At 42.7% G+C, this 72,089-nt stretch overlaps 1 protein-coding gene across 3 annotated transcripts; it reads right to left on the reverse strand.

Moving 5' to 3' along the window:
* Positions 1-8,057: 8,057 nt before the first annotated feature.
* On the reverse strand, positions 8,058-41,925 carry C2H7orf78 (chromosome 2 C7orf78 homolog). 3 transcript variants are annotated; one of them, XM_075589128.1, is made up of 7 exons: positions 41,720-41,925; positions 37,990-38,084; positions 35,677-36,155; positions 29,400-29,484; positions 20,336-20,487; positions 14,685-14,762; positions 8,058-8,901 (listed from the first exon to the last, which is right to left on the reverse strand). In XM_075589128.1, exons 3-7 carry the CDS (start codon positions 36,130-36,132, stop codon positions 8,899-8,901), a joined length of 774 nt encoding a protein of 257 aa, XP_075445243.1. In that variant the 5' UTR covers positions 36,133-36,155; positions 37,990-38,084; positions 41,720-41,925; the 3' UTR covers positions 8,058-8,898. The 3 variants fall into 3 exon arrangements, with proteins under 3 accessions (XP_075445243.1, XP_075445242.1, XP_075445244.1); XM_075589127.1 differs by lacking the exon at positions 37,990-38,084; XM_075589129.1 differs by lacking the exons at positions 14,685-14,762; positions 37,990-38,084.
* Positions 41,926-72,089: the final 30,164 nt, after the last annotated feature.

The raw sequence follows: 72,089 nt of genomic DNA on the forward strand, positions 1-72,089 counted from the left end.
GGAAGACTGTAAGGATGCTGAAAGAATGCATGGCCATGCACCGTTCAAACATCAGAAAAGCCCTACTGAGTGATGCCTCTGATATAGATCTGAAGTGTCTACCTGTGGCTAGACATTTCAAAGAAAAAAGACACACATTGGCCACACTTCGTTGTATGCCTATTCTGCAGGTTCCAGTCCTCCCCCCCCCCCGTGGGGGTGACAGGGGCAGGACTTTGCTTAAACAGGAAGCAAGGCTTATTTATGAACTAAGGACTATGACACCTGGTGGCCTAAATGAGGAGCTTTCACTTAGCTGCTTTCTGTAGTTGTCTCCCTGCTTTGACTTAGTTTTACATTATGCCTTTTATATGTTTGTCACTCATACTCTGTTGCATCACTCCCTCTGCACTTTTGCACTTCCTTTGTCCTTATATACTATGGTGATGCTATGCGCTCCTTGTGCTCTGTACCTCTATCTGTCCCCCTGTGGTTCACCTCAACGCTCTGTGTTTCACTACTCTGTTTAGCCCATTATTGCTGTCAGTGTGTGGGTAACTGTGCACCGAGGCGGTTTTCCAGACTGCGCATGCGCGATTTGCGCTGCCGGCGTCCCTGGTTGCCAGGGAGAGTTAGTGAGGCGTCTGCTCACAGCTGTGATGCGCGGCGCGCTCTCCTTGCTGGCGCCCCGGCAGTCAATGTGTTTTGGCCCACTGCGCATGCGCGGCGAGCGACGTTCCCCCGCACGGGTAGTAGACTCTGGGACCAGTGTCTCAGGGTGTCTCTCTCCTGATAGCTTAAGTGCCTGCTCTTATGTCATGATGAATCATTTGGATATTCAGGTAATAGGGGAGGGGGCACGGAGCACAGCTATGTTGCATATTATGTCTGATTGCATGTTGGTGATTGGTTCCCTTTGTTTGCATTGCACTATGGGTGAGGGTATATATGTTTGGTCACTTACACTTGTGGGTTACACGGCCCTGAGGAAGGTCTCTCTGTGGGACCGAAACGTTGGCTTACGTGTATTTCATGTTGTGAATATAGACTATTGGATTAACCCCGTGCGGTCTGCTGTCTCTTTACTGGTCTTTGGATTGGTTCGTATCACATTTACTCTCTATGGGACTAGCATCTGCTATTACAACATTTTCAACTACAGTGTGCTGACTGAATTTCATGTGTATATATATTTATATATATAATATATTTATATATAATATATAATATATATATATATATATATATATATATATATATATATATATATATTTTGTGGTTAGCAGGGATGGGTGCATTGTGTAATCGCCCCAACAGTGGTTGTTTATGGGTTGCGGGTGGGTCACTGGAGGGCTTAACACCATCATGACCGTTGCGGTATTAACCGCTATGGTAATGAAGGGGTTCAGTTGACCCGCAATCCCACCCCCCCAAGAAGCCATAAACACCCCCCAATTTCAAAATACCCCCTTAATCCACTGCCGCTCCCCACCCAAAGCATGGTAATGGATGTTAACCCCTGCATTGCATTAGCGGTTGACGGCTAAGGTAATGAATTGGGCTGTTAATGCATTATTCCTGCTTCGGATACATGGGGGGGGCTTCGGTGCTGGTATTACTGGGTATCAACTCTGGAGCCCCGCTGCATCAATCTGAGGCAGGAAAAGGGCCTGGTTTTTTTTATATGTCCCGTTTCGCCGCTCAGCACCAGCTTTTTGCCAACTTTTGTTGGCGGAGCGATTTGGAGAAAATCTCTCCATTTTATAGCGGCGATCAGCGCCGAGATGCTGATCAGGGCTACTAGAATACTGCGGATTTTAAAACTGGTGAGATATGGCTTCTCGCCACACGCGCGGCGAGTTTTTTTTTTCCAGAAACAAAAACTGGCGGATTTTCCTCATCTCGCCAGTTTTTCGCCATTTACTGAATTGCTGTAGCATATTTGCCAAAAAACTGGCGAGATAGGGCTTCTCGCAGGTCTCTGCATAGGCCCCTAAGGGTGCTATATACATATACAGTACAATATATAATTCAAACAGTGCGTGTGAGTTTTTACCAGCATTTTTTAAACAAAAATATTCCCAAACATATCCTAATCCTATAAAAATAAAATTGAAATGTGTTTTTTTTACTGGTTTACACACAAATAGAAACCACAATATAGGCACACAAGGAACAGAGACACAAAACGTCTCTCATACACAACCAACTTTACAGAAATAATAATCAACCGAGAAAACATTTCTAAATTACATTGTTCTCATAAATAAACTGCTTAAGCACAGAGCTAGTTAATTTTCATTTCTGGAATGTGAATGCTGCACATTCTTTAAACTGGAGCGGAGAGGCAGTGCCTCTCCTCTCTTTGAGATAGGAATAGAGCAAATGGAACAAAATGTCTCCGGTTTAAAGACCCACTCGCCTGGTCAGGATGAATAAACCTTTCAAACTATCACCAGGGACAGAGCTGAATATACACCCGTTCCTTTCCGTTTTGGTCTACCTCTATAATTGGTGTACACCTTTTGAAACATTTTAAAAATTTAGATTTCATCATGAGCAATCAATAATATTCGTATTTTTGTAAATACCTGCAAATTCATGGATGGCGACCTATACACATGTGATAATCAGCATGACCCACAGTATCTTTCACACAAGAAATCATTCGGGAAAAAATTAATCAGGGTTTTTTTTACACAAGGTGACGTGTTTTTCCACAGGGACTTGCACTCTGAGCCCCCACGGGCGAAGCAGCAGTTCCCTGTCCCTGATTCTAACTCTGATAAAGGCACCAGGTTTATGCATGCAAAAGACAATTTGTTTTTATAGTCTTATACTTAATAACCTCTGGCTTACCTCCAGAGTCCATTACAAATAATTGCAGATAAGTAATAATAGAATTCTTATACTTTACAGTCCAGTCGTGCACAAAATTATCTGGACTTAATACCAGCATAACCTTGTCACAAAATTATCTGGACTCAGTACCAGCATAATTTTGTCAAGGGACTTAAACCCAATCCACAGTAACAATTTAGGTAACGAATTCCCAGAGGAGGGGAGACAATATAAAATCACATATACTCACCACCTGTGTGAATTCCACTTCTCAGACACCATCTGAAAGAACCTGCCCTGCCAATTGGAAAAAGGGCTGGAGGCCTTGTGACTGGATACACACACACAGCACGACACGCTGCAGACTTCCCGGAAAGCTTTACACGCCCTGGCACTGCTAGCTCCGATCTGGTAAAACATACAGGCCCGGGAAACGAAGGAAACGAAACGACATGCACGCAGTGTTTCAAATCCTTTGTCTCGTTTATTAAGCATAGGGTAAATATATTTATAAAGAACAAAGAAAATATTGGTTAGAGGCGTAACTTAGGCGTAACTTAGGTTAGAGTTGTGATTTAGGTGCAAGACATGTTAGTGGGGTGATCTTTGGGGCGTAAATCTCCCAGGACAGGCACTGGCTGAAATACATAACTTTCTCACTGCCTACGTTATCTACAACCTTGGTTTCCATGGCAGCTATGTGGGGTAATTCTGCCTCCCAGAGAATTAGTCTCCTACTACTGATTAAAACAGCAAAAAGCTGACAGCATAAGAAAATGTATCTCAGCAAAAAGCTGACTTACATGAGAAAATGTATTTCAGTAAAAAGCTGACTACATGATTTTAGCTAGCCAGTGCAGACAAAATGGATTGTTTAACACAAATGCAGCTTCTGGACTTCTCTACTGTCCCTAACACAGAGAGAGGGGATAAAGAGAGAGGGGGAGAGAGACAGTCTCTGTGATGGTAGGAATAGCTGGGGGACCTAATAACGAGAAATCCCAGCTATTTACCCCTAAATCCATGCAACTTGGCCAGCTATGTAAGGCTTATTTCAGCCAAATGTAATTTAATATCTGGGGGGAAAACAGAGAATGTATAATGCACCATGACTGTAAGAATGCATTTCAAAGCATGTATTCTGTCTTCCCTGTGACAATCCTTTCCCCCGTTTAGAATCAACATTGTTCTGTGATGTGATTTGGGCTAGCTGTGTGTAATGCTAAGTCCTGTCTTGTACATAATTACCTTGTCTGTATGTATGCCTGTGTTAGAAATTCCTCCCAGATTAGATACTTTGTATTTGTGTGGTAATGGAATTAAAATGCAAGAAAGTAAATGAGATGTTCCACTGTTACTGTCATTTCTATGGATAAAGAGTATGCAATCCATTTAGCTGAACTGTTCTATAGAAAAGATATGATCAGAGCAAAGGGAGCGCACTAGTTAATAGCATCAGTTACCAGGTCTGAGCCCCAGGCACTGTTTCTCTTGGCTGGCTATCATTGCTCAATGTGAAAGGATAGCCACCAAGGGGTTTATAAGGAACACTGCTGATCAGAGTATTATTCCATCTCCAGTGTGGAGACTATCAAAGGGAGAGACACTCTGGGAAGGAGTGTAGAGTTGTACTGTGACCAGCTGGCGATACATGTCATTGTGGCTGCTCTGTGCAGCACTCTGATATCCTGAAGCAGAGAAGCGGACAGGCGAAACCCATTTGAAGTGGGTCCCTGCACCTAGGAAAGGTAGATCTCATTCCCTCAGACCCCCGTAAGTGTGTATATTTTTGTATTTCTGTGTTTTTCCAAGATTTATCCAAAATAAACCTCATTTTATTTCACTGTCTTGTTTTGCCCTGTGATTGATCCCTTAAATGTAAATGATGTTAAAAGACCTGGTCTACCGTGACAGTGTCCCTCCCCTCCCTCTCTCAGGGCCACTTACCGGGATTCTGTTTCTAGAGACTTCTCATGGTGGGGAGAGAGAGGAGGGAGAGAGAGAGAGGATGGAGAGAGTGAGAGGGGGATGGGGAGAGGGAACAAAGAGTGGTAGAGGGGGGAGAGAGGAGAAAGTGTGGAGATAGAGGGCATGTGTGGATGGGGGGAGATAGGGAATAAGGTGAGAGAGATACCAGCAACAATGACATATTTTTTAATAAGGAAAGCTTTAAATAATATACGCATAGGTTTTTGTGACTATTTTTTCCTCCCTGGTGCAGCCCGCATCTTGCATTTAGACTTAATAATTACCCCCTGCTCTAAGTGATATATTTAAGGTAGTTACAATAAATATTTTCCGGCGTCTCTAAACATAAGTCCAAATAACAAGGTAGTAGGAAAGTTTCAAATCATGCGAATAGGTTGAGGCATGCCTCAGAGGACCGTGGAGATGCTCTGAGGACATGTGTTAACAAGCACATAAATAAATCATATTGTATACTGCTAACCAGGTACAAGTACTAGTGGGACATAACAATACAGGGAATAAAGAAACCAACAATAAAAGACTAACAATAAAAGACTGACAAACATACAAACACTACAACAGCTAATGAGATGCTAGATATGTAATAAAATAATTTAATAAAATAACAATAAAATCTGGTAACTAACTAAAGGGTAAAAATGTGCCGAATAAGTCTGACTCCATTTCCACGTATTTAAAAAAGCAAAAAATAAATAAATAAATCAATGTAGATCACAGCTCCACTTTTTATGTATCCAGGACAAAACACTTTCATTAAATGAATTTACTGGATCACATGATATGTGTGACACTGGTGTACATATAATGGGAAAAACTGAAATCCTACTTCATGAAGTAGGATATTAACAGGCACATCAAATGCAATCTCTGTCCAATTTGATAGGCTGCAGACGTCCCTCCAGGACGCCTATGCAAAGAAGGTACTTGCTGGTGTTCCGGTGCAATATGAATATTGTAAGCGGCATGTTCGGAGTGAGTGTTGATGGCTGGAGCTAATTCACCCAAACGCTCAACCAGTGCATGAGCGATAGCGTGCAGGTGTAAGAGGTGAACTTCTCACATCATCTGATCCTCTGATACGTGAACAAGTCCGTTCCTCTACTGATAGTCGAAGATGATGTCCTGGATTCTGGAGGGTTTATTGGAAGTGTCTGTATTGGTCTGTTCTGAGTTTTAGTCCCAAATGTGTGGTGGTGTGGTTGAATATTTTCGGCATTGCAGTATGACCAGGTCCAAGATGGGCAATGAAGGATTATTGTAGAGCAAAGTTGTTTTGGGCCAGGATTACTTGCACATTTATATATGCCATTCAAAAAACGATTAGAGGGGCGTAGGCTTGGGGCTGCTTATTGGGAAGATTGAGGGAGGTGGCATCTTCCCCGGTTAAAATTTTACACACATATCAAGTGGTATGCCTGTTCATGTGCATTGCCTTGCATGCCCAGAGTTCATAGTTCTCCCATGTCGCGTTTTAGTCCTGGTGTTGTGATTGTATGTGTCACAGAACAAGGTGATTCCATGAATATGTTGGAAAGGGGCTATGGACACCAACGCGGTAGAACGTTGAAGCATAAACTTAGTAGAGAAATATCCAAGTTTGTTAAAGAAATGAGCAGGGCACAGTGAGGTTGAGACATAAGGTTGGGTTGACCCCGGGAGATGGAGTTCACATGTTGGATGTGGGGGTTTACCTTTTTTGGTGAGCTTGGTGGAAGTGGTGTAACGGTAAACATGGCCAATGGAATGGGTATTTTCACATGGTTGTGTATGTATGTATGTATGTATGTATGTACAGTATGAGCCAGTTATCCGGCCGGTCGTGAGTCGTGTATACGTGAGTTCAAGACATAGCAAAGGACAGTGTGGCACAGGTTAGTGTTAAATGGTTACATTATCATGTTTGTTATATTAATAAAGCTGTGGCTGTTAAACCCCAGAAAGTTCTTTGTATAATTGTGTTGGAGTCTATCATTGGTTATGGGGCAGAGGAGCTAATGGGGCATCCTTATTAAAGATTGCTTATTTCTGTGCTAACTACTGTCTTCTTAATACATTTTCTAAAGGACTCCTTTATCTTAATAATATTTTTTTGTTTTATACTTATCAGGACTCAGAGGACCATCCAATTAGAGATCTATAATCAAAATGTTACTGGTATAATATTTGTGGGGTTTCACATTATATTGGATAGAAAAAAACAAAGCTAAACATTTCAGCAGAAGATCTATACATAAGAGGAATAGAATGATAGTCTGCATTTAGGGTTTAAAGAGTTATCGATTAACCAAGTTCAGAAGCAGCCAAAATATTACAGGTATATCCCCATATAATATACAGTGTATGGTGAAAAGATTTTTGTTGTGGAGAGAGAGAAACGCAAGGTGTCTAGTAGACAAGGGGTGCACAAACTGGGGGGCATGACATTTTCTTGGTGGGGCGCGGTGCTTACAGAGACCCATGCTCTTCTCCACAACATTTAAATAAAACGCCTGGAGAGTGTGCGAGGCCTCGGTATGTCTCTTACCTTCTCTCCGGTGGCTTCTGGCGATGCGTCGCCATGACAATGCAGAGTGAATTGACGCTGTGGGATGGCAACGCGACATCCCGTGACGTCAAATGACACCGCCGATGCCGGAGCAAAGGAGCAGGTGGGGGCGCAAACATAAAAGTTTGCTTCATAATGTCATACACAGATGACGTGTGTGTGAAGGTGTACTAGATAACATTTGATATAAAGGGTCAGTGTAGCTCGAAACGTTGAATGTCCATATGCTCAGCTAAAGAAGATTTTATATACTTATTTTCCAAATGTTTTTTGAAGCTAAAATTGCGAAATACAGGTATCTCAGCTTCTCTTTGACATATTGAATTTGTTTGTCAAGTTAAAATAGCATTTTTTATGTCTCGCAGAAATGCCTGAGTGCAATAATGTCTGCTAAATATGAACTTTGAGGCATTATCCCTTAAGACACTGGACAACACATTTGTTTTGTTTTCTACTTACCCTTACACACCCTGCAAATCCTGATCTGAATAAAAAAGCTGCAAGGAACAGATCATCACTGTACTTAATGTAACACCTTTACCCCCCGGCCAATAGTAGGGGGGCCACACCAATGTGTGTGCAGGTGATACTCTGCGGTTACCTTCAATCTCAGGGTGCTGGAACTCCGTGCAGGGCTGGTATGGTGAGCACAAATTGAACAAGGGCACCAGGAACTTTTCTTAAAGCTTTATTAGAACAGACAATTCAGGTCAGCAACAGGACAGGTTTTCACGAGTTACATAGACACTTTCACTCAGGTTGCCTCAACCATGAGATTTTTAGGTAGATCAACTCTTTTTCAAGCCTTTTTCTACTGCCTAAGACTGAGCAGTAACCTTCTTTCTGCAATTCCTAGTAGTCCTCCCCAGGTCTCCTTCATAAGCCCTGCGGTGAGGAACCTAGTCCTTTCCTTTCTAGTGCAGTGTCTTTAGGGCCCATGTACTGGGAGACTTGCCCTAACTCAAAACAACAAATGTGGCGTACCCTTTTTCAGGGGTAGGAGAGCCCTGGAGATCCCCTCAGTTCGGGAAGATGATGTGATCTGATCTAAATATCCAGATCCCAAATATTTATAACCTTTGTTCCCACCCCTGTTTCTAGGCAGGAAAGGAGAAGAATTATTTAACTAAGTTATCCCCTAAAGGGTTGACGTTTTCAGTACCTTCTAGAAGGACAGAAACTGACCAATCACTGATCTAAGTGAATTGCAACACAAAATTGGTTACTTAAAATAAGTTACTTAAAATTGGTTACTTACTATTAGCTACAACTAAGGATTTAACCCCTTAACTCCCTGTAGCGCCCAGGACTCACTAAGAGTAATTTAGCATACCCCCAAGGGTGCTACATTTATATTAAACTATTCTCAATTATGCTAATAAAGAAATATCAGTTCAATTGAATTTCTGAAAGACGTGGAAAAAAAATGCATGAATTTAGCAATGTAAGGTAATATTAATATATCCCACAGGTTACAATGTAGTTGCATTGTATGTATTATCTTGTATTTTCAATTTCTTCTTCACGTATATATGCCATTGGGATTACTGTTAAAAGAAAACAGTTTTTATTTATACTTCATCAAAATTGATTAGTTTTACACTGAGCAACAGTAAAGAGAAAGTAAAAGAGGTTGTATTGTTCAAGAATAACTGTAAATATGGATGTAACCCCTTAATAGGACACGACAACAGCAACAACATGGAGGAGAGAATTAATTGTATTCAAACAGATCCACAAAGTCTGAAACAAATAATACTTCTGAGGATACAGCTATCTATACATGCTGCCCCTGGCTGTGTTCATCTCTGGTGTGTACTGCCGGAGGGAGCCAATGAAAGAGCAGCAGCAGCAGACGGACTACCACTCCCAGAAGCCCCTGCTGCTGCAATAGGGACACATGACCAGAAAGCCAATGAGGGGACAGGAGTGCAAAGGTTGAGGAGTCATCTGCAGGGGAGCTGATGCAGTGAGGCTGTGTGCAGAGCCTCCTGGACAAAGGGACCGGCATGTGCCCCGCGAGGAGAGAGGATAAGCTGAGTCCAGCAGCCCAGACTGAGAGAGCAATCAGACAGGAGCTAGGGAGAGACTCTGCAGAGGACAGCCCCAGTCTGAGAGATAGCAGCAGCAGCAGACTGACAAGGCCACAGACAAGCTCCCCATGTGGAGTACTAACGGATCCTCAGCACACCAGACTAAGGGATCTGTGAGTAGAGGGAAAGGGAATCCTCACTACGGAAAAGGGTTCTGAAGTCTTTGTGAAGAGACAGGCCTGCTACGGTTCCATACTCAGAACCAACGCTAATACCACCCTAACTCCTGTTACTAGATTTAAATACTTGGGCATATGTTTTGACTCTCATTGAATATTTGTGATGCACATTGATATCCTGACATCCAAAACCTATGCCAAATGCTAAAATAGGTGTGCTTTACAGGAACAAATTCTCCCTAAGTCTGCTGGTATCGTAAAGCAGATGCTAATGCCAATTATAGACTATGGGGACATAGTATACAGCTCGGCACCCCAACCCCACCTTAGCAAACTTGATACCCTCTACAATTCAATATGCCATTTTGTTCTCCAATGCAACTACAGCACACATCACTGCAAAATGCTCAAAGAACTAGATTGGTCATCACTTGAGTCCAGGCGTAAAGTTCATCTTTCCTGTCTTGCTTTCAAATACCTTCTGGGCAAGCTCATTACCCCAACCACATGCAGCACTTATCATCTGAGATCTGACTCCAAAAAACTGTTCATGGTCCCAAGGTTCAGCAAAGTGTCCGGCCGCTCCTCCCTCTCTTACTGTGCACCCCAAAACTGGAACAATCTACTGGAGACTCTCACAGCCACCACCAGTCTAAGGTCTTTCAAAACCAAAGCTGTCTCACATTTTAATCTGGTCTGTAACTGTTACATATGCCTATAATATATATTATCTTTAACTGTGCATGCAATGTCTTGTATATAATGAATTCCCTGTTCACTTATGTAACTATGTACTTGTAACTATGTATTATTTGTCATCATAACTCTATGCCCAGGACATACTTGAAAACGAGAGGTAACTCTCAATGTATTACTAACACTTACCCAAGGGATCGTGGGGACTCTGTGAGACAAACACACATGCACACATTGCTGCGCAGCGCCCTGTCAAAAGTGTAATTGCATGTATGTGGCCCTCACCCAGAGATCACACTGATGTTATATTGTTGGTTATAGGGGTTGGATATTGTAACAGGGACTTATCCCTGTTTAAATAAAAGCCTCTACTGGGCTGAGAAATCCAATAGAGAGCTGGTTGATTGCAGCTAGAAAATTAACCAGCTCCACCTGGGTATTCAGAGGAGGGTAAACAAAACCCTGCTGGGTACAGCCTGGTGGGTTCCTTAGCACAGCGGTGCGCAAACTGTGGGGCGCGCCCCCTTGGGGGGGGCGTAAGATTATGTAGGGGGGCGCGGGCTGCTTGCAGGGAAACCTGGGGACGGGCAGAGCTGTGCATGGGCGGCCAGAAGCTCCGTGCTGCTGCTTCTATGTGTCTGTGTCTTGCAGAGGGGGTGGGGCTTCTCTCTGCACACAGACAGCCCCTCCTTCTCTTCCTGTCTGCTTCCCGCACCAGTTTTCAGCTGCATGGGTGTAGGGGATCGGAGCATGTCGCCCCTCCAGGTGAAAGTGTGTGTGTGTGTGGATTGTGTGTGGGGGGGGGGGGGATTGTGTGTTGGGGGATTGTGTGTGGGGGGGGGGGATTGTGTGTGTGTGTGTGGGGGGATTGTGTGTGTGTGTGTGGGGGGGGGGGATTGTGTGTGTGTGTGGTGATTTGAGTGTGTGTGGGGATTGAGTTTGTGTGTGTTTTGGGGGGGATTGTGTGTGTGTGTGTGTGGGTGGGGATTGAGTGTGTGTTGGGGGGGATTGAGTGTGTGTGGGGATTGTGTGTGGGGGGATTGAGTGTGTGTGTGTGTGTGTGTGTGTGTGTGTGGGGAGTGTGTGTGTGTGGGGAGTGTGTGTGTGTATGTGGGGGGGGATTTAGTGTGTGTGGGGGGGGATTGAGTGTGTGTGTGGTGATTGATTGAGTGTATGTGGTGAGTGTGTGTGTGTGTGGTGATTGATTGAGTGTATGTGGTGAGTGTGTGTATGTGGTGATTGATTGATTGAGAGTGTGTGTTGTAATGCAGTGGTGCGCAAACTCGGGGGGCAATTAGGCGCAAGATTATTTAGGGAGGCGCAGGCGGCGTGCGATGAAAACTGGGTGCGCGGGCCGGCAGACGCTGTGCGCGGGTTGGCAGACGCTGTGCGCGAGGGGCGGCCAAGAAGATGTGCACGGGTGGGCAGCCGAAGATGTGTGCGGGTGGCTGAACAGGATAGTGCAGGTGGCGGCAACTTGATGGTGTGTGAGCGCACGCGCAGGGGCTTCGGAAGTACGGGGTGGAGCACGCCCGAGCACGGTGAAGTCAAATGCCCCTCCTTCCGGTGTCTGCCCTGCAATAGCGCTGTGGTCCTGCTCTCCTCCGCTGGCAACCTGCTTCGCTGCGGTCCTCTGCAAGTGAAAGGGTAGGCTGCCACTATATCAATCATACAATGAATGTACAGAAATAATAAAAAAAAAAAAGTGAAAACACAACATTGAAAACGGAAAAAAATAAATAATACTGTAGGTAGGAGTTTGGATGACAATGGGGATAGCAAGACAAAAAGCATGGAGGGGAAGGAAGAAATAAAAGGGGGGGGAGAGGGAAGGGAGGTAGCAAAGAGGTGGATGAATGCCCCCCCCCCAAAGGATTGCCTTTGTGCACGTACGCTCTCCCAAGCTTGGCGCTTGGGGAAACAAACAAAATTGACTTTGATGTGCGCTCAGCAGCAGTCAATACACACACACACACACAGACATACACAGACACACACACACAAATAGCCCCGATCCACGCTTACAAAATTATGCAGGACACCCTGTGCTCGTGCTTGGAGAGTTGGTGATGTCACCGCTCTAAGCGGCAGCGTGGACGCAGCCTAATTTTGCAAGCGCGAGCTGTTGAAATATGTAAGTATTTAAACATATTTGGATTTATATTGTATACCGTTTAATAAAGGTTTTTTTTTTTTTCATGTGATTTTGATTACATCAGGCAGGGGGGGCCCGAGAAATTTTATGGACGAAAAGGGGGTGTCGGCCTAAAAAGTTTGCTCACCCCTGCCTTAGCACATTCACAACTGTGCTGACAGAGGAGATACTGTCTTGAGCACAAAGGCTGTGCTGAGATCAAGACACATGGACACCACTGACCTGAAGGGCCACCTTCTGTAAGGTAACACTTGAGACTTTGGGCTGGTAAGGGGCTTTCCTCCCAGTTTTGCAGATTGGGACTGGGGAACTAAGTAAGCCCTTACAAGGCAAAGCTGTTTGTTCCTTTTGTATATGTCTGTTTGCTGTGCATTGTTGAAAGGGACAGGCTAAATAAATTAATGTTTTAATTGCCCCAAACTATCTCCTTGTGTGTACATCTGCACCTGCCTCCTAAAAGTATTTATATCTTTATTTAGTTATTCATACCCTTGTGTTGTGCCTTTTGTCTAATCTTTGGCCACGTGCTCAGCTAGTGAGAACGTGTGGCCATAACGGGGAGTAGAGCTCAGGCTCCCGCCTCAGCACTAGAGGTTAGACTGAGGTAATTAAGTGAGGGGTTACAGGGAAAAGAAGGTTTAACATCTAACTATAAACACAAGTTATTGATTAGTGCATTAAAGGGCCTTTTCTCGTATCTCTGAAGTTGTCGTTGCCAAGCCACAAGGTTTGGCATGCTAAACAAGCGATATGAAATGAGTAAAAACTGCATTTTCTATTGCAAATCACTTCTTCTAAACTGCATCTAAACAAAGTGGCAAACCACACGGTGTAAACTTGGTTTAGAAGCAAAATGATCAGAGGTGGTGCTAACTCCATCTCCAGTCTGACTTATGGGTTTTGCGCTCTCAGCCATAACTCGCAATAATAATCTCGTTACCCTTTGGAGGTGGCAAGAAAAAAATCAGTTTTTAGAAGCAGTTTGCATAATGGAGCTACGAGAATAGCAGTTGTGGGCAAAAAATACAAGTTGGAGGTATTTTTGACAAACCGATCGGATTGTCAGCAAGAATGAAACCACCTGTATAAAAAGACATTTAAAATGCAGTTTGGACATGCAATAAAGCAAGGACGCAATCAGAAAATCTGATTGGGGAGTGCAGTTACGCGTCATGATATAGCGCCTTCACGTGGCGACGTGTTGCCATGACAAAGCACTGTCACGTGACACAATGTCGTTACATGGCGACGCGTTGTGGCAACTTGTCACCATGTGACATCGGTGTGTCACGTGATGGCAATTCTTGGGGGTTGGAATGAACCCTTGCACTCCCCTGGTTGCGCTACTGCAGTAAGGGCTTACAGAATAGCAAAGCATGCCAATCCGCTTCTGAAGTGCACTTTAGAAGTGGTTTGTCAGACTTTGGAGCTTCCAGAATAGGCTCCATAGGCTCTCTAGAACTGTTTTCCATGAAATGTTGCAAATGTTGATAGAATAATCATATCTAAGGTTTTCCTAAACCACTTTATTAGCTTGTCTTAACATTGGGTATTATCTAAGAAATCTTGATGCAGCCCTAAAATAACTTTACGATATCTTATAGCATGATGCCATCTGGTGAATGCACCATTAAATTACATATAACTTTGCTTATTAAAATTTTAGTTTAAGTTTATAAAATAAATTAACACACACACACATTCCCAGCTTGCTCAAACTCCTACACCCACCACATCATGAATATATATTTATGTCAAAAAGAGTGCTACTGAGCGTGGCAAATGCATACAACAAAAGACAGGGGTGCCCAATGCTACATCCAATTGACAAAACATATACAGTCTATAATAAGTATAAAGTTCAAATACATCAGTAGTAGTAATAGAAGTAATAGTAGTAATTATTATTGAAGTTTTTGAACTTTATACTTATAACCATATATGTTTTGTCAATTGGTTGTAGCATTGGGCACCCCTATCTTTTGTTGTAAGTTGATAAAAGAACAGTTTATATTGCTGGTAGTGTGATCCCCTAAAACAGCCAGAGGGGTATATGTTCTGCATATCAGCCCAATCTAATTCAACGGGTACTACAAGGAATGTAGTGGGGTTTTTTTTTAGGATAACATGGCTTTAAAAATATATTTTCCATAATAATCCCTTGAGGTAATATGCTTACAGTGTATTTACATGAAAGATACCATTAGAATTTGTTAGATTTTCTCATTATAAGTTCTGCAAATGCACTTAGCAGCTCAATTACCCACTTCTTGCTTTTTTTCGGTAAATGTTTCTTCAACGCGATCCATGAAAGCACTGTACACACCGCGGTGTCTTCTATGTCTCTGATTGTAAAACATATTTGTTTAGTCATTTTGAAATGTGAGAATATTCATCAAAAAATGTTTCATGTCTCTTGCAATTCATCTTCTAACTGTTTACATTCACACTACAGAACTACATATGCATATGTAACAGACAATTAATGAAAGGATAACAAAATTATTTATATACTTGAGTTTCTAAGCCTTTCAAATATTAAATCATAGTTAAAATGCTCAAACAATGGAAATTTGAAGATGACTATAATCTCATAATGTATTATGATCGCATATATATATATATATATATATATATATATATATATATATATATATAATTTTTATTTTTTTAAATAATTGATTCGAATGAACTAGTTAATTTAGAAATAGAATGGAACTGTATTTGTTATGGACATGTAATAGTCTATATTGATTTTAGTTGAAATTGTCTCCATTAAAATCAGAGGTTTGTGGAAATCTTTTCACCCATTCCCAAATATTGGACACATGCACACTGCAAACATTTTGCGAAAATAACATTTACAAAAACAACACGTATTACAATCTTGTCCAGGGATTTAAATTCAACCAATAAGTTGTGTGCTGTATTAAATTAATTTAAAATTCTATTCCTTTTCAGAGACTATAAATAGTTTACAAGTGAGTCAGCCCATGTGTCATGATTTGAATAATAAACTAGTTGGCAATTTTGCGTTCTATGAAAGTTTTACCAAAGGTGCGACTTTCTCTTAAACTGTGCAAAATCTTTTGTGAAGTAATATGTTGAAATTACTAGAGATTTGTTCAGTTTTCCACATTTCACACTGAAAATACATTTTGTGGTGAACCACAGAAAATCTGTATTTTCAGTCCAGGTTTTGTAGATGGCTGGTCATGTCAAAGGGCTGCTTCATCCCAGCACCCCTGCAAAAAAGGGGCCCCTACTCTTTTCAGTCTTTATCAATGATCTACCTACATTTTGTAAGGGAGTTCCAATACACATGTTATGCGGATGACATAATCTTATATGCACACAGCCCTAGCCTCTCTGACCTTGAACATGTACTCCAATCTGATTTTTTGAGACTTGAAAATTGGATTTCCCAAAACAAACTGTTTTTAAATACTGACAAGACTGTAACAATGGAATTCGGGACCAAGGCTAAATTTCTAAAGCAATCAATGTTTGAGCTTCAGATAAGAACCAACTCTAATACCATCCTAGTTTTTAATATCTGGGCATATGATTTGACTACCATTTAACATTTGGGTTGCACATTGATATCCTGACATCCAAAACCTTAGCCAAACTAGGTATACATTATAGGAACAAATGCTCCCTAAGCTTGCTTGTCAGAAAGCACATTGCACAGCAGATACTAATACCAATTATAGACTATGGGGTCATAGTATATGGCACAGCATCCCAAACTCACCTTAGCTAACTAGACACCCTCTACAATTCAATATGGTGATTTGTCCTCTAATGTAACTACATCATCTTTCCTGTTTTACCTTCCAATACTTTCTGGGCAAGCTACCTGCGTATCTGTACAAGCTCCTCACCCCTTGTTCAGGCTTGCTGGACTGGGCTTGCTGATCGCACAGGCACATAAGCAGCAAGCACCGATCACGCATACGCAGAAGCAGCAAGTGTCGATCATGCATGCGCAGAAGCGGAAAGCACCGTTCATTCATGCGTGGGCCGGCAACTTCACATCACATGGTGTCACGTTGCCATAGTGACGGGATGACGAGGTGCTACAACAGGAGGGCGGCATCAGGTAAGTGCCTATGGGAGCCATTTTTTTTAAATCCGCCACTGCTTACCATGCACTTCACAACTGGAACAATCTACTTGAGACTCTCAAAGCCACCACCAGTCTAAGTTCTTTCAAAACGAAAGATGCCTCACATTTTATTCTAGTTTGTAACTGTTTCATATGCCTATAACATATTTTATTTTTTAACTGTTCATGCAACGTCTTCATATATAATGTATACTATATAACCTGTTCACTTAATGTAACCATGTATTTGTCATCATAACTCTGTGTCCAGGACATACTTGAAAACAAGAGTTAACTCTCAATGTATTACTTCCTGGTAAAACGTTTTATAAATAAATAAATAAAATAAATGAGCAGTTTTCCATCAGCCAGCTACCAAAGGCTGATTTTGAGTCCAGTAGAAATGTTGAGAACAGAGTAAGCAGTCTGTGTGAGAAACCAGGACCTGAAACTAAGTTATACCTTTTTGTTGCTGCCATATATTATTACCTATTTTGTGTGTGGAGCCGCGAGAGAGCCAACTACCAGGTTGGAAACAAATTTGATTGTGTGTTTAGTGAGAGTCAAGAAAGGTAAGATTTTTTTAATATGGATTTTAAAGGGGCAGGGTCTCTCTTAATAAATAAATATCTCCATCCGTTTGAACATCCATCCAAGTTTACTGAAGTGATTATGCAGTACACCTGAAGATAAAATAACACTCAAAGTAAAGGTGACTTGTTACATTTGGTGGTAAGAGTGGGATGTTGTAAATCTCCATAGATGCAACAAACCAGGAAAAGATGGAGCAGCTGTTTACCAAGCTGACAGAAATGCAAGAAAAGCAAATGCTCATATGCAGCAGCAGTTCATGCTACGTCTCCAGGATCAAAGGATTCAAGTGGCAATGCAGAACCTACTGTAGGTCAGAAAGTGACAGAGCCACAGGATCTCTCCATTTGACTAAAAGGAATCCTGAAAGCGGGAAAAACCTCATATACCAATGTGGCATACAGATCAATGCTGTCTTCTAAGAAAAAATAGAATACATCAGAATGGGTCTGCATTAGTCATAATTTCAATAAAAATGAAGATAGAAGTTATCACAATTAAAAAGCCTACCCCTATCTTCAAACCACCAAGGTTATCATTGTGGTGACTGGGGTCAAAGGCAGCAAGCTCAAAAAAAGCCCATGTACTGTAGTGTGCATTGATACACACTGGTAGGGAGAATAGAAGTTCACCCTGGCACCATCCTCAGTGCAACATCATGACAAGTGTGGCAAGTGGCTAGGACTGTATGAAATAGTATAAAAGGTAAACAATGTAAACTATAAGGCTTAACGACCTGGTATGAAAAAACCTTATCAGCTTTATCATGGGAACATGTTTAAAGACTGAAAGAGGAAAGTTCTGATATTATGACCGAAGGTATAGAAACATTTAATGTATATCAAGGAATAAAACTGACAAGGAGAGGGTTGCATATTGCTAAAGGCTATTGTTATGTTCCCCTTATGAATATGTCCAGGGAAAAGACTGTATTTTATACACTGAAAATGATGTAGCCATATTCTATACTCCCTTTTGGACTACAAGGAGCTTTTGTAGAAGCTGAGTTGCACACACTTTGCCAATCACCATTAACTGGAAACCCAGGAAAATTACTTCCTGAGGACCAGTACCTGGGGTATACAGCACTCCATAGGCGGTATAATCCCTGGAACATTTGACAACTGCATAGAAGTGGTGACTAAAAAGACTTTTCTCCTATCTGTCCCTCTCTGATGCTGCACTAATTTTACCTATGATGTAAATGAGAATTGGCGCTATTGTGGCTCACAATATATTTTTGCTTTTTTCTAAAGAAAGCCGTGCTTGTCTTTGTTTCTTGTCTTTTATATATTTGGGGTCCGCTTCTAGGACACAGAAAAGCCGAGGAGCAGGGCTTAGAAGACGAAGCACTGTGACCTTTTTATTTGTATTCTATCTGGAAACTTAAGTAGAGCACAAAATTGTATGTGTTTATGTATGTATGTATATACTGTGTATATGTATATGTATTTGTATGTATGTATATATATATATATATATATATATATATATATATATATATATATATATATATATATATATATATATATATATATATATATATATATATATATATATATATATATATATATAATAGTGCTATTGTGATGTCTCTGCCACAGCGTAAAATCTTATGTCCCAGATTAAGGCAGGAAACGAAGTATTTTTCTATATGGGTTTTATTTACAGGGTTAAGTAATACACTAATAGGCCCACCGTCCCTGTAAGTCAAAATAAATCATAAAATAAACACCTACTCCTCTTAGGAGACCAACAATACATGCAGCTTCAGCACTTACTAACTGGATGGACAGCTAAGCTGTTTACCCCCCCAAAACACGTACTATTATAGCTAAACATATACAGTCTCTGCACACAGCAATATAGTGTTTCTCTTATCTATTACTCCAAGGTTATGGAGCAGATGGCCCGCTTATGCACGGTCTCGCGTCCTTCCTTCCTAGGGGAGCTCAGCCCCACAAGAGGTCAGAGAATCTCTCCTCTGTAAGTCCAATGTTTAGGACAGGACAACCCCGCTTCAGCACGGTCTCGTGTCCTTCCTTCCTATTCCTGGGATTAAGACCCAGGCTGTCCCAGCAGACTCTGCGACCACCGTCCAGTGGGTCTAGGGGACTTTGACAGCTTCCACAGCTAGGGAGAACTCTTCTCTGTCCCACTTCTCTGGGAACAGCAGTCTCTCTCACTCAGCTTGCAGCTCCTTGTGTCTGCCTTAAAACCCTTCTTTGTTAATTCAAAACAGGCTGATTAGCTGCACCTGAGGGTAGCTTATCCTGGGGAAATTAATGAATGTACACGGAATATATATATATATATATATATATATATATATATATATATATATATATATATATATATATATATACACACACAAACTAATCGCAATTGATATATTATTTATTGCACATCTGAGAGAATTCAGCGCTGCAAACAGAATTTAGGAAGTATAAAGATGTTTCCATGTACTGTATAGATTAGTAATATTAATATCTTGTGCCTGAGGTGCAAAGGCATAAAAAGACTTGCGCAATTTGACACATTTTTAATACTGGAACCAAAACTAGGTACTTCCAGACCATCAAATAGAAGAGAATGCAGCGCACCACGATCCAAAAAGAAGAACAGGTCTGGCCAAAAAATATTCTTTATTGAAGAGTCATAAAAACAAGGGATGCAGCCCTTCTACGCGTTTCGTGTCTATCAAGATTTCTTGATAAAGTGCTAGACACGAAACGCGTAGAAGGGCTGCATCCCTTGTTTTTATGACTCTTCAATAAAGAATATTTTTTGGCCAGACCTGTTCTTCTTTTTGGATCGTGGTGCGCTGCATTCTCTTCTATTTGCTGAACTTCATCTCTCTTCAGCAGCACGCGGTGGAGGGGAGACTCTGGTTGCTGAGTGAATACTGTGAGTACTCAGGGCCAACCCAATGAGGTAGGGGAGGCTGTTTCTGGACAACCTACCCCAACCTTCAGGGTATCTAGTGCCCCATTGCTTTATGCCCAGTATATACACTAATCAATGCATTGATATCCAGAGTGTGCTCCCCTCCTTCCTATATATAGTACATTTGAGCACCTTACTCCACCAAACCTCGTTTACTTCCAGACCATGACTTTTAAAGTTAATTATTTAACCCTGCTTTCATATAATTCAGAAAAGTGTGTAAAGCTACATGTAATATAAAAATGCAATGAATATTTAAAATATACTTACTGTAAAAGATCCAGACTTCGGTGGCCATGGACTCTTATGTAGAATAAGAGTTCTATCCCATTTAAGCCCAGGAGGTTTAAATGTCATAAGGCTTTTATTATTATTATTATTAGTGTTCTTCCACTTCTCTTCTAGAGGTTCAAGTCTATGAACTGAAAAAATACATCACAGGAATAGCATGTGATAAGACATTTAATAATAAAGTGCATACAAAGGAAACTTATCAAAATGTGGCGCTCTAAGTAATCAGATATAACCAATAATAATATTATAAATAGTACAGTGATACTTATACAAATATACGATGCAGCTGTGACCCAGTTGAGGTTTGCTCAGTCAATCCTCATGTAGAATAGTAGCGATGAAATGTCCGGGAAGCGCAATATATGTAAAAAAGAATAAAATACAATGGTGATAGTGCAATATTGTTAAGGTGAAATGGATAATCTGAAATACAGATGACACTGCTCTCAATATATACTCACAAACGTGTGAGGTTATTCAGGCACATAAAGGTATCTTTAAAGGTATTGTTGTTAGTCCTTCAGTCATCAGGAGATACAGCAGTCAATGCAGCCCCATACAGATGTACTCCCAGGGACCTTAATCAAAGATACGACTGGACATAGTGCAGACTGTATGTATCATTTATGAAGGTAAGTCAAACAAGTTTACACTCACATGGTTTCAAACAAGGATAAGCATTTAGATCTCAATGGATCTCTCCGGCCGGGTGAATGGTGTTTCAGCTCCCCCTCTCTCGTGGCGTGCGTTCCACCGGTGCGTTCCAAACACCGGAAGTGATGTCATCCGCCGCGTCCACTTCCTGGGGTTCCGGCCGTCTCAGGGATAGACGTGACGCTCTGGGAGTACATCTGTATGGGGCTGCATTGACTGCTGTATCTCCTGATGACTGAAGGACTAACAACAATACCTTAAAAGATACCTTTATGTGCCTGAATAACCTCACACGTTTGTGAGTATATATTGAGAGCAGTGTCATCTGTATTTGAGATTATCCATTTCACCTTAACAATATTGCACTATCACCATTGTATTTTATTCTTTTTTACATATATTGCGCTTCACGGACATTTCATCGCTACTATTTAATAATAAAGACAATCTAATTCTGTACAAACCTAAATAGATGCTAAACAGATGCACTCATTTCTTGTTTTGCTGTCCCTAGCACAGTTGAGCGATTGTATTACTTTTTTCACCTACTGTATCCTAACCTTAATATGTATGACTGGAACTAGAGATGTGCGCATTTTTTCAAATGTGCTTTGCTAAAGTTTATTTTTATTTTTTTTACAAAAATGGGACGTTTTTGCTAAATAATTGTGCCAATTTTTTGTCAAAATTTACCACAAATGGCAATAATAAAATATAGAATGCCCATTAGTCTGTTTACGTTTTTTATAAGTCCCCAAACCTGCTTTATTCACTTAATTGTCAAATTTTCACACTATTTAAGTTACAGACAAATATTTTGTGTAATAACATGCAAATGTGCACACAGTTACCACAACAAAGTGTAGTGCCTGACAAAGTAGGGCCTAATAAGCTTGTAAAGAGCGAGTAATCAACACTATTGTCTGCTGGCTATAGTGACTTAGAACAAGGCAATTATGTTTTGAAGTATCTATTAAGAGTTGGCAGCCCTAGAGTGGATCCCTTTACATCTTTATATATAACTGACCCTAATGGGGGTTTGTCTATTATTAATAGTAATTTCTCCTTTTATAGAATAGTTTATTCCAATAGTATTTGGAATTGGGCCCTTGTGATTGGCTTATTGTGGTTCTGTGTCTCGTGAGTTTGGTCAGAAATGTATATATTTTCTAGATCTTGGCTTTATTGCTTATTCTGTTTTTGCTTCTTCAAATAAGAGATTTTTTATTTCTATCTTGGGAGTAAACAACTTTACAATAATGGAGAGGTTAACACGCTGGGTGGCTCTAACCCTATGGACTTTGTCTTTTTAGATTGTTGTTTCTTTTCTGGATGTTAATGTACTGTAACTTTATGGATTTATGCTACTGCATCCATAGGTTCGGGCACTTAAAGGGGCACCATGACATAGTAGCTACATCATATTCTATTTGTTCATTTTCTAGGGGAGATTTCGTTCTGCTCTCCTCCAGAGCGCTGAACTTGATCTGGAATGATGTGGAACAGAAGAGGAATATTCCTCCTCTTCTATTCTGTCATCCGTGATTAAGCAAGGCACTTGGGTTAAAAATACATTATGTTAGTCAATGTTAAAATGGTGTCTACTGTTTCAGTACTTCTTGCACAACTGCATCTAGACTAAAAAGGTTAAAATAGCCTCAAATATAAAGGATGTTTCTGTCCATGTCAAACAAAGCTGTACGACTAAAGATCTGCCAATCTTTCTCATCCCCTTTTCAAAAGTTTCAGTATTTGTTTGTGATTCATGAATTTGTGAAAGATTAAAGTGAAGGTTGTTTTGTCAGTTTATAGGCAGAATGGATACAATACTTCTCAATCCTTTATGTATTTGCCAATATTTCCACCCCACCACCTTGTCAAGTTGATATGGGTATTGTGGCATCCCCAGCCCCATATTAATCAGTTTTCAGCTGCTGCTCTTTCTCTGAGGAGATTAACGCTCTGTGGACTGGCTGCAGCGTCTCTCAATTCACTGTTCCAGCCTACTGAGTCAGTGACTGTCACAGTATACATCGACATTTGTTTTACAAAATGCAAAAAGTTCGATCAAACATTTCTAGCAAAATTGTTTATTTTAGGCAGAGAATCTATTTTTGAAAATTAGAACTTTTTAGCTGTGAAGTTGCTAAATTCATCAGCAATTTTCACATTTTTGGATAATTCACAAAATTTGTAAAAGGTGAAAACAATGCAAATACAAACTTGACAATAAATTCAACCATCTCTAGTTACAAGACAAAATGGGGAAAATGAGGGTATGTCACGAGCGCCTAAGACACACAAAGGCAAGGTTAAATAGCATAAACATCTCCACAATGTCAGTTTAAACAAAATACAGCAAATAAAAATACCACATGTGGGTACATTCGCATGTTTCTGACAGGTCTGCAACCCTGCCTTTCCCCATTATCTAATACCATACAATGCTTCCCCTGCCGCCATGGATTCTGGGTAATGACATGCAAATGAGTACTCAGTGTGTCACTTTTTGCTTCGTGTCCATTTTATGGCATATCTCGACTACTACCCGGAGAAGATCTCGCCTGGTTTCCAAAGAGTAATATCTTTTTGCAGCTCTGGTTTTCCAGGTTTTAAAACTGACTGTCCAGCTCAGTCACTTCCTGGTTTTCAGTTTTCAGCAATATATAAATCAGGAGGTGGTTCACTCCCTTGCTGCTGCAACATGTTACTTCCTGTTATTTTGTTGCTACCTGCTTGGCTCACTTATTCTCTGCTGGACTTGTCCCCTTACTATTCTGGCCCTTCTCTCTCTGCAGGATTTCCTGTTATACTGTGTCTGTCTGACCTCCAATTTGCCTGCCACCTGCCTCACTTCCTCTACATTTCTGGACCCTTCCTCGCCCCTGGATCCATTTTTCCTAATTGTCAGGAATCCACTCCTGGCTTTTTTCATATCCTTGCAGAGTGCTGTTGTTCTCACTAATTCCCTCTTTGCAACCAACAGCACCTGTGTGGGCTATCACTGCAACCTCGCCTTGTACTCAGTCATTGGAGCAGTGCCCTCATACCCTCCTCCGGAGATTGGCCCGCTGGCCTTTAAATACTGTATTCCCACAATCCCTCTCTGCCGAGCATAATCCTTTTTGGATGTTCACTGTGTTTGCCACAGCTACCTGTTTGGCCGCCTTGTTGCTGTTTCCATGTTCCTAGTTCATGTTCCTAGTTCATGTTTCTAGTTCATGTTCCTAGTTCCTGGTTCCTGTGCTGAAGCGTTGGTTTCCCAGCATATCCGTCAGCCCCACGTTCCCAGTGGCCTGCTGCCTTTCCGATAGCAGAGGCCTGCCTTCAGAGTCCTGAGGTCTGCTGCTCCCTCTTCTTGCAGAGGGCCGTTCTAGACTCCTGCGCTGAAGCATTGGTTTACCAGTGCTGCCTGGCGGTGTGCCCACTCCAGTCAGCCTCCTCCTTCCTGAGACCGGCGCCATGGGCCGTGGATGCCACGCGCACAAACCCCGTTCCCGACCTGCAGCAATTACGCTGAAGCAGGAAGACCTGCTTGATTTTCTGTTGTCGACTCCCTGCTTGGACTATGTTTACCCTGATGTCTCCAATCCTGACCCTGGCTCGTCCACTGACTACGCTGCTCTCTCCAGTCCCGACTCTGGCTCATTTGACTATGGATTTCGCATTCCGGATCAGCCTGCACAGTCTAAGGTCGGTGCTTGTATAACCCCACCTCAGCCACGCGGTCCGACCCTGGTTTGTGGCGAGCACAACTGTGACACTAATACTGTTCTCTCTGCAAGGTTCCATCGTGCCCTGGGTGTGGCTCACTAACTCCTTTGTGTGTTATTGGAGGGGGGTGGTTTACTCCTGGTTAGTTGTGGTGGGTATCCATCTGAGGCTCCTATGTACTCTGCTGTCTGTGTTGTCACAGCTTGCAGCAGCAATTTATCACACCAGAGCAAGCCTTAAATACATAAAGGCTGAAGTTGTGGCTATGAGCAAAGATAATACATTGCTTTTAGCTTGCATCAGTACTCTACAGCTCCAACTTGATTAGTCATTGGCTCAATCCACAGCCCAGCCCACACCACCCAAGAACAATGCTGCAGGGAATGCACCTGACAACTCGCACAGAACGTGGGGTATAACTTACCATTCCAGAAATGATTTTATATAGAACCTAAACAATTCCTTGCTTTCCACGTGTTGATTACAGTTTTTGAGGAAGCCAACACATTTCCAATGTACTGTACCAGCCTAAAGTGATTTTTGTCATTTAGAATCTAAGTGGTAATTCGAGTCCGCTGCTGGATGGGGATAACCCAGTTCATGCCAGAATTTAGACAAATGTTTGAAAGACGAAATGCTACTCAAACCATAAAAATGTTAACCATACGTCAAGGAAATTAGGATTTGCTCACTTATGTGCCCCACTTTAAACAACGTATGGCTGAAGTAAATTGGTCGGAAGAATTCACTGATAGCAGTTTTCCAATATGGGTTAAGTGAGGAACTTAAAGATGCCCTTGCCCAGGTGTTGTCCACTCCTGCCACTGTATCCAATTTGGTTGATTTGACCATTCACCTAGATCGATTGAGTGAATGAAGGGATGAATTCTAGAGACTGGACGCTCAAAGCCCCCCAAAACAACCAGAACTATGACTAATAACTATGGGCAGTTATATGCAGCTTGAAAATGAATAATAAGTCATAGATGGTAAAACGGGAACAAGGAGGGACCCTGACCCTCCACCGATATAATGAAGGAAGAAATGGCTCCCAGCACTTGAATCTGGGTTATCCTCAGAATAGAAAAAACTAAGACAAATTGAAAACCAATGCATTTATTGCGGCAAAATGCAATTACTGTATATTGTAAGACAATGCTGAGGTCTAAAGATGGGAAATTAGCTAATTCGTAGATAGGTAGGAGTGCACTTCCGAGTGTTAGTCCCATAGAAATCAACACCGTCAGTGGATCCATGAACACTCTTTTTGTTAGCTATAGTTTTTGTGGGATCACAAGATCGGTTAGCTTTGGAAGTACTGGTCGATTCTGAAGCATCAGGAATCTATATGGATCTTCAATACCCCAGGATCCACTTTATACCAATGTTTTTAGAAGAAAACCCGGAGTCCATGTTTCAACACTAAAAGTGAAGTTTTGTGAATATCCTGTATTAGCACAACCAAAAACCCCTTCAACTTTTATTCTCAAAACTGATGCCTCTAACACCGCTCTAGGGGGCATTTTGTCCCAATGCAATGAGGAAAACATTCTATAGTACTTCCCATAACAAACAAAAGTATTTTTGCTAGAGACTCTGTTTATGCCGCCACGCATTGACGACCTGTCTTAAGGTCATACTATCCATTCCTCATATCCAGAGCTGCTGGTGACTCGGTTCACTTCCGGGTGATATCTGGAGGAGTTGCGCAATCTCGGAGGCCCCTGCTGGACGGTGGCTCAGAGGTGCCGAAAATACACGTGGAAGTGAGGCGTGCAAGTGGAGTGGTGATGTCCGGCGTTTGGTGAATGAGTATTAACTCATTACATGCTTATATATCTTTGTCGTTTGTGAGTGTTAATTTGTTGGACCTTTTTTACTGGGATTATTAAAATTGTGTATTTTTTCATATCGCACTAGGATCGGGCGCTTTCTTTCTTCTCGTTTTTGTAGATTCATCTGGAGGTTGTTTATCAATATTGGTTATATGTTTAATTTAGATTTATATATATTTTGTTTATGTATTTGCAAGTATCTTTACAGCTTCACATCATATTGATTTAAAATCTTATTTATCTAACTATGGGTTTTCAACGGTTTATGATATATTCCTGCAGTTAAGATAGAACCTAGGGGGCACAGTCTTTTTTCTTTTTATACATATACATATAGATACACACATCAAATGTATTGTCTTCATGGATTACTGATTAACATTGTCCCGGATAGAGGTCCTCAATTCACAGCTCAATTGTGGAAGGCACTTACTTCGTTTTGTGAGCCAACTCCGTTTCTACTCTGCGTTTCATCCATATACTGATTGTCAAACCGAGTTGGCGAATCAAATCATTGAACATTAATTCCATGGCTATATTAACTACACTCAGGATAATTGGGTGGAACTCCAACATTTGGCATAATTCCCTTAAAATACATGTCCACACCTTCACCGGTGTTACGACATTCTTTTGCATCACTGGAAGGCATCCCAAAATGCTCTCTGTTTCTCTCTCAACTCTGGATACAACTAAGGATGTATGCATTACACAGGACATGGCACGCCCACTAATACGGGTTCATAATAGAGTTGTTCAGAAGCCATTACTCTCATAGCGAACCTGCAAATGTTATGCTAATCAAAACGGAGACCCGCATCCCAGTACGCAGTGCAAAATCGAGTCTGCATTTCCACCACACATCTATGGATTGTGGGCTATTACCCTAAAATCAAGCCCAGAATTGTGGGTCCTTTCCCTATTGTCCAGATCTTTAACTCCGCTGTGGTGGAATTAGGATTGCCCCTTAATTGGAGAGTTCATTTTGTGTACCATGTCTCTATACTTAAGACAGCCAATCCTGCCCATATTCCCAAAGAAGAACCACCTGTGGTAACATAGGATGGTTCCAGGGAGTATAAAGTAACACACTTTCAGGTCCTCCAAAGGCGACTGGATTATTTGATGGACTGGAAAGGGTACAGTCCCAAAAAATGGTAATTGGAACCTTTCACTAACGTACAGGCACCAAGATTGATTTGTATGTTCCATGCCCAGCATGCTACAAAGGCTGGGCCCCACTACACTCCACCCAGGACATGGCCCTTCCAGATGAGGGAATATGGTCATATCCCAACTGCTACTCCACAAAACATCTTGTCTGGTTTCCAAGGAGTAATATCTTTTGGCAGCTCAGGTTCTCCAGATTTTAGCACTGATTGTCCAGCTCAGTCCCTTCCTGGTTTTCAGCACTATATAAACCAGGAAGTGATTCACTCCTTTGTCTTACCTCCCATTTGCCTGATACCTGCCTGGAACTGCGACTCCCTCACTGCCTCTTAATTTCTGGACCCGCTACACTTTTAGACCCTTCCTCACCCCTAGATCCATTCCTGGTACATTTCTACCCACAAGTGTTAATCGCGGCCCCTGGTTGTGGCTCGATACCCCCATGTATTTTATCGGCACGGTGGGAGGTTACTCCTGGTTAGTTGCGATGGACATCCATCTGCTCCCATGTACACTGCTGTCCATGTTGTGAAATTTAAAAATATATATATATATTTCTTGGACATAAAGTATTATTTTTTTTAGATCATTTTTCGGATGACAAGCAATCAGGATTTAACCCATTAAACATCCCTGCCATTAACTCATCTAACTTTAAAAATTCACATTCAGCACTTCAGCAACTATGGGGCCTATTCTATAAGCCTTCATTAAAAAAATTGCTGCCTGTTTTTTGAGCGTTGCTATCACGGTATTCAGAAAGCCTCAATTACCTGTGATAGCAAAATTTCAAAAATGTTACCCCATTACTGTACTGTATGTGTTGGTGGGGGGAGGGGTGTTTTATTTCAATGTATTGTACATTTTTTTGGCCACAGGATTGGTACCGCATGCCAGCGGGTACCCACAAGACCACCCAAGGGCCCCCAGATACTAACTGACACTGGCATGGACCACTCGAGGGCCCCCAGACTCCCGCGAGGACTACGTGAGGACACCCAGACACCCATTGGGACCACCTGAGGACCCTTTGACACCCCCGGGGACAACCCGAGGGCCCCCAGACACCTGTGGGGACCACCCGAGGATGCCTGAACACCCACGGGGACCACCTGAGGACACCCGTGGCCGCTGCTATCAATCATGTGGGGGTAGAGGTGGTGGGTATTAGTGTTAATTGTAGATAGCGGGGGTGAGTGATGGAGGTATTTGGCCCTTGGTGGGTAGTGGGAGGAGTTAACCCCTTCATTGCCTTAGCGATGAAGTTGCCTGTAAATGCATTTTTATTGCATAGAATTCATGCCGGGGGTCTCCGGTGCATCAATCCGATGCAGGAAAAAAGCATATTTTTTTTCTAAGTCCTTTATCGCTGCTTCTCAGTAGCTTCTCACCAGCCTCACACCAACTTTTCCTGGTGTGAGGATTTTGGGAGAAACTCACCATTGTAGAGCTGCGATAGGCCTCGATAACCTAATTGCGACTACTAGGATTATAGCATATGCCCCCTTCTCTTTAAGGTGTTTACCTGGCTGTAATTTATATATATACCATTTTTTTTTTTAAAGATATCAGACATATACAATTTTTTTTAAATCATGACCACATACTCAGCATTCACAAGTATAGTGATATTCTCATTATACAGATTAACCTGTCAATATACTTACCAAAATTTAAACTCTGCGAATTGAATGTAATATTGAAAGGGTCCCGGAAATAGCTTGTAACAAAATCAGGTATACCAGTTTCATACTGTAACCAAAAAAGAAACATTTTCAGAATGTCAGTTTACTTTGATGTATTTGTTGAGCGTTGTAACAGGGGAGTTATCCCTGTTCAGGAAATGTGCCTTTAATCCAGCAGTGTGGTGGTTAACTGCTGGTAGTCAATTAACCAACACCACCTGGCTTATTAGGTTTGTTAGAAAAGCCCGCCTTTGAAGACAGGAAGAGAGATTGTTCCTGAGTCTCACAAGTTGTGGGACTGACTATAGGGACAGACATCTTGAGCCTACCAGAAGAGGCTGCCAGCAAGACACAGGGGAAAGTACTTCTAAACCTGGATCCTGACGTTGCCTTATTGCCCAAAGGTGTGGACACCAGAAGAACAAAGAAGCCTTCCCCTACAAGAAACAGATACGACTTTCCTTTATAAGACTTTTTGTATATCTGCACATATCAAGATATATGTTTGGGGCTGGGAGACATGCTAATCTAAAGGGAGTTGTGGACTGCATAGGTTTCACTAGAAATACTCCCAAGTGGAACAGAAGCTTTGTTTGACCCCTTATTTGCATATGTTTGGATGATTTTCTTATGTTAAAGAAACAGGCACAATAAAAGCCTTATTTAATTTCACCTTAAAAAGTCTCCATTGCATACCTCTGCGCACGTCCTCCTACACGCATGTATGTAAGTAGCGAATCGGTAATGATGATAAAGATTTGTAAAGATTTATTGAATTAGGAACTATCTCTTAAGTAAAGTAGAATGAGTAAGGGTGGACGGTTAGAGGTACATTCTTGCAGTATGAGAGGGTAATTTGAAAAGGGTGATGGATTCTGATTTCTACAGCTAGCAAAGGAGGATGCATGAACCACGCCCGGCAGCCGGGAGGAGGGCGGCAGGCAGTATGCTGATCCAAGGAAGTTTAAGTCAAAACAGTCAACTAAAAACTAGACTAGAGGGAGATGCATAAATAATCCAGAGCTGTGCTGAAAAGCATCCTAGTGTGGGGTTGCATTCTGAAATGCTTGATATTTAAAGGCAAAGCTCAGGTGAGATCAACTAAACAGCATGCTGCAGCTAGGCAGGGTTAAATTGCTACTCCCCAGGCTTTAGCCTTCCAATTATATTTCCAGCAACCTTTCATTAATTCAGCTAGTAATTTCTTTGACAATTAATTTAAATGTTGATTCCCCTAGTAACATGGCAGATTTTCACAGCTTAGTAGTTTCTATATTTTTATTTGAGTTTGCCACAAGTTTTGTAGACAGATGTTATATTGCTGACGTGTTGCACAGGAAAATAAGGCCCACATAATATAGATATAAAGGCCAGAACTTAATGAGATTCTTACCTGGTTGCACTAATATTATAACTCTAACTATTATTAACCTTTGAATAAAACTATAGTTTTAGGCTAGTTTTATTAGCCCAAGTTTAATGCTTAAATGCCCTGTCTGTTCTACTAAATAACATCTTCCTTGAGATTAAAATAAAGGCATATCTGGAAGCTCTGATTGCTCACCAGCACCTTCCACTGTGCTGTGTTTCAACTCCGAGCATTGAATGACCATAATGTGTTTTTTTGGCCATGGAAGGTGTATCATCTACTAGCACCTCTTGATAAATATTGGCCCTTAAGTCGCAATCCTCGTCAAAATGTTTATTTTTAAAGTTCTTTTTACCTTGGAAGAACCAAGGGGTCCTGTGGAGCTCACTCGTGATGCTCCTAGCTTGTAAGCAATATCTGGTTGGAGGTTAAAATTGGCTGTTGTTGCAACTTTGTTGGCTCAAGGAGCGAACCTAACCTCATGGTAATTTTGCTTCTACTGGGCAAGTATTCTTACTGGTGGACAAAACTGCTTATAACTCTGGAACCGGGGGACTGGAGCACTTCTCCAAGGGACTCCGGGGTTTAGGTAAATAAAATTAATTTCCCTATTCTCTTATAGGGTTTGGTTTATGCTTATTATTAGCCCCAGCACCCAATTCTTTATTGAATATTGCCAGAGTATATCCTCTTCCCCCTCCATTCCCCTGCTCACAAATAAAATAAATACCCTAAAAAAATTGTTGAGCAATGCAGACTGCTGCTGTAAATGGACCATAAGTTGTCTTCATGGCACTTCATTCGTGTTTTTTGAAATAGCACCTCTTAGTATGTATGTCCTTATTGTGTTCCACAGTTGAGCACAGGAATACATAGTACATGCAGCAAACTATGATACAGTCAGAGCAAGTACTGAAGAGTTCAGTACCCCATATCCCAATCATACCATTAACTTATTTTTATAATGTACCATGCAAATAAAATAGGAATCAGATTCATGAATAGGGACTTCTAATCCGTACAAGACTGTATGATTAGAGGGACCATGGTAAAGATCGCTCTGCGAGATGTGACACGGAGGTAAGAGAAGCAACTGCAGGTACGGGAACCTTTTTTTCAATCAAACTTACTTGCGTGATTTTATCCATACATTGACAGTAGATTAAAAAGTTACTTTTAGCATGCATGCAGACAAAAAAAGGAATATGGAGAGCAGGTGTATGCAAATTACAAAAAAACATACAAAATATAGTGCAAAATATTGCAAACAATGAATGTGATGTGAGCCTTGGGTTCTGTGAAATGGGTACTCACGAATTCCAATTTCTTTAAAAGCGTGTGCAAATTATATTTGGTAATCTGATGTCTTTGTGTCTTCTGTCTCAGAGTGTGTTTAAACCCCGGGGTCTGGTCACCTTCCTTGATAAAATAAATCCAACATAGTGTGTACTTGTATTGATTTATCTATTACGCAAAGTAGAAATACACTCACATGGTTTCACTGCTAAAAACGCATTAAGAACAATGAATGGAGCTGCAACCGGTCAGGATCTCTGGGCGTTCTCTCTGCCTCACTCTGCTTGGTCCGCGTTGCTCACTCCCGTCCCGCACTTCCGGATAGGATTTCCTGCTTGATTTCGGGCAGGTGTGTAGGTCACGTAGCGTCCTCCATCCTACACCGCTGAAACAAAATGACACTCTATGCGTTTCAGCAGTGTAGGATGGGGGATCCAATCCGCAAAGGGTTTCAGCTGCAAAGTATCATCTCTTTATTTTTTATCACTGAATTATATTAATCATAATTATTCACTATCCATATTTTGGATTTATATTCACTTATATATATCACGTGATTTTTCTATTAGAGGAAAATAATTTGATCTAAGCGCTTGGTTTGGTAAAACTTCTTGCAGACAAAAAAAGGAACAAGGCCATCTTGAACAATCACTGAACTTTGGTTTCTAATAGTCATAATTACAATTCTAACCATTATCTATATGTAGCCAGGTCTCCCTTAGGTGTCAGCACCCCCCTCACCTTGAGCGCGATCGCGGGTACTGCCGAGTCCCAGGGCGGCCCCGCGCGCTGATCGCAGGGGTGAGGGCGGTCAGGTCCCAGCTCGGGGGTTGCCGGGGACGCGTGCGGCCGGTTGCCAAGGCCGCACACGCGTCACAGGGCTCCAGGCGCTCCCGGCCATTGCCCGGATACTCGTGCATGCGCAGTGGTCGCGCATGCGCAAGGAATGCCCGAGAGCCAGGGATAATTAGCGCGAGGGAGAGAACAGCCCAGGAAAGGTTGAGGCAGCCCCAGACAGCTTGCGCAGGCGCAGGAGAGGGAGGAAAAAGCTCGCAAAGCCCTAGCCATTCAGGGAAGGCTCTGAGCAGGGACTACAGATCCCAGGAGCCTCTGTGCGCCCCACGTGATGCCAGGGAACCAATAGGGCTTAGGAAGTCTCAGAAGGTAAAGAGATACATTTTGCGCGCTGAGCCCACGTTAGGCAGTCAGAGACAGGAGCAGCCCAGGGAAGGAGGTAGGGTACGGGAGTCAGGGACTCCCTGTACTAGGCCAGCACTCCCAGGGCCCGAGGTAGCTAAGTACCCCAAAATAGTGAGTGTTGCCAGGGACTTCCCTAGGTTAAGGGACCCTGTCACTCAGGTTTGCAAGTTGGTGTCAGGGAGCTGTGAGGGAAGGAAGGATGCGGGGAGCGAGTGCGGCTCCTGCATCCATATAGGTACCCACACCCCAGGTAGGCCCCAACTCCCCACTAGGTTAGTGGGTAAGTGCTGAGGGAGGCCCAATATAGGGACGCTGCCCTTAGTGTAGTGCTGCCTTGTCAGAGTCACGGCTGTCAGTGCTGTGAGGTCTGACAGGCAGGCACCTTGTTGCGCAGCACCTTGGCTGCCAGCATCCAGTGAGCTACAGCTTGCTGCTGTAGGCGCTGGGACCCGTTAGGTAATTGTGAGGCTGAGGGGACTTGGGTAGTTTGGGAGGAGGTAGTGTGGGTGCAGGGGGTCAAGGACCCCTGCATAAGATAGGCTACCCCTATAGGCCCCTAAGAGTTTCCCCCAAAGCCATTACAGGTTGCTGTGCTGTAGGAACGGCCTATAGTATAGCGTGTGTCATTTAGTGCTGTAGGGACAGGTCCTATGTTAGGGATCCTGTCACAGTAGGGTAGATTAGATAGGGACACAGCGGACGCTGCGGTTCCTGCTAAGAGGTTCGGATCCAAGTTGGGGTCCTCAGAGACTGTTCACCAGGTTGGGATCGCCCCTGGTGGTCCGTGTGCAAGGAGTCCGGTGTGGGATCAGACGGAACCATCACACGACTGATCCTTTGTGAAGCCAGTTGGAGATCCGAGCATGGGAGTGCTCGGCAGATACTAGCTAATACACAAGTGCACCAACGGGCCCTTAGTATAAATAGTGACTGCGCAGTCACCCATTGCCTCTCTCTGCAAGAGTGCGGGTCATGGGTGGGGTTCTTTGGACACTGGGTGGGATCACCTGGTGTTGGGGAAGCGTCCTGCGAGACGTTGCAGTAAGTGTCTCCTCGAGAGAGGGACACCGGTTATGTTGGTACATGTCATGATATGTTATCTTATGTTCCTAAGTAAATGGCATCAGTTATTATATATCACGGTGTGTGAGTATTGATTATTGTGATTGTCCTGCGAGGAACCACTCCCCCTCTGGTGGGAGCCATCGCAGGTGGAGGCGCTGCATCGTTGTAAGTGAGTACCCCAAGTATAAATGCCCCAGCTTCCCCGTGGCGGAAGCTCAGCCCTCCTGTGAGCCAACAGGTAATGCACCACACCTATGGTAACATTGTATGTTCTCTTGCACCCCACACTATATCTGAGATTGGGGGGGGGGAGGGAATACCCGTTACATATATATGGTCATTGAAAAAAGACCATGGTTTTGAGGGAACCAACAACATTAGTGTTTCTCTGTATAAAAAAAATAAAGTGTGTGTGTGTATATGTATTTTTTCTGTGGTCCTCAATGACCGTACACACAATGGGGTTTATGCCCCTCCTTCATAAGTGGTAGGACTGACTTTGCCAATTTATTATTTATACATTATTTTTCATCATATAAACCTCATTTCCTTTTTGTTTAGGATGTCTATTCCTTTAAATGCCTTATATGGTAAATGTCATGTAGGGCATATATTAGTTTCAAAAGTAATACCTGGAGTTCTACTGCTTTTTATTACAATTTTGGCAGCATAATTGGTTGTTTCTTGAGTGTATACAGACATTGTGGGGTTAATATCGAGCTTTAAAAACCCTGACTGCATCAGCTCTGCAGCCCGGGAAGAAGTAAGAAATTGTCATGAAATGTCTAGGACAATTTGCAACTGAGGCCTGTGTTCCCTGACAGACAACCCCGATGCGACGTCATCCCCCAGCCAAGACGTGCAAAAGCGTATGGGACAGCAGAGTTCCAAGGACGACCTTTACCACAGGCCAGACTCCACTTGGTGAGCTTTATAATAGAGACTGCTAATCTGAGAACATTGATTTTATGTTGATTTGTTTCCCAATTTGGAATGGAAACTGTGTACATTATGTGGTTGGGTCCGTTTGCTCTTCTATTTTTTTTTAAGTGTGCATATATATAAAAGCAATTATTATATCTTGTAGTTTCATTCTAATTCATATTTCAAACACTTATTTTGATCATTTTGAATAATTCAGAAGATTTAGAGTATGAATTGGAAATCTAAAAGTTGCATAATTTTACAAGACCCTAACAATGCCACTCTTTGTTTTTGAATCATGTATAGATTTTTCCATTTGGAACATGGATTGGAAATATAGTCCCCTAATGTTTAAAGGTCTCTTGACGTTTGTATGCATCATTCTATAATTTTTACATAACTTACCTGTCTAAAATCATGTGGTTTGGGATCTTTGTATTTGTCCTTTGGATACAAGCCACTTTTAACATACATTATTTGAGCTTCAAATGGTCCGACATGTTTAAATCTTGTTAAAAGTTTGAGAGGCTCTTCTTGTTTTACCAAATCAGGAAGGTGGTTATCGTGTATCATAAGTAGCTCTTTTTCACGTTTAGGGAACTGAATTCTGTTCTTGTTTTTTCTATCTTTTTTCTCGTCTTCTAATTCCACTGGCTTTCTTGGCAACCTCAAAGACTTGTACAAGCTGACGCTGAAGTCTGGAGGCTGTTTTTTCCAGATATCGTGATCTGGAATGATTTTGGATTTCATAAAATGTTTACTTCTTTCAGTTGCCAAATTTTGATCTGCAGTAAATCTTACTTGTCTTGCAAAAAGGTAAGACTGTTCCTTTCCAGTGTGAGATTTAATATCGGTACACATTTATATCTTCTTTTTCAAAACCACTAATGAGCAGAAAAAAAAAAGAAATAGTAAGTATTTTGGGGGAAAAGAATAACTCATTATGGTAGTTTAGTGAATCTGTGACAAAAAGGGGAAGGGGGGGGAGTGGGTGGACTGGGCTCTTCCCAAGTGATAATAAATAAATTAGTGTAATTAGTGAAACACAGATAATACACAAATACACCTTACACCAAAAAAAGTGAATTGTAAATATAATGTGTAAATAGCAGCTCAACTTCCTCTGATGGGACAGTTCGAAGTCCCAGGATACGGAGTTTTCTTTGCTTGGAGTTGAGGAGGAGCGCAGGGAAAAAACGTGGTATATAGAAAAGAAGAAAATATATATATAATGCAGATGGTAAATCACTGCTAATGTTCTTTATATAGCAATAGGAATCGAACTCACAAAAATCGCTGTAAATTATTGCATGTCAGAGATCCTTCTCTCTCTGACTGGAGCCCTTTAAAACTCAGAAATCAGGATATCCCGCAGTGGATGGATGCGGTATGTAAATAAAGGAAAACCACAATAGTGCATACTGTTTGAACTACAAGTAATATATTCGTCACAAATGTTTAAGGAAACTCACATTTTCCATATAATAAACGGATGGTGGAGAGAACCGCCGATAGAAGGATGGTACAGTTTGGAGCTGCTTCCCAGTGCTTCACTCGCACCTCGCCGTTCCTTAAACATTTGTGACGAATATATTACTTGTAGTTCAAACAGTATGCACTATTGTGGTTTTCCTTTATTTACATACCGCATCCATCCACTGAGGGATATCCTGATTTCTGAGTTTTAAAGGGCTCCAGTCAGAGAGAGAAGGATCTCTGACATGCAATAATTTACAGCGATTTTTGTGAGTTCGATTCCTATTGCTATATAAAGAACATTAGCAGTGATTTACCATCTGCACTATATATATATATTCTTCTTTTCTATATACCACGTTTTTCCCTGCGCTCCTCCTCAACTCCAAGCAAAGAAAGTTTAGTGAATCATTGCCAATATATGTTATTCATTGAAAACATAGGAGTTAGATCCACAAAGCTCTGTTGATTGAGCGCTCATAATGTGATGCTACCTAAAACAGTAAGGGCCCTTATTTCCCCAGGAGGTGTATCCACAAAGTGGATTACTGTATATGCAAAAACAGCCTAACATCACGTTATCATATGTACAGTAGCACACAATTGCATTATCTGCCAATAACATCGCATTAGCTCATACCTAAAGGCGGTGTTACTCCCATTCAGACACTTAAATATGAGTTTTGCTGAGGAGAGGGTTTAAGAGACCTTTTTAAACAAAACCCAAAATTCAGGGTCTGGCTCGAGATATTCAGGATAGACCTGGGATAGACCCAGGATAGGCATAACATAACACTAAGGGGCCTATTCTATAAGCCTTCATTTAAAAAAATCGCTGGCCCAGTTACACTGCAAGTTTTTTGAGCGTTGCTATCACGGTATTCTGAAAGCCTCAATTACCTGGGATAGCAAAATTCCCAAATTGGGTGAGTAGCTGGCAACGTGATGATCGCCTCTCTCAAAAGTGTTTGAGATGACATCACATCCTTAAAAAAGGAGGTGTGCACAGGATACAGCATCCAATCGGATTGGGGCTGTACCATCTGACCCTATAAGTGACGTCACAGGCCCTATATAAGGCCTGTTCCATCTAATTTTAGCTCAAGAAGACGACGAGACAACATCCTTTGTGGATTTAACATGAGGTTTTGGATTGAAAGAAAGAAGAAAGAAGATTACAGAAAAGAAGAAAAAAATGACAGATGAAGATGGGGAAAGAAGATCAAAGAAAGAAGGTTTTACCTGATGATGTTCTTCAAGGTGGATGGAGAAGGATTGCAGATGATGATGTCGCGGGTCGAGAGCTTCCTGAAATGCCAGGATTCGGACGGTGATGACTTATAAAGGTAAGATAAATATTGAATGTATGTAAATGTCTTTTTCAAGGCTTTTTTATTGTATGTATTTATTTTTATGTTTGTTATTGCCCATTGACTGCTAATGTATTAATCTGTGCCCCTTTAGGGTACAGGTAAATACAGTGAGAGGCAATACATTTTTTGGCAAATGCTTGTTTTGAATTGGTTGTTACAGTATGTTTTCAATTTCTGTTTATTATTTTGATTAAATTGTTTGGAATTTGGATGGCTTGTTTTTAATACATTTTAGTGTTGGTCAGCGGTTTAAATTAATTAATTGTTTTGCTGGCTAGTGGTTTTATTTATTTAATTGATTTGTTATCTAGTGCTTTCATTTCTTGAATTGGTTGGATAGGTGTTTATTTAATTTTATTCTTATGTTTTGGAACAACATAATTTTTATTCTTTTGCTGTTTTGGTGATAGATAAATGTTATTCATGTGTACTATTAGGCTTTTTAATTATTTTATTGTTGGGGTGTGTAGGTGCTTGTGTATTTATTTTATTATTGTGTATTTTTGGCACTAATGATTTTTATTAGGTTGACCATTGAGTGCTATAGTGGCTTATCATGCCCATATTAAATGGGTATGATAAATCACTGTGCCAATCAATGGGTACAGGGTGGGTACAGTGGGGCTGGGGTAGGTGGTTATGCCTCCTGGGTGGGTAGCAGGGGACGTTAGGTTAACCCCTTACTTACTATAGCGGTTATTAATCTCTAAGGGGATTAAGGCCAGGTCCCCGCTGCTTGGTGCAGTCCCTCTATGGCGAGTGCTGTGGTGACGAGTCACCCCTCAATGGGGCCGGGCCCACTGCAAGGGGTGGCCGCCATGCTGCATGGCCAGTTTTTCCTGCAGACTGGAAAATTGTGATCAATACTAGTGGTTCAGCCAATGAGGGTGAACCTGCCGGGTGATATCATGACCACACACCCCCGTCACACCCCCATCATGCCCCCCCCTTTCATTCCCCCTGCAGCTCACTGCAGACTGGGGAACTCGGCTGCATGTGCCACCAGCGTGACAGGCATGCATGCAGCACAGGCAGCGGGGCGGTAGCCTAAGTGGTTAGGGGCCATTAGATTGTATTTTTCATGTACTCTTGCTTGCAATGGAGGACATGGACCTGGAGTATGCTGACAAGGACACCCTTCATGATGGCAGGGTAAAGTAGAAAGTTTTATTTACTTTATTTATGTTGGCTGCCTAATGTTTAATTTTGAATGGACAAATGAGCTATTATCCATATCTGGATAATAGTTATTTTGCCCATTACTGTACTGTGTGTGTTTGTGAGGGAGAGGGGGGTGTATTTATTTCAATGAATTGCACTTTTTTTTTTGCTACAAGATTGGAACTGCAGGCCAGTGGGGACCTGTGGGGACCACTCGAGGGCCTCCAGACACCCACAGGGACCACCTAAGGGTCCCCTGACACCCACAGGGCCACCCAAGGGCCCTAGACACCCCCAGACTCCAGCTGAGGACCACTGGACCACTGTGGGGACCACCTGAGGGCCCCCAGACACCCATGGGGACAAACCGAGGACCCCAGACACCAGCAGGGAACACCCGAGGGCCCCCAGACACCCACGGGGACCACCTGAGGGCTGGGGTAGAGGAGGTGGGTAGTAGGGTTGTTGAGTATATTTTTTTATTGTGGGTAGAAGGATTGGTGAAGTAGGTAGTAGCCCTAAGGATGGATGTTTAGGTCTACCGGGTGGTAGAGGGAGGGATTAACCCTTTCATTACCTTAGCTGTATTAACCGCAAAGCTTATGAAGGGGTTACTGCCACTCGCAACCCCCCACAAGGCCTAAACACCCCCCAAGGGTTAAATACCACCTGGCGTGAGGATTTTGGGAGAAACTCACCATTCTAGAGCCGTGATTAGCCCCGATAAACTAATCGAGGCTACTAGAATTGCACGAGTTTCAGAACCTGCCGCTACGTGGCTTATCGCCACTCACCTGGCGATCTGTTTTAGATGGTGGGGAGAAGCTTGTGGGGAGCGCAGGTATCGCCATATATAGGGAAGAAAATATATAATAGTGTAGTATGCCTAAACAGATAAAGCAATCTATACAGGAATCATGATTGGGAACTCACACTCTCCCAGTTGAAATTCAGCAGTGAATAGCAATGAATGCAATGATGTAGACTCAGCAGTATGAAAGGAGGTCTTGCTTGACATAAACTCCCTGGTGTCAGCAGAACAAACCCTCGATGGAAAAAACGACACCTTTAGTGCAACATTGTATGTTCACTATCAATATATTAATAAAAGCAATTGTTATTGCACTTACATGAGCACCATGTGCATAGACACATAAAAATCAATGCGCAGCTTCAGCGTACATCATCCTCCCCACTCCCGAGGTCGCGTCGCATCCCTTCCGGTCCGGCCCATCGCGTCACTTCCGGTTTAGCGATCGATCGCAGAATGGATCCAAACTGGCTCTGGGGCATTCAGGGTACACTTCTGGACTGCTGCTAGTTCACTCAATGCATTTCGCTGGCGTAGCAGCTTCGACAGTACTCCTGTTTGGATCCATTCTGCGATCGATCGCTAAACCGGAAGTGACGCGACGGGCCAGACCAGAAGTGATGCGACGCGACCTCGGGAGTGGGGTGGATGGTGTACGCTGCATTAGCCTTAATGGACCTTTGTGGTAATGCGCTGTTAGGAGGAACGTGCCTTTTTAATATAATTATTACTAACTGCCATTAGAGGCTGTTTCCAGGAGAAAGCATGACATGTACAGTAGTTTACTTAAAACAACAATCTTATTTACTGAAAAAACTGAAAAGACACTTTTTATGAAAACTTTTCAACTTTAGATTCTGAATTGCTTCTAGGAATTTAAATTGAATTGTTTAAGATTTCATGATACAAATTGAGATAGTTTAGGTTAACATAACGTTAAATCACTCTCTATTGCTTTGTGAATGTTGCCTTCAGAGGTTCTATGGCAAGAGTGAAAAATTTAAGCGTGTTCATTTTGTATTAGTTTATTCTTTTGTAATCTATTGTAAACACTGACACTCTAAACCAATGTTATTAGAGAGAATCATTTTTCACAATTATTTTCTAAATAACACGTTTTGCATAAACTTAACAGTTTTTGTTTATTTGCAACACTTCTCTGTGTATAATATGATCTAAACACACACACACACACACACACACACACACACACATATTTTTTTTTTTTTTTTTTTTTAAATGTTATGGGAACGTTCCTTTCAATGTAACTTCTCTGGTAAAATATTTTAGATAAATAAAAAACACCAAATCTATAACATAAAAGCCCAATACTGGTCTCAGTTGTACATTTTAACTAATCTTTGTGTTCTTTATTGATTGTACATTGTCATCATGAAAATACATTAAAACATGTTAAACATTAACAATAATGAGTGCACATTTTATCAGAGTGATTATAAAAATGGCATGTTAACACAAACTCATACAAAGGGAAAGACACAAGAAAAGACACATTTTTTGCTTGCAAACTTAATGGCACAATAACAAAATATCAAAACAGCCACTTATCAGGCAATTTCAATTGATCTTACTTTTGTATCAAGTAAATAGAGTTGAGCAAACTTACCTTATTAGCAAAAATTAAATATCCTTGTCTGTAGTAAATACGTTCTCAAATTCAAAATCTACCTAAATAAACATGGAATTATCCAGGAACTGATTAATAAAGAAATGTTGATCTACTTTTACAAAAAATATGTGGAGATCTGCTCTTTGAAACAGTTGCTAAGGGACAGAATGATTCACTACTATTCACAGAAAGCATACATAAAATGGTGTTTGTGTTTACTGCAAAAGCTGAACTGGCTAATACCTGGCAACAAGTTAAGCCCCATTGTTTCAATCTTTAGACTGCAGATACATTGTTTTGCTCATAGTGATAGGGGTGGAGAATGAAAGGTTCAAATAACTGATGTAGCAATCTTTTTGACAAAAGACACATAATCACAGGCTTTGCAAATTTGCAAAGACAGATAATTATAGTCTTTATGTATGTATATATATATATATATATATCTATATATCTATAATCTATATATATATATATATATATATATATATATATATATATATATATATATATATATCTATATATATGTAGATATATATAGATAGATATAGATTGATATAGATATAGATATAGATATATATATATAGATTATAGATATAGATATATAGATATAGATATATATAGATAGAATAAATGAGTTCTTCAGTATTAGGTAATACCTTTTTCATTTGGACTAACAATTTATGTCATAGGGCAAGCTTTCGAGAGTTTTCTTCTCTTCCGCATGTCAAGCAATACTGATATACAAAGGTTTCTGTGACTTAAACAGGGATTGTAGAAAAAAAAAGAAGAATAAAGAACAGAGAGGCACTGGAGGGGTGTTAAAACAGATACTGTATAAGGATGGAGTGGGGGGGGAGGTTGTACATCCACAGCAGCACAGAGGAGGAAGAGGATGCTAGGGGGAAGGTATAGGATGGCACAATAGCAGGGAGGACCATTACAACAAATTATGATAGTGTGTGAGAAACCCCATGTCTGCATTAAGTCCACTTGTTTTGGTGTCAAAGTGTCTTATCATTCTGAGCTCAAATGTTTTCCATTCTTGGGTGCGTTTGAACATTCCATTGAGGATTTTGATTTTTAAATAATTTATGAAATGATCTGGTTGTGAGAAATGATGTCCCACAGGTGATGGAGTATGGAGTGTCTGTGCATATTCATTCTGCCTTGCAGTTTTGGGCTGGTTTCCCCAATGTAGCATCCTTGGTCACATTAGTTGCACTGAATCATACTGTATACACTACATTCCTGGATGTGCAGCTGTATGATCCTTTAGCATTGAATGTTCCATTGTTGTGACTGGCTGTGGGATCTTGGCATATATGTTTGCAGAGTTAGCAACGTGTGTTGTTGCATGGTTTTGTGCCATTATCAGTGTCTTTAAGTACATTGTGAAGTTTTCTGTTGACTAATTTCTGTTTGAGGTTTGGTGGTTGCCAGAACACAAGAATGGGAGGTTTGTGAAGATTTCTTTTAATGTCACATCCTCTTCCAGCATGGGTTGCAGATCTTTGATTATTTTTCGTATTCCCTCTAGGGTAGGGTTGTATGTGGCCACTAGTGATATGCGTGTGGTAGGTTCCCCCTGTCTGTATTGTAGCAGATGTTCTTGTGGGGCTTTTAATGCAGATGTAATAGTTTTGGCAATGGTCTTAGGTTTGTATCCCTTCTGTCTGAACGATTCGGTCAGGGTTGTGAGATGCCTGTTTCTGTCTTCAGTGTCAGATCATATGCAGTGGAATCTTATAGCCTGGCTGTGTATGATACCTTGTTTTGTATGAGTGGGATGGAAGCTGGAGTTGTGGAGGTAACTGCATCTGTCTGTTGGTTTCTTGTATACAGATGTGTGTAGTTTGCCATCTTTCAGTGTTACTGTTGTGTCTAGAGAGTTTACTAGGTTTGCAGAGTAATCCATTTTGAGTTTAATTGATGGATGGAATGAGTTCAGGGACTCGTGGAATTGTTTTAGGTTTCCTTCACCCTCTGTCCATATTATAAACAGGTCATCAAGGTATCTGTAGTATTTGTAGGGTTTGTGGGGGCATGTAGTTAGGAAGCTTTGTTCCAGATTTGCCATGAAAAGATTGGCATATTGCGGTGCCATCTTGTTACCCATTGCAGTACCCATTAGTTGTAGGTACATTTCCTTGTTGAAGCTGAAGTAGTTGTGTGTGAGGATGTATTCTATCAGTTTGGTAATTACATCAGCACTGTATTTTTGATCCAGGGGAGATGTTGTAAGGAATTGCAAGCATGCCTCAATACCATCCATGTGGGGGATGTTGTTGTAAAGGTATTCTACATCCATGGTAACTAGTAGTGTGTTGGATGGTAGTTTGTTGATGTTGTTAAGGTTATTGAGAAAATCTGTGGTATCTTCTATGAAGCTGTTGGTGCTTCTGACTAGAGGTTTGAGGATATTCTCAACTAAGCCTGATATTTTTTCAGTCAGTGTATCCATACCTGTTATAATAGGTCTGCCGGGGTTTCCTGGTTTGTGGATTTTGGGAAGTATGTAGAAGATCCCAACTCCTGGGTTGTCAGGTATTAGTTGCTTCAATTGTGTTTGCAGGTGGTTAGGGAATGACTTGATGAAATTCATGAGTCGCTTTGTATATTCCTGGGTTGGATCATGCGTGAGTTTCTTGTAGTAGGTGTTGTCAGTGAGTTGTCTATTGCCTTCTTCTATGTATTTATTTGTGTATATACATATACAGTGTATATTTTGTGTGTGTATATATACGGCTAACACGGTACTGATACCTATATATATATATATATATATATACAGTTGTGTGAAAAAGAAAGTACACCCTCTTTGAATTCTACGGTTTTACATATCAGGACATAATAACAATTATCACGTTTTAAGTTATGTTGGGTGAAAAAGGCAAAAGAAACATCCACCGCTTATATGGGCTCCATGTAACAATGGTTTTTCAGACAAATGGTGACATATTGTGTGCTCATTTGCATGTCATTTCCCAGAATCCCTTGCTGCAGTGGAAGCACTGTATGCTGGGGATAATGGTGAAAGGCAGGGTTGCAGACCTGCCTAAGACATGTGAATGTCTTTTTATTTGCTATATATATATATATATATTTTTTTTTTTTTTTTTTTGTTAAATGGTACTTGATTTTTTTTTGTACTGTTATATTAATGTTGCATTGTAAGCTGAATTTGCTAAATGTATGTATAACCCCTTATTCAATATGCTGTAAATTCCTTTTCCTGGGCTAATGAAGAGATCACCTCCAGTTAGATGAATTGGACTTTGTTCTCGGCACTGGTGGTAAACAGCCTTATAGCATACTGTATTTACTAACATTCAATGTTGCACAAGCATGAACTGATGGTAACACCCTTTCTGGCGTTTATTCACATTATCATTTTTATAATTTATTTGTGAAGCGCTAACATATTCCGCAGCATGGTACAATGGGATACAGAGTTATTTGAATTACATAAACAGTTACATACAGGTGAGGACAAACATGGACAAACAGATACAAAGAGGTAATGAGGGCCCTGCTCATGAGAGTTTACATTCTAGAGGGAATGATGGACAATGTTGAAAGTAGAAGGTAAGGTGGCTGCTCATTTAGTAGAAGGTGTGGCTCGGGTTAGAATATGGCCCAGTCTGAAAGCAGAAGCCATTAAGGTTTTTGGGGAAGGGGAATGTAACATAAGGTTGAGATTGGTCCAGCCACACAGCTGGTCCCAATGGGTTTGGATGGGGAGGGGAATTGGATATTAAAGGTATGGCAAGTAGGCTTCCTTGCACAGGTGAGTTTTCAGAGTTTTTAAACATCTGAAAGCTGGGGAGGAGTCTAATTGTACATGTTAGGGCAGTGGTTCCCAAACTTTTTCGGTTCAAGGCTCCCCAAGGCAATCAGGATTTTTTCAAGGCTCCCCAAGGCAATCAGGATTTTTTCAAGGCTCCCCAAGGCGATCAGGATTTTTCCGCGGCGCCCAAAGTAAAAACTAAGGTGTATATACATACCTAACAGTTGCAGTGCGCAGTTGGTGTCTCTCTCAGACACTCTCATACACTCTCACTCTCTCTCACACACTCTCACTCTCTCTCTCAGACCTCACTCTCTCTCTCCCTCAGACCTCACAGTCTCTCTCTCTCCCTCAGACCTCACTCTCTCTCTCTCTCCCTCAGACCTCTCTCTCTCCCTCAGACTTCTCGCTCTCTCCCTCAGACCTCTCTCTCTCTCTCAAACCTCTCTCTCTCTCAGACCTCTCTCTCTCTCAGACCTCTCTCTCTCTCTCTCTCTCTCAGACCTCTCTATCTCTCTCTCTCTCTCTCAGACCTCTCTATCTCTCTCTCTCAGACCTCTCTCTCTCTGATCTCTCTCTCTATCTCTCTCTCTCTCTCTCTCTCTCTGACCTCTCTCTCTCAGACCTCTCTCTCTCAGACCTCTCTCTCTCAGACCTCTCTCTCTCTCTGACCTCTCTCTCTCAGACCTCTCTCTCTCGACCTCTCTCTCTCTCAGACCTCTCACTCTCTCAGACCCCTCTCTCTCAGACCCCCCTCTCTCTCTCTCAGACCTCTATCTCTCTCTCAGACCTCTCTCTCTCAGACTTCTCTCTCAGACCTCTCTCTCTCAGACCTCTCTCTCTCTCAGACCTCTCTCTCTCTCTCAGACCTCTCTCTCTCAGACCTCTCTCTCTCTCAGACCTCTCTCTCTCTCAGACCTCACTCTCTCAGACCTCTCTCTCTCAGACCTCTCTCTCTCTCTCTCTCTCTCTCTCTCTCAGACCTCTCTCTCTCACTCTCTCTCAGACCTCTCTCTCTCTCAGACCTCTCTCTCTCAGACCTCTCTCTCTCTCAGACCTCTCTCTCTCAGACCTCTCTCTCTCTCTCTCTCTCTCTCAGACCTCCCTCTCTCTCTCTCAGACCTCTCTCTCTCTCTCAGACCTCTCTCTCTCTCTCAGACCTCACTCTCTCTCAGACCTCACTCTCTCTCAGACCTTACTCTCTCTCAGACCTCGCTCTCTCTCAGACCTCACTCTCTCTCTCTTTCTCTCAGACCTCTCTCTCTCAGACTTCTCTCTCTCTCTCAGACCTCTCTCTCTCTCTCAGACCTCTCTCTCTCTCAGACCTCTCTCTCTCAGACCTCTCTCTCTCTCTCAGACCTCACTCTCTCTCAGACCTCACTCTCTCTCAGACCTCACTCTCTCTCAGACCTCACTCTCTCAGACCTCACTCTCTCTCTCTCAGACCTCTCTCTCTCTCAGACCTCTCTCTCTCTCAGACCTCTCTCTCTCTCAGACCTCTCTCACTCTCAGACGTCACTCTCTCTCAGACGTCACTCTCTCTCAGACCTCACTCTCTCTCTCTCTCAGACCTCTCTCTCTCTCTCTCTATCAGACCTCTCGCTCTCTCAGACATCTCTCTCTCTCTCAGGCCTCTCTCTCAGACCTCACTCTCTCTCAGACCTCACTCTCTCTCAGACCTCACTCTCTCTCTCTCTCTCTCTCTCTCTGACCTCACTCTCTCTCTCAGACACACACACACTCTCTCACACACACCGACTCTCTCTTTCTCTCAGACAGACACTCTCTCTCTCTCTCTCTCTCTCAGACCGACACTCTCTCTCTCTCTCAGACAGACTCGCTCTCTCTCTCTCAGACAGACACCCTCTCTCTCTCTCAGACAGACACTCTCCCTCTCTCTCTCAGACCTCTCTCTCAGACCTCTCTCTCTCTCTCAGACCTCACTCTATCTCAGACCTCACTCTCTCTCAGACCTCTCTCTCTCTCTCTCTCTCTCAGACCTCTCTCTCTCTATCAGACCTCTCGCTCTCTCAGACCTCTCTCTCTCTCAGACATCTCTCTCTCTCTCTCAGACCTCACTCTCTCTCAGACCTCACTCTCTCTCAGACCTGACTCTCTCTCAGACCTCACTCTCTCTCAGACCTCACTCTCTCTCAGACCTCACTCTCTCTCAGACCTCGCTCTCTCTCAGACCTCGCTCTCTCTCAGACCTCACCTCTCTCTCTCTTTCTCTCAGACCTCTCTCTCTCTCTCTCTCAGACCTCTCTCTCTCTCAGACCTCTCTCTCTCTCTCAGACCTCTCTCTCTCTCAGACCTCTCTCTCTCAGACCTCTCTCTCTCTCAGACCTCTCTCTCTCTCAGACCTCTCTCTCTCTCAGACCTCTCTCTCTCTCTCAGACCTCACTCTCTCTCAGACCTCACTCTCTCTCAGACCTCACTCTCTCTCAGACCTCACTCTCTCTCAGACCTCACTCTCTCTCAGACCTCACTCTCTCTCTCTCTCTCAGACCTCTCTCTCTCTCAGACCTCTCTCTCTCTCAGACCTCACTCTCTCTCAGACCTCACTCTCTCTCAGACCTCACTCTCTCTCAGACCTCACTCTCTCTCAGACCTCACTCTCTCTCAGACCTGACTCTCTCTCTCTCTCTCTCTCTCAGACCTCTCTCTCTCTCTATCAGACCTCTCGCTCTCTCAGACCTCTCTCTCTCTCAGACCTCTCTCTCAGACCTCACTCTCTCTCAGACCTCACTCTCTCTCAGACCTCACTCTCTCTCAGACCTCACTCTCTCTCAGACCTCACTCTCTCTCTCTCTCTCTCTGACCTCACTCTCTCTCTCAGACACACACACACTCTCTCACTCTCTCGCACAGACAGACACTCTCCCTCTCACACACAGACATGCTCTCTCTCACACACAGACACTCTCTCACACACACACAGACTCTCTCTCACACACACAGACTCTCTCTCTCTCTCACAGACAGACTCGCTCTCTCTCTCTCTCTCTCTCAGACAGACACTCTCTCTCTCTCTCTCAGACAGACTCGCTCTCTCTCTCTCTCAGACAGACACTCTCCTCTCTCTCTCTCAGACCTCTCTCTCTCTCTCTCTCTCAGACCTCTCTCTCTCAGACCTCACTCTCTCTCAGACCTCACTCTCTCTCAGACCTCACTCACTCTCTCTCTCTCTCTCTCAGACCTCTCTCTCTCTATCAGACCTCTCGCTCTCTCTGACCTCTCTCTCAGACCTCTCTCTCTCAGACCTCACTCTCTCTCAGACCTCTCTCTCTCTCAGACCTCTCTCTCTCTCTCTCTCAGACCTCACTCTCTCTCAGACCTCACTCTCTCTCTGACCTCATTCTCTCTCTCTCTCTCGCTGACCTCACTCTCTCTCTCAGACACACACACACTCTCTCACTCTATCGTACAGACAGACACTCTCCCTCTCACACACAGACTCTCTCTCTCACACACACAGACTCTCTCTCTCACAGACAGACTCGCTCTCTCTCTCAGACAGACACTCTCTCTCTCTCAGACAGACACTCTCTCTCTCTCTCTCTCTCTCTCAGACAGACTCTCTCTCTCTCAGACAGACTCTCTCTATCGCAGACAGACACTCTCTCTCTCTTGCAGACAGACACTCTCTCGCAAACAAACACTCTCTCTCTTGCAGACACTCTCTCTCTCTCGCAGACAGACACTCTCTCTCTCTCGCAGACAGACACTCTCTCTCTCTCGCAGACAGACACTCTCTCTCTCGCAGACAAACACTCTCTCTCTCTCGCAGACAGACACTCTCTCTCTCGCAGACAGACACTCTCTCTCTCTCTCTCTTGCAGACAGACACTCTCTCTCTCTCGCAGACAGACACTCTCTCTCTCTTGCAGACAGACACTCTCTCTCGCAGACAGACACCCTCTCTCTCAGACAGAGGGGAGTGGAGGAGGGGGGAGGAAAGGCTGGAAATCCGTGCAGGCAGCTCCCTACACACACACACACACGCATGCACGCACGCACGCACACACACACACACACACACACACACACACACACATAAATACACACACACAAATAAATACACACACACACAAATAAATACACACACAACCAAATAAATACACACACACGCACAAATAAATACACACACAAATAAATACACACACACACACACAAATAAATACACACACACACACAAATACACACACACACACACAAATAAATACACATACACAAATAAATACACACACACACAAATAAATACACACACACACAAATAAATATACACGCACACACACACACACACAAATAAATACACACACACAAATAAATACACACACACACACACACAAATAAATACACACACACACACACACACACACACACACAAATAAATACACACACACACACAAACAAATTAATACACACACACACAAATGAATACACACACACACAAATAAATACACACACACACACACACAAATAAATACACACACACACACACAAAAAAATAAATACACACACACACACAAATAAATACACACACACACACAAATAAATACACACACACACAAATAAATACACACACACACACACACACAAATAAATACACACACACACAAATAAATACACACACACAAATAAATACACACACACAAATAAATAACACACACACACACAAATACACACATTGAAGAGCAGTGGAGAGCAGAGGCAGTGATGGATGTGAGGGACCAGGGGGGGGGGGGGGTTGGAGGGAGAGGAGATCCGTGCAGGCAGCTCCCTGCACACAGTCACTTGGCAGGCAAATGTACAACTCTCCCCTCCCTCTCCCTTCTCCTATCACCCCCCTACCTTCTCCTATCACCCGGGGCAGAAGGGGACGGGACACCGCGCAGACATAGGAGCAGGAAGGCAGACACACACACTCACTGTGTGCTCTGCACTAAGCCCCGCCCCCGGCTTCCTCTCTGCCTGCAGCCAATCCCCTGCGGCCCGGCCGGCATGAAGGAGTGATGGTGGGGAGTGATGATCGGAGGGATGGTGAGGAGGATAATTGCGGCGCCCCTCTAGGCAAGTCGCGGCGCACCAGGGCGCCGGGGCGCACAGATTGGGAACCACTGTGTTAGGGAATTCCAGAGAGAGGGAGCAGCACAGGAGAAGTTTTGCAGGTGGGAGTGAGAGGAGGTAATAAGTTGGTAGGAAAGGTGACTGTTGTGGTAAGAACTTAGGGGGCATTTAGGTATGTATTTGTGGATGAGGGCTACGTTTCCCAAAAAAAAGGCAAAGTGTTGCATATTTTTTTTAAATAGGATTAACCATGTATTATCTCTTACTTCTATTTAAAATGCTGCAATTATGGCTGTGCAACATCAAAGTGTAACATTTAAGTGTGTGGCAGAGTTAATCTTGGAGTTATAATCTCTGGATGTTTTCTTTCTATATCTTTAATCATAGATGCATTCTGAATATCTGGACTAACATTCTGACTTATTTCTTCAAACAGGTATGTGTGAACTGGATTCTACTATCAATTACTACAGATTTTAAAATGTATTAATATTGGTATGTGTGAACTGGATTCTACTATCAATTTGCATGATCCTAAAATTTAATTAACAATTTGGTGTGTCTGTTGATTAGGCAGACCCCTCCCTTAATTATTAGTAAATGTGGCTGTGTTTTAGAATATTTAAGACAGGATACCTTGGCTGTGAGAGCTTGGCCAACTTATATTAAGCAACAGCCCAGTGGTCACTGCAATCCTTTCCCTCCTCCTGTTGGTGCCATCTGACTGGAGGAGGAAGCTGCAGAGTCCCCGGACAAGTGCAGGACTGGAGTAGCACTGGAGACTTACTCACTCCAAGTTAAGATTGTTGGGGGGGAGGGGAGGGGAAGTGGAAGAGAGAGAGAGAATGAGTTAGATGTGGAGTAGTTAGGTGAAGAGAGAGAGAGAGAGAGGTGAGACTGTAAAGAGGGAGAGATGCAAGGGGTGAAAAGAGAGAGAGAGGAGGGGTAGGGATGGGGGGAAGAGAGACAGGTCAGGAAGAAAGGGTTTCTGACTATGCTCCAGTATGGATAGGGCTAAATATTGGGCAGAAAGAGCACACATAGGATATGTAGGTTCTCTTCACACATATCACAATGAGGAGTTTAAAGCTGTCCTGCTAAACAAATGATACCAATGCAAGGACAATAATAATGCACGCCAAAAAGGAAAATTGTATTGGGAAACTGCAAAGGCGCTGCTAAGGGGAGATAAAATGGCCTTTTCAAATTAAAAAAAGGAAGGAAATGGCGACGGGTTGGAGATGGTGGTATAACCTAACAGCTCCATCACCCGCCGGCAGATTTATGTAAATAAAACATTCTCAAACCAAACTCGAGGGATTAAAATCACGTCCTATAGACTCCTGATTGCCCAGGGAACCTAAAGCACCCACTGGAGGAGATATGGCGGCAACAAGACAGAAGGCCCGGCGCAAAACAGATGTGCGCTCGTACTTCACGGGCTCGGGCAAGGCCGGTGCTGCGGAGCATTCTGCGGTCTCGGACTCTGACTCGGCCCAGGAGGCTGAAGGAGCATCCGCCGGCCAATCAAAAATAATCAAGAAGGAGATAGCGAGGCTCCTCACAGACCTGAAGACTTTTTTTAGATGGGAGGTGGAGGGGCTCAGGAAAGATATCCTCCAAATAGGAACTCGTACAAGCGAGCTTGAAGACCACATGGAGGATAGCTCCCGGTGCCATCGGGAGACGGGCACACGGCTACTGGCTCTAGAGTCCAGGATCGCGGAGCTGGAAGCCAGGCAGAAGGACAGTGAATACAGGGATCGGCGCAACAACCTGCGCGTCCGGGGGATCCCTGAGGAGGTTCTGGACCCAGAAGCCCTGTTGAGCCGGTGGATGACATCCATTCTACCGGGCAAGACCGAGGCCGAACTCTCAATGAATCGTTGCCACAGGGCCCTGCGGTCGCGGACCATGCCTTCGAACCCTCCACGCGATGTCATCCTCCGGCTGCACTATTTTAAAACCAAGGAGGACGTGTGCAGGATCACGAGGGCTACCCCGCACATCACTTTTGAAGGGATCACCCTAGCCGTCTTCCAAGATATATCCCCCCTCACCCTCACCCGCAGACGGGCAGTGCTGCACATCACCAAGGAGCTCAGAGACAGAGACATACAATACCGGTGGGCCATCCCCTTTGCACTGGTAGTGCTTAAAAATGGCCGTTCCCATGTGCTGAGGCACCCTTCTGAAGGCACTGCCTTCCTTAAGAAACTAGGGATCAAGGGGGCTTCCAACACTTCAAATACTTCCACTGCTGCCGACGCGGCCCATAGGGAGAGGCAGGAGACAGGCTCACCGCGAGCAGAGCCCTGGGTGGCAGTGGCGGTGTCCTCCTCCCCGAGGGACAAAAGATCGGAGAAGGCGGCGGGCAGTGACAGGGGCTCCTAAAACATCACTGGAGTTGCAGTTGCAGCAAAGCGCTGCCAAAGTTGATTTATAAACTTATTTTGGTTATGTTCCGGTTACGGCCAAGACCCACCCCACTGCTCGAACTGTTCTAGACGTTCCCAGAGACGACAGGCTGCCGGGGGTGTTGGTGGCCGCGGGTGCACTTAATTTGAAGCCAAATCCCTAAAATGGGCGTTTGGGCTTACCTGGTGAAGAAGAAGCAGGAGGGGCGCGAAAATCCCATGGCGGCGTTGATTTCGGCACGAAAGAATGCTCCGCTGCCTTAGCCCGCCTTCGGCTCCACCCTCTCCTCCCGACGGTCAGCCCTCGAATGAGATCCCCTCGTGAGACCAGGATGCTCTGCCGGGCTCGCGAGAGCAAGGACGGAAGCCCGAGTGTCACCTGTAGCCAGTAGTGACGCGGTACTCCCTGGCGGGGGTGCGCGAACTCCGCCACCGGGGGGGTCGCGTGGGGGGGTTTAGACAGAGGGGGGGTGACTGCAGCGGTCCCTACACATCGAGGGAGGAAGTTGGAGGAGGGAAGGACCCGAACCGCCCTCAAGAGCCCACGGTGCAAATGACTGTCGGCCACCGGCACATAGCAGGGTTGAAGGGAGATGAGTTAGAACATGGCAGGAGACGCTAAGAGTTATGAGGTCTATGGCTACAGGGCCCAGAGAGAGGGTTGTCTATTTCACAGGTGGGGGGGGGGAGGGAGGAGGGGAGGGAGGATGGGGGGGGGGTAGTTATAGTTAAAGGCAAAGAAGAGTTAAGTTAGAAGTTAGAGTTTGGCACAAACAGTTGCTGCTGCCGGAGGGGGGGGGGGCATGTCGCCAACCTACCCGTAAGCATGCGCTTCAAAGGCGGGAATGGGGGACTACCCTACATTCCCGTCAAAGTCCCGGGAACACGTGGCTGGAGTCGTGGGCCATGGAGCTGGACCTGGTGGGAGGGTGGTCCAGAGGGAGAGAGTCCTTCCCGGGCGGTGAACCCGAGGTCCGGTGGGACCAACACGGTTCTGTTCGTTAATATATGTTTTCTCTGTTTTTCCCTTGTGTTCTTCCCCTTACCTTTCCCAGACCCTCCAGGCGAAAGAAAGAAGTTCTGCAGCGGCCACCAACATCGGCGTAAGGGCCTCCAACCTTCGCTTTACCTAGGTAGGCACGAGACCTACTGTATACATATACACCCAAACCCCACATGTACATGGCAGTGACATTTCTCTCTCAGAATGTTAAGGGATTTAATAGCCCAAAAAAGAGGAAGGTTGCCTTCTCTGAAATGAAACGTAGGCGGGCCGATGTTGTCTTTCTTCAGGAGACCCATTTTAGCACCCAAAGTAGCCCAAAGTTCCTAGACAAGCATTTTAGACAGGTGTACATGTCCACTGCGGAGGAAAAGAAAAGAGGAGTAGCCATATTATTCTATAATAAATCCCCCTTTCAAGTTGAGAAAGTGAAGTGAGATCCCAAAGGGAGGTACATCATTCTGGTGGGCCTCTTGAAACAATGTAGGTTGACTTTGGCGTGCGTGTATGCACCCGGCACTGGTGAATCTCGGTTCTTTGAAGAATTTTATCAGACGCTCCAGCGCTGGGCGGAAGGATACGTAGTATTAGCAGGGGACTTTAATAAGGTTATGGAACCATGGGTAGATGGTTCCCCACTCCAGCAGAATCAGAGGAGGGAAGGCAATGGGCCTATGCTGAAAGGACTGAACAGATGGGCCTCATAGACATTTGGAGAGAACAACACCAGGGCGAACGTAGTTATACATTCTATTCCCATCCCCACGACAGTTACAGCAGGATTGACCACTTCTTTGTCTCTGGTAGAATGGTCCCACAGATTTCCGACACCAACATACATGACTTTACATGGTCGGATCACGCATCAATAGAGCTGAGATACTTGCAAATTGGCCCGGCTAGTTCAGGAGCAAATTGGAGACTTAATGAATCATTGATTAAAATACCTGAAATCGCAAAGCTAGTTAAGGGGGAAATCTTGCAGTATTTCCAGACTAATCTCGGGAGTGTGGAATCCCACACAACGCTGTGGGAGGCTCACAAGGCCACGTTGAGAGGAGTACTGATAGGCATAGCAGCCAGAAAAAAAAACAAAGGGAGGCCAAATTGACCCAGCTATATCAGAGGTTACACAAGCTCTCTACACTACATAGCCGATCAGGTAGAGATGATACATTACAGCAGTTGAAGGATGTCAGGATTGAGCTTAACCTCCTCCTCACATCCCGGGCTGAGAAGGACCTGAGCTGGACACAGAGGAAGTTTTTTGAGAAGGCCAACAAGCCGGACACCATGCTAGCCACCAGACTCCGCAATAGAAAGCCAAATTTTAATATTCATTCTATAAGGACGGCAGAGGGGATGGTCTCATCTAATCCCAAAGTTATTGTGGAAGAGTTTAAAAAGTTCTATGCACAGTTATATAATGGGGATAAGGTGGCTCACAATGCTAAGACAAGCAGTAAACTGCGGAAATTCCTAGCAGGCGCAGCATTGCCACAATTGGACAGCTTGGAGCGAGAGGCACTTCAGGGTGACTTCACAGGGGAAGAACTAGTAGCGGTGGTCAAGGGTTTAAAGCCCTCTAAAGCCCCAGGCCCTGATGGGTTCTAAAACCTATTATATAAAAAATTTATAGGAGTTCTTGCTCCACATATGCTCCGGTTATTCAACGGAGTTCTATCTGGAGAACCCTTCTCTGAGCAGATGCTCCAGGCGTCGATTTCCTTGATTCATAAAGGGGACAAAGACCCCACAAATTGCCAAAGTTACCGGCCAATATCATTGATTAATACAGATGTCAAAATCTACTCCAAATTACTGGCCAATCGTTTAAGCGTCATCCTGCCGAGGCTTATCTATCCGGACCAAGTTGGCTTTGTTACAAATAGACAGGCGGCCAACAACACTAGAAGGATTGTAGATATAATTGATTTTGTGGAAGCCAACGGGGTCCGGAGCGTGGTTTTAAGCTTAGATGCAGAGAAAGCCTTCGACAAGATTGACTGGCCACACTTGGAGTCCACGCTTGGGGCATTTGGGTTTGGAGGCAAATTCCAGAGGGCAATAAAAGCGCTTTACAATGTGCCAGCAGCGCGGGTTGTCCACCAGGGGTTCCCCTCAGAGCTGTTTCCAATTAAAAGTGGTACGAGACAAGGATGCCCGTTATCACCCTTGCTGTTCGCCCTATGCATCGAACCACTAGCAGCCCAAATTCGTAGCAATACAGATATCACTGGAGTACAAATACACTCGCAAGAACACAAACTGGCTTTGTACGCAGATAATATTATTCTGACCCTGACCATCTCGCTACCTAACCTGTTCGAGATTCTAGAGCGATTTGCCCAGATCTCGGGGTTTAAAATAAATCAATCAAAATCAGAGGCACTAAGCCTTAATATCCCCCGGGAGACGGAGAAGCTGATCGAACTCAACTTCGAGTTTAAATAGCGACCCTCCTCCATAAGGTACCTAGGGGTGCATATCACAAAATAGATAGGCTCCTTATATCAAGCAAATTACCCCAGTCTATTGAAGACTCTAAAAAAGGAATTACAAGACTGGGCAGCATATGGTATCTCATGGGTAGGTAGGGTCTATAGTGTCAAGATGAACATCCTCCCCCGGATTTTATACCTGTTTCAGACTCTCCCGGTACCCGTGGTACGGGCAGATATCATGGAACTTCAAAAAGCGATATCTAAATTTATTTGGAAGGGGAAAAAACCACGGATAAACGCCAAAATGATGCAGAAGTCTAAGGAGGGGGGGGGTCTAGCTGTCCCGAGTATTATGTCCTATTACAAAGCGGTGCAATTGTGCCAAATCACGCAATGGCACGGGGACCCGGAGCTTAGGCGGTGGGTGGCACTGGAGAAAGAGATGTGCACCCCTCTAGAGCTCGGGGACCTAATCTGGTACCCGAGGATACGGGTAAAGGACATAAACAAACCACTGACCTCTGTGCTCAACTCGCTCTCGGTCTGGGAAGCGTCTAAAAGTAATTGCTTGCTAACCTCAAAACATACACTGATGGCCCCCTTATATGGTAATCCGGATTTTGCTCCTGGACTAGCAGGCAAGAGTTTCCCACTGTGGCGCAAATTAGGGTTGAGGAGGTTGAAGGACCTGGAGGGTATTAACACAATTAAATCATTAGAGGTATTAAAATCAGAAACGGACATCTCAACACAGAATTTATTAGGTACCTCCAGGTCCGGGCATTTTACAACGTATACCCGGTGAGACCACCGTTAACAAATTTTGAAAGGCTCTGCGTGAGAGGAACAGACACGTGGGGACTGATTTCTGCTTTATACAGAGACATGGTCGGTGCTGACAAGGACGATACAGACAAACCCAGATTCATGGACCAATGGGAATCAGATTTACAGTGCACATTAGAGGACGAGGACTGGACAGCGATCTTTAAGGCTGCAGCCAGTAGTTCCATCTGCACGACATTAAACGAGAACTCATATAAGGTAATGTTGCGATGGTATCTCACCCCAGTTAGATTGGCTAAATTCGTCCCGGGCTCTTCCCCGCTTTGCCCTAGGCAGTGCGGGGAACAGGGGGACTTGGTACACATGCTGTGGTCTTGCCCGAAAATATTACCCGTTTGGATCCAGATTAGAGATTGGCTACAGAGGCTCTTTTTGGGCCTCCAAATTCAGCTTGACCCGTGGCTGTTTCTATTAAGCAAACCCACAAAGGAGCTTTCGCGCACAGGGAACAAATTAATAGCACATTTTGCAACAGCTATGAGGTGCGAGACCGCAGCATTGTGGAATCAGAACGCAATTCCATCAATAGCGAAGATCAGGAACAGAATTTGGTTCATATGCCGGATGGAAAAATTAACGAGCCTAGTTAATGACTCCGGTGATAAATTCCAAAAAGTCTGGCTGCCTTGGCTGGCCCAGACAGACATTCAAGGGGTGAATGATACCACAATTTGGCTGTGTTTGAAGCAAGTGAGTTCTCCTTTGAGGGAGGCCCTGGAGCAGGACGGGACAGGCTGACTGGACGAAGGGTTCCCCCGGGTAGAATTAGTAAATCAAAGGCAGTATCGACTAAGCGGAAGTGGGTGTGCCGTACCGCGGAAGTGGAAATTGGCTGGTGGACGCAGATTGAAGATGAACAGACTGACAATCATCGCCTGACCCCTCTCCCCCCCCCCAACTTTTCCCTCCCCCATTTTCCTGTGTAGTCCTGGTTGTGTTGTCATGATGTCTTGTCGTCTCCCCATCATGTCACCCGTTTTGTATTGTATGTCCCAAACAGTTTTTTGTTTACCTAACACGGATGTTGATATTATTTCTTCCCATGTATGTATGCAAAAACCAATAAAAAGAAAGTTTAAAAAAAAAAAAAAGGAAGGAAATAGACACGGAATTCAGGAAAGCTAGTGACGAGCTAAGCGAAGCATACAGGAGCTTTAAACTTAAACCATCTTTGGCCACAAAAGTGGAATATTTTTTTTTTAAGGACATGCGAGATATTGCTGCAGAGAAACGAAGTAAAAAAATGCAATATAGAGACTTGAATCCATATAGATATGGGAATAAAGCTTACAAACTAATGGGGAAATTCACATCATCTAAAGATATAACGAAAATACAGAAAGCTAATGAGGAAATCTTAACTGAACCCAAAGAAATATCTTTAGCATTTCAAGAATACTATCAAAAATGATATGGAAATAGTGCGGAAAACAGAGAGGTAATGGAGGATTTCATGGGAAATGTACAATTGCCTAAATTAACAAGGGAAGATCAACAAAGATTCAATGAGCCAATTTCCATAGAATAAATATTAGAGTCGATTAAATAACTTAAAAATGGCAAATCACCATGGCCCGATGGGTTTGGGGCCGAATTCTATAGAATCTTACTGTAAGTGCAGAAATAAGGAAGGGAAAACCCCACTAAATCCAGAATCATATATACCAATTTCATTATTAAATCAAGATACAAAGATCCTCTCAATTTTTAGCATAGAGACTAGCCTCAATCCTATCAAAAATTATCCACCCAGATCAATCAGGATTTGTAAAGGGGAGACATCCGGTATAGAATATTCCCCCGTCTGGAGCAAAGTTCATTATTGGATCAACACGCATACTGACATATAACTGTCAGGAATCAGGGCACACGCTGCCCTCGGCGCTGCCCTTCCCTACCTGTCCGTTTAGCTGCGGTTTCCTCCGCTCCTACTTTGCACCATGGAGCACTCCCCCCGCGGCTCTCGCATATGCCGCCTTCTCTACCACAAGGCGCGCGCTCGCTCCGTTTACAGAGCGTGCGTCACACAGTTTCATTTATTCACTGCACCGGCCGTGTAGCTCCACCCACTGGCCATCTCAAAACTCAGGCTCACGCCTCCCTGCCGCTCACCTGCAACAAAGCTGCTCATCACCTCCTGCCCTATAACAAAGGGCTCCTTGGCTCACCTCTGCCCTGCCTCCTCCTCTTATTGGCTCTCCGCGATTTATTACCCCTGTGGCTCCAATACAACCTCGCTCTGCATAGTTTCGTATTCCTAGTGCTGTTAGGATCCTATGCCCAGCTCCCTCTTACATTTCAGATCTTGTTACTGAACCGGTTCGTTTACTAACCCTCTCTGGCTTCTCGACCCCGGCATCCTCTTGACCTCGCTTATCTCTCGGACCCCATGAACTCGGCTCATGGACCTAAACGACTCGGACCTCTACTGCCCTCGACTCTTGGCTACGGACATCACTACGCTTCATTCTGTGCACCCGGATCTGGCAATTACTACGGCTAATCCCTTGTACCCTGGCCTTGGTCACGCTACCAAATCCACACTCCGGGCATGCCTTCACTACTGCGGGTGTTTGGTATATTCACACTCCACCTCAGTACTGGGGCTTAGTCTGATCTGCGGGCAGCACAGCGTGACAATAACACACACAAAGACAAGATGAATACCACACACTGCTAACAATTTCCTCTCCATAAACTCCCCAAGTTCTTTTCAGTAATTTCAACAGTATATTCATTTCAGCAATATTACTTCGTCAACAGGGAGGCCCGGCATCTGGGATTCCACCTCAAAGGTGCCGTCGCGTTAGCGGTCCGCTACCTTGTGCTTCCCCATTACTCCCAAGTTTCTTAGGAGAGCGACGTTTCCAGTTCGTAGTTCCCAATAGCAGACCTTATGGTAATATCTCCGCTTGTTCTCATTCAGTCTGGCGGTGGCTTTCTCGGCCAGCTGATAGGCACGGTGGAGGTTTTCTTGGAGCCATCTCCCATATTTGTAGTGCATCATATTGGGTACCCCATCGGTAGATACCTGGAGACGGTTGTTCACAGGCAGTCTCGCCTCTCGCCCAAACATCATAAAATAGGGGGTATACCCCATGGATTCATGCCTTGTACAGTTGTACGCATGCAATAGCGGTTTGATGTGCTTGCTCCATTTGGCTTTCTGGGAGCCCTTTAGTGTGCCAAGCATATCCAGTAGAGTTTGGTTGAACCATTCTGGCAGGGCATCTCCTTTAGGGTTATATGGAGTAGTACGAGATTTCTTGATGTTGGGTATGTTGAGAAGCTCCTTAATCAACTTTCTCTCAAAGTCTCTCCCTTGATCGAAGTGCTTCTGATTCGGCAACCCATAGTGGATAAAGTACTTCTTCCGCAGCACTTTGGCTATTGTGAGACTTTCTGATCCTTGTTTGGGAACGCTTGGGCGTAACGGTATAGTGATCGGTCACTACCAGGACATTCCCGATGCCCTTTGGGTTTGCATCAATACAGAGAAAGTCCATGCAGACTAGATCCATGGGCCCAGAGTTCTTTAAGTGGCCCATTGGGGCTGCGCGTGTGGGCAGTGTTTTCCGATCTATACACCACAGACACTTTCTACAATGGCACTCTACTGATTCCCGTATTCTGGCCTAGAAGAACCTGTCTCGCACTAGGCCGAAGGTTTTGTCTATGCCCAGATATCCATGATCATCATGCAGACATCGTGGAACATGGTACTGCAGACATCGGGGCAGTACTAGTTGCCTCCTATTGGGATGGTTGTGATAGGGGACGATCCTGTAGAGGAGGCCACGCCCCAGGTGGAACTTATCCCATTCCCTCATGATGACCATGCCTGTGTCGGTAGGGGCACGCTTCACCAAGGATGGGTGGTTCTGTTGAATGGCTTGGCATGTAGCTCTAGCCACCGGGTCTCGCATCTGGTACTCCACCAATTATTTCCATCTTATGATGGAATCCTAGGTGATGGACATGCCTTCTGGATGGCAGTAGACAGCATAGACTACCTTGGACTGACATCCCAGTGAATCAGCTACTCTTAGTTCAGAGAACACCACCTTGTCCTCCACTATTGCAGCAATTGAGCACATTGCTTGAATCCCAGGTCCAGGGATTTCTTCCCACAGGCCATTGTCCAGCGATACCTACAGGTGCACCGACGAGTATTCTAAAACTTACCTTAAACTTGCCTTGGAAATTCTGGGGCTATCACCAACAAGACCAGGTACATGCTGGGTACATGCTGCAACATTATAGTGACATTTCTGCAGAGACTAATGGCCCATCGGATTAACACAGCAGGTGTCCCTGGCAGTCCCATTCAGTTTGAATGGGACTGCCAGGGACCCCCGCTGTTAATTCGATGGACCATTAGTCTGTCTGCAAAAATGTCACTGAAATGTTGCAGCATGTACCCAGCATGTACCTGGGTCTTGTTGGGGATAGCCCCAGATTTATTTTAGAATACTTGTCGTCACTACAGTAGGAAAATATGTTATAGACATATTCAAATACTTTTTACATATTACTTAATTTCCCAGGTAACTTGGGTATTTTTACAGGCGATTTCCGGTTGTCACTTTCTAGGTGTTATGCAATCTTGCCGTTTAATTAATATCCCATGAATATGCAGTTGTGCGAGTCTACCTCAATTGCATGCAAAGGAGTATATGTATCAATGCAAAAGTAAAGCAAAAGCATTACTCCAGATTTATGAAAGACAAAAATCCTATTGATTTCAATAGCATTTTTTGATGTAGTGCAGATTGTTTGTCCCAGAATTGCACCATTTTGTCTTGATACATATGGGCCAAAATGTGAATGTTTCACAGATCTGCACAGCCCAAAACTATCCTGTCCAAACAAAATATTTTATGGTTTGAGTATATGTGAACTATTTAAATTCATTTCTGTGCGAAAATCCCATGGAAATGCCATTATCACAGTTTCAGGAATAGACACCGGCGAGTAAATGTTACGTTGACATAATATTTTCTAATATATTAGTTAATTATTCAAAGAATGTTATTATCAGGTAAAACCTAGCCTTAGCAAGACTGTAAACACTTTTTAGTTTTTTTTAGCTTTTCTATGCAGGTTTCTTTCTTTACTCAGAATCAGGCTTTGGTTTACAAAATGGTTTTATTTGGAAAGAACTTTAACCGGAGCCAAAGTACAGACAGATGCACATTTAACAGCTATCTGATGTAAGCTTAAGAACTAAGGTCAAGGAGGGCTAAGAGGTTGGGTTACAAATAATTCAAAGGAAAGCCCTTGACACCCTACAACTGCACAACAAAATTACATATGCTGTAAAAAAATATTTGTAGAATTCCTAACCAAATTAGTTCTCACTATAATTTTTTATAGTGTTTTAATGGATCTGTGTAACAAAATACATTCTTAAATGTTTCATACTTAGTTTGTGGTAAACACAACGTAATCTTTTTTTTATTTTCTCAAGTACTGCAAAATGATAAAGTTAATCAGCAGATTTCAGTTATTCTATGCATCCTAACTAATGTACTTACATCTCATCTACAGCAAACTGTAAATATATAAAACAAGCTGGTCCTATGTACATTGTTGTGCCAATGATTAGATATAGCAAAGTTTCTTAAAAGACACGATTGGTTCACTCAACTGCTATTTAGATTGCTATTTATTTACACCATAAAGTGGCATATGTTGGCTCATTAACAAAAACACTATTTTCAACAAACTAGAGTTTTAATATGGAAGATGTGACTTCCAAATGTATTCTAGTTTATGATTATTTAAATGCTGAGCAAGTAATAGATTATATTGGCATATGTAGTCCACTGGAATTACTCAATAAATGATAGGTCATTTTAAGTATGTTACTACTGTATATATATTATTAAGCAATGGTTTACTGTATGTACTGTATAAACACACGATCCTAGCAAATTATAACACCAGAACACACCACATCATATATGTGTGTGTGTGTGTGTGTGTGTGTATGTATGTATGTATGTATGTATGTATGTATGTATGTATATATATTTATACTTGTGTGAAAAGGAGTGTTCCTGAGCGTGGCCAAATGTATACAACAAAAGACAAGGATATCCAATGCTACAACCAAAGTGACAAATCAAATAGTTAAATACCTCAATGTTAGTAACCTCATGAATAAGGGTAATTTAGTTAAAACCTTTGACCAAAGCGTTATAAGCCTGCAGCCACTTCACGGCATGACCAGTATGCAGGTCCTAACACTACTTGTGAAAATTCTCACTTACCTCTGCAGTGGAGGGAGAATTACCTTGATAGACCTGTCCTGCACAGGTACATGAAACAACCTGCTACTTAAAAAGTGGGGTGGGGTGAGCTTAAACCCTGGAAGGAGGGGCTACTAACCTCCAAACAACTGATACCAGTCAAAATTAATAAACACACAATACCAGCAAGTTCTAAAGAACTCATCACTTCATATATATTTGTGTCAAAAGGAGTGCTACTGAGCTACATGGTTTATGTATACATTCTAGCAATGAAATTCAGCATATTAATTTGATTTTTGTTCAAGTGTTAGCAACAATGAATAATTCTCTCCAAAAACTAAAAGGATGTGCCATTTGTACTACATCAAGCATGAATTTTGGAATAAAGGTAAACAATTTGTGTTTCAGGACCTAATAGGTCCTTTTTTTAGCATACATTATTCAGCAGAAATTCATAATATATATTAATTTCTGACGAACATCACTTATCCCTCTTTTTTAGCGCCAATGAATTGTATTATAATAGTTATTAAACTTGCAGGGAACACTGTAATGCAAAATTGATGCAGCTAGCAGCATACTGTAGCATCAATGTATATAACATTTCCCTTTGCAAAGGGCCTCTATTTTAATGTTCTAATTGACTGCTAAGCTGAAGGAAATTGAGACATTTTCTTACTTCGGTCATTTATCATTGTTTCCTTGCTACATAACCAGTGCAATTCAAGAAAAGACTGACCAAATTAAAATATTCAGACACTCTGAATAGGAGTCTTTTACCTTACAATTATTATTCTGGTACTGTTTTTGTATTAGAGATCCCCCAATTGTGCAGCATGAAGACTCTAAAGAGCCATAGTAGTTTACTTTCCATATTTCCATATTTCTGTATCATATCACTTGGGATAACCAGGAAATTTGGCCAAACCAGCACTAATTCAAAGGGAAAAAAAAATTAAAAGGAAATTGGTAGATGGTGACTTATATAGAGTCTGAAAAGGGCTTATTTATCAAAGTCTCTCGGCTGTAAATCTTGGGCAATTGAGGGTAAATAAAGTAGAAGCAGATTTACCAAAGGAAAGTGTGTCTTGCTTACTATAAGCATGTGTACTTTGATAAATCTGACACTGGTTTTATTGTATTTTGTTTAACTTCTTTTTATATAAATAGGTACAAGTATAACTATTGAATAACATAAGCGCTTGTAGTTTATTGCATCACTTTTACAGCTGGGAGACTTTGATAAATGTCCTCCTAACTCCACCTTTCCCATTCAGAGCAGTGTATCGTGAATTGGTTCAGATATACAGTATGGTTTTGAGTGATCCTATAATTATTTTATTTGTATGCAGATTTTTACACCAGAATCGAATGGGTGGAGCTTCCTTCAATATATGGAAAGTATGTCCAAGATATGATCTGATTCTTTCATAAAATTATACCTGACAAAAAAAAATATATAGATTGTGATCCTTGTTGATTGTGGCTGTCCCCAATATAACCCTGTATGTTTAAATTAAGATTGTAGTTGGAGGAAACGGCAGCACATTTGCATGAGCCCCAACTAAGGCCCTTATTTAATAAACCTGGATGCCCTTATTCAATAAGCAACTGGAATTGAGATTTTAGAGTCTATTAAGATATAAGGATCTTAAAGTCTACATGCAAGATACAGTGTGTATGTGCGGGGTAAAACACAATCTACTCAGAAACAAGTCTTAGTTTATAATAAGCAGTGTAAACAGAAGGAATTAGGAGGAGAATTAAAGGGGAAGACCTACAGATTTAGTAAGACTTACTGTTGCCAGCGCTGTGGACGAACTGCATCTATGACTAAAATATACTAATGGATGTGCCGGTTAAGTGGTTACTTCTGGGTAAATTATAATTATTTTTGTTTACCAAAATCAGAAAACACCTATAAGTATTTTTACATATTTTTTAGATTGTAAACATGGTGGTGAGCTAATACTTAGGAGGGGTTTGATTTCATGTAGCTACCCTCTTTAGTGTGATGTCGTTCTGTGTCCAACAGGTTTTCACAGGAAAAGTCCTCCTCTTTCATCATAATCTTATCTTTATTTGCTCTCTGACAAATTAGGATGGGCTAAGGCTAGGGGAAATACTTGGCAAAACTCCCCCATTGAGATGCACCAGAAAAAAAGAATACTTCCTAAAGCTGCGCTTATAGAGCCTTGAGACGACGCTCCGAAACAAATACATGGACTCCATCGCAAGCGCATATAGTAAGCGTGACAGAGCGACCAAAAAAGTTGAAGCCGGGTAAATTTGATTTTTTAGAGACAGTCACCACATGTGACTGCCTCTAAACCAATCAAATTGCACGGCCCGCCCCGCCCCTTTTAGTGACGTCACTGGCCTTGACGCCAGCGACGTCGCTAAAAATCAAATTACAACTTTCGCCAGTGGCGAAGGCGACGGGTTACGTCATCGGTCACGTCGCCGTCGCCAGCAATATAAGCGCGGCCTTGATTTCCAGAGACAACAGCTACATTTTTGCTATAAGCATTTGTTTAATTCAAATAATAAGATTTTTCTGTATAAAATATTGTTTTTGTGTCATATATGATTTGGATCCCCCCTCTTATTGGCACATACATTATGACAAGTTCTATCAAATTTTGCATTCCTGTAATTTTTTTTTCTATTGCTTTGTTTCAAAATTGTTGGCCTTTATGGCTAATAATCTTTGTGAAATATAAGAATTTGATTGCAAGTATATTATTTCCATATGATAAAGCCATTTGCTTGAAAGGAAAAAATAACAGTATACCTCACACATTATTTGCTTTGACACCGAAACCACAGTGTAAAAACTGGACATGCATTCTTGTTCACTGCTTCAATTACACATACTCAAGTCAATGTAGCATTCCTTTAAACAATAGCTATTTTTGAGTAATTCCCCCAGTCTGAAAACATAATTTAATGTAATCAAATGTTAATTAATCTGGCAAACATTAGAAAACACAAAGTCAGACACATACCCTGTAACAGAACAGCTGGTCAAACAAAGAGTTGCATAACTACTGTAGATTATCTAAGTGTGTGTGCCTGCATTTAGGGGAAAAACAATAGTTTAGGTTGACAAAGTTAGGCAAAAAGTCCTAAGTCAAATTCATATTTGGCAGTTTTTTTAACCTCTCATTTGTAAATGGAATAACTCAAGGATCGATAATTGCACCCCTGCTTTTTAACTTGTTTATTAATGACCTTGAGGTTTGCATAGAGAGCAGGCAGTAGCTGCAAAGGCAAATAAGATCTTTTATTGCATTAAACAGGGTATGGGTGGAAGCAAATGAAACATAATTATGCCACTGTATAAAATATTAGTAAGACCACACATTGTATAGGGAGTACGGTTTTGGTTACCACTTCATAAAAAAGACATTGTGAAAATAGAAAAAGGGCAGTGAAGAGCCAGCAAATTAATAAAGGGATGCAAAATCTGACTTATGAGGAGAGCCTAGCTAAATTAGATTTGTTTATATTAGAAAAGAGGCATCTAAGAGGGGATATGATAACTATATACACATTTGTTCGGGATCACTACAAGGAGTTTTCAAAATAACTTCATCCAAAGTGCAGTACAAATGACACAGGGTCATTCCTTAAGTTTGGAGGAAAGGACATTTCATCAGCAACAAAGGTAAATATTCTTTACAGTAAGGGCAGTAAAAATGTGTAATTCATTACCCATCGAGACTGTGATGGGTGATACAATAGATATCTTAAAGAAAAAAGGTTGACTATCTTATAGAAAGGAAAAGTGTACAGGAATATACCAAATAAGTAAACATGGGAAATAAGTTGATCCAGGGAGAAATATAATTGCCATTATAGGAGTCAGGAATTAAATAAAGTTTTTCCCTTATGAGACATAATTGGATGATATTTCACTGGGGTTTTTTTGTTTGCCTTCTTCTGGATCAAAATACTGTCAATACAAGTATAGGATACGTACTGTATCTGTGGTCTACATTTAACATAGGTTGAACTTGATGGACATGTCTTTTTTTGAACCTCATCTACTATGTAACTATGTTGCAAAAAAAAGAAAAGCCAGGAATGCGTCGTAACATAATGGCAGGGAGTCATTAAAGCAAGATGCAAGGTATCGCGCCCGATCTGGTAGTAACTGTTATTGAACTTAATGGCCGCTATCGCAAGATCAAACACATTACCCTGCATCGAGCTTTGATGACTCCAGGACTACTTGTTTGCCAATAATATTTATTTATTTATTTATAAAATATTTTACCAGGAAGTAATACATTGAGAGTTACCTCTCGTTTTCAAGTATGTCCTGGGCACAGAGTAAAACAAATAATACTTGGTTACAAATACAGTTACATAAATGAACAGGGTATACATTATATACAAGACATTGCGTGCACAGTTAAAGAAAATATATATTATGGGCGTATGAAACAGTTACAGACCAGATTAAAATGTGAGACAGCCTTAGATTTGAAAGAACTTAAACTGGTGCTGGATGTGAGAGTCTCTGGTAGGTTGTTCCAGTTTTGGGGTGCACAGTAGGAGAAGGAGGAGCGGCCGGATACTTTGTTGAGACTTGGGACCATGAACAGTCTTTTGGAGTCTGATCTCAGGTGATAAGTGCTGTATGTGGTAGGGGTGAGGAGCTTGTTCAGATAGCTGGGTAGCTTGCCCATGAAGAATGTAAAGGCAAGACAGGAAAGGTGAACTTTGCGCCTAGACTCTAGTGATGACCAATCTAGTTCTTTGAGCATATCACAGTGGTGTGTTGTAGTTGCTTTGGAGAACAAAACGACAAATTGAATTGTAGAGGGTGTCAAGTTTGCTAAGGTGGGTTTGAGGTGCCGAGCCATATACTATGTCTCCATAGTCAATAATTGGCATTAGCATCTGCTGTGCGATACACTTTCTGACCAGGAGACTTAGGGAGGATTTGTTCCTGTAAAGTACCCCTAGTTTGGCATAGGTCTTGGTTGTCAAGGTTTCAATGTGCATCCCGAATGTTAAGTGGGAGTCAAACCATAAGCCCAGGTATTTAAAACTAGTGACAGGGGTTAGGGTGGTGTTAGCGCTGGTTCTGATCAGGAGCTCAGTCACTGGAAGCTTTAAAAATTTAGTCTTGTTCCCAAATACCATTGTTACAGTCTTGTCAGTGTTTAAAAACAGTTTGTTTTGGGAAATCTAGTTTTCGAGTCTCAAAAAGTCAGACTGAAGTATGTGTTGAAGGTCAGAGAGGCTATGGCTGTGTGCATATAGGATTGTGTCGTCTGCATACATGTGTATTGAGGCTTCCTTACAAGCTGTGGGAAGATCATTAATGAACACTGAGAAGAGTAGGGGCCCCAGAACAGAGCCTTGCGGGACACCACAGGTGATATCCAGGAGGTTGGAGTTAGAGCCTGAGATGGACACATGTTGGGATCTTCCTGATAGGTAGGACTGAAACCAGTTTAAAGCATGCTTCCCTATTCCAGAGCTCTGGAGTTTGTTAAGCAGGATAGCATGATCAACTGTGTCAAAAGCCTTTGCAAAATCTAGGAATACTGCACCAGTGAGTGGTCCCCGTTCCATTCCACACTGGATTTCATTGCAAAGTTTTAGCAGGGTAGTTACGGTGGAGTGTTTGGGACGAAACCAAGATTGGAATTGGCTAGGGAAATTTGTCTTGTTATAGAAATCGCTTAATTGGGAGTGGACACATTTTTCCATGACTTTGTATAGAATTGGGAGAAGTGAGATTGGCCTGTAGTTTGAGACAGTGTTTTTGTCCCCACTTTTGAAGATTGGGACAACTCTGGCAGTTTTCCAGGTCTTAGGGATATGGCCTGCAGACAGTATAGAGTTGACTATGGATGCAATTGGTTTGGCAATGGCTGGGGCACCAAGTCGTAGGAACCTAGATAGTTGTAAGTCGGGTCCACATTGGCTGCTTAGTTTTAGTTTGAGTAGCGCTTGTATAATCTCCTCTTCAGATACTGGGCCAAATTGAAAATTGTGGGCAGTGTTGGGAGGGGGTGGGACTATAGGGGTACTCCCAGGATGAGATTCAGGTTTGTGGTTTGGGCTGCGTTTTGCTAATAAGTTAGTGGCGCACCCTAAAAAGTAATCATTGAATGCATTTGCAATGTCAGTGGGGTTTGTCAGAGTAATATCCCCCATAGTGATATTACTTGGTTGTTGATGGTTAGGAGGCTGGAATATATTGTTGATAACCTTCCAGAAGTTAGCTGGGTTTGATGTATTTTGCTGGAGATTGTCAGAGTAATATTGTGCTTTTGCATGACTTGTTTGCCTTGTGCACATGTTCCGCATGCATCTGAAATGATTGAGATCCTTGGTAGTGCCAGTTACTTTGTAGCTTTTCCACAAGGTATCCCTGATCTGGTAGAGTGCAATAAGGTCAGTTGTAACCCATGGAAGGTGGGCCCCCCGTACCCTTATTTTGCGTAGTGGAGCATGGGTATCGCAGAGTTTTAAGAACTCGGATTGGAAATTGTCGAGTGCAGAATCAGGGTCAGGAATTAAATCGATTCTGTGCCATGGGCAGTTGGTAAGGCCATCCAGAAACTGTTGTGGGTTAAAGTTTTTAAATGTTCTAGTGAGGAGAACTTTAGGGCTTGATTGGGGCGTTTTAATTTTCCTTACACAGTACACTATTGCATGGTCACTAAAAATGTCAGGAAGGATGCCAGAGGATTGGATTCTGATGGGGTTTGAGGAGAGAATCCAGTCTAGCAAGGAATGGTTATGCAATTTCAGGTTTATCCATGTGGGTTGGGAAATGAGTTGCGATAGGTTAAGTGACTTGAGTTGTATCTGGATTTTGTGGTTTGTAGGGTCAAGCCAATTGAAGTTGAAATCTCCAAGAACTAGCAGCTCACTCTTCTCTTTCAGAGAGGAAATGGAGCTAAGAAATTGGGTGATATCAGTCAGGGATTGTAGAGGGGCATAAGGGGGCGGTAGATGCCAGCAAGCAAGATTGGCTTAGAAAAGGGGAGGCAGATTTTGCCAACTAGAATTTCAAAAGAGGATGGGCTTTGTGGGCAATTTAACAGTGTAAATTGTAAGGTGTCTGCAATATAAAATAACACCCCTCCTCCTCTCTTTGACCTATCTCTCCTATAAATGGAGTATCCCTGAATGGCGATATTTGCATCAGGAGTTTTAGGGGATAGCCATGTTTCTGTAAGAATGATTGCTTTGGGTTTATGCATAAGGCACTATGCCCTTAGTTCGTCCAGTTTGGGCAGCAGGCTCTGGATATTTATATGGGCGACAGATAGCCCTTTTTGGAATTTAAAGGTGGAATTCTCAGGGGCATGGGACAGAGCTAAAATGGGAGGACCTGGGTTAGGTACATATCACCTGCTAAAGAAAGTAACAGTACAAGTAGGAATTTGGGTAGTTGTTTGTAGGTTGTAAATTTCTGGTGTTTGCTATTAGAGTGAGCAGTGGTTGGTGTGCTGCTTTGTAGAGTTCTCCACCAACATTCAGTTGATAGTGCAAGGCTTTTGAGTAGTCCAGGGTGTATGGTGATGTTGGGTGTGGGCCAGGATGGAGGAGTTTGTAGTGTATAGAGGAAGTAACATCTCCATGAGGCCAGGAGAAAGAAAAAAGTTACGATACATAGCAGGTTCATTATGCCAGAGGTAGGCAGTGCTGCAAGGAGCTGTTGTGAACAAAGTGAATGTGTGCAGACTAAACAGCAGGGATGTTCCTGGTCTGTTTCAAATGTTTTGGTGCATTGCAATGCTAGAGTCAGTTCAGGGTTTCAGTGTATTGTGCAGTCAGTTTTGGGAGAGGCTGCAGTGAAAGAAGTTGTACAGGGGTGGGGGGTTAAAATATGCAGGTTAGCAAGAATGGGATCATAGTGTGATCTGAATAGCTTACCGTTTGTTGTCGTGAGTAAAAGAGTTTGCAGAAAGATGCAGTCCCCAGTCACCTCTAGTCAAACTATAGTCTAAACTATAACTTCTCACTTAAAAAGCTCACTTAAATGGCTCACTATATCATGGCCATGCAGTTCCTGCAAATGCAGGAGGGTTTTAGTTATATACAGCTAAAGCAGTCACATGACCCTCCCCCTCACCAATAAATCAGCTTGTTCCAGTTGGTCAATTAGTAGCACAGAGTAAGAGGGGAAATTTTTTTTTACATCTTTTGATATTCAAACATACTAACTTATATCAATGCTAGAGGCCAGAGTCAATGTTTTACACAGGTCTTGCACATCAGGAACATACTTATATCAATGCTAGAGGCCAGAGTCAATCTTTTACACAGGTCTTGCACATCAGGAACATACTTATAGCAATGCTAGAGGCCAGAGTCAATCTTTTACACAGGTCTTGCACATCAGGAACATACCTGTGAAGAGAATGCAATTAGATCCATGTCATATCAGCTGAGGTTATTGGTCTTGCATGAAGAAAGTAAGTATATTTACTATAGTCTAACTATAACTTCTCACTTAAAAAGGCTCACTATATCATAGCGAGTGCAAATAGGAATCTTTTAGG

The sequence above is a fragment of the Ascaphus truei genome, chromosome 2 (assembly GCF_040206685.1).
Source record: "Ascaphus truei isolate aAscTru1 chromosome 2, aAscTru1.hap1, whole genome shotgun sequence".
Taxonomy (NCBI): Eukaryota; Metazoa; Chordata; class Amphibia; order Anura; family Ascaphidae; genus Ascaphus; species Ascaphus truei.

Excerpts from the sequence above, each read along its gene's own strand:
- C2H7orf78 (XM_075589127.1), bottom strand. The coding sequence starts at position 36,132 with ATGTGTACCGATATTAAATCTCACACTGGAAAGGAACAGTCTTACCTT. Across the intron at positions 29,485-35,676 it reads AACCACATGATTTTAGACAG|TATGAAACTGGTATACCTGA; the intron begins GTAAGTTATGTA and ends TTTTGGTTACAG. Across the intron at positions 20,488-29,399 it reads TTCGCAGAGTTTAAATTTTG|TTCATAGACTTGAACCTCTA; the intron begins GTAAGTATATTG and ends GTATTTTTTCAG.